Below are 71,865 nucleotides of genomic sequence, written 5' to 3'. Positions count from 1 at the left end.
ACCAGGTCAGACCCAGTCCAAGCTGACTGTGTTTGCTGGAGTCCCTGCTCTACAGCCCAGCCAGGGCTCAGAGCAGAAGACAGAGGTGCCCAGAGCAGGAGGTGGCCAGGGTAAGAGCTGCTCCAGCTGCAGCAGGCTGGCAGGGACAGCACATTCTCATGGGCTCTGCTGACTGCTCCTCCTGAGTGGTCCCTGGTGTGGTGGGATTCAAGGGAGCCCTGTGTGCTCCCCCCTCTCACGCCCTTCACACCAACCCTTCTGGCAAACCTTGCCTTTCACCCACCCTTATCAAGGGCCTGGCCCAGCGTGCCCGGATGGGAGGGGAGCACATCGTCCCTTTGAGTCCCTCCCATGTGCTCTCCCACAGGACACTCTCAAAGGAAAACCCTGGAAGGCATTGTTCTATTTTGGTCCAAGCAGGGCATCCAGCACAGCTCCTGTCAGGAGAAGCTGGGCTGGAGGAAACGGCTCCAGGAGGAGGATGTGACCAGAGGGGCCCAGGGGCCATGGGAAACAAAACTCACCAGCCCAAGTTCCTGATGTCTGTTTGCAGGAGGCACTTGGCACTGTCAAATGAGCCACAGTTGCTGGTGATGGAAGCTTGGGTCTGGGAGGCATCCTGAGACATGGGAATTTCAGCAGGCAGCCGGCCACGATGGGCCACAGGCCCCTGAACACCAGTGGTGGCCTTTACTCTAGGAAACAAAACTCACCAGCCCATGGCTTCCTCCACAGCTTCCTCCTTTGGACCAGCCTTAGCCCAAGGCTCCTTTCACTGCTCTGCCTAGTGTTAGGGTTCTGAAAACCACAAAGCCCAGTTGCTCCAGGCAACTGCAAAAAGCTGGCCAAGGGGAACACAGAACTGCCACAACATGGCTTCCTCCACGGCTTTTTCCTTGGAACCAGCTCTAAACCATGGCTGCTTTCACTGCTCTGCCTAGGGTTAGGGTTCTGAAAACCACAAAGCCCACAGCTCCAGGCACACTGCAGCTGCAAAGGGCATCCCAAGGGGAACACAAAACTGCGCCATGTGGAATTTCAGCTGGCAGCCGCCACTCAGGGCCACAGGCCCCTTGACACCAACACCGGCCCTTTTCCCTGGGAAACAAAACTCACCAGCCCAGGTTCCTGATGCCAGTTTGCAGGAGGTGTTTGGCTCTCTCAAAGCAGCCTGAGTTGGTGGTGGCACCATGGGTCTGGGAGTCATCCTGTGCCATGAGGAACCTCAGCAGGCAGTCTGCCACTCAGGGCCACAGGCCAGGGGGAACATCTAACACAAAGTCCAGACAACCACAACCACAGCATGCCCACCCTCCTGGAGTACCTGCCCAAGGTTCACTTTAAACACTTCATATCACCCCACAAAGGCTCCCTCCAGGAGCTGGGATGGAAAGAGGGATGAACAGTACCATGACTCAACTTGAGCCAGGACATCTCCTCTCTGCAGGAACATCTCCAGGACAGCTGGACACCAATGCCTGGAGGGAACAGGAGCAGAGGAACAGAGCACTGGGAAGAGCAGCAGCTGCCACCAGCAGGCTGAGAGAGAGAGGAGTGTTCACCTGGAGAAGAAAAAGTTTGGGGAGACCTTATTGCAGCCTTTTGGCTCTTACAAGGGCTTAGAAAAGAGAGAGAAAAAAAATTACGCAAGAAAATAGCAATAGGATAAGGGGAAAGGGTTTTAAACTAAAAGAGAAGAGATATAGATTGCATAGTGGGGAAAAATTGCTCCCTGTGAGGGTGGGGAGAAGGTGTGGCTGCCCCATCCCTGGAAGTGTCCAAGGCCAGCTGGACAGGTCTTGCGCAACCTGGGATAGTGGAAGGTGTCCCTGCCCCTGACAGTATGTAGAAAGAGATGGGCTTTAAGGTCCTTTTCAAGGCAAACCGTTCTGTGATTCTACAAAAAGCCCAGGGTGAGATTTCTCACAGAAAGCTGCACTGAACACCCCACGCTGCCAAGGCACCCTGCAAGTAACACCCACTGTGCCCACAGAGCCACAGTGTGACACCCAGCTCTGCCCTTCTGGCTGGGCTCTGGGTCACTGCAAGGTCCTCACAGCCCAGGAGACCCTTTTCCAGCACCTCCTCTGCTGCTGAGGACCTTTTCCTGCCCCATGGCTCCCTGGATGGAGACCCCTCACTGAAAGGACAATGGTCCAAGGCAGCACACAGTGACACAGCAGCTCAGCAAACACCTGGCTCCATCCTGGGGCGTGGTGGGGACAGGTGACAGGCAGCCATGCCACCCTGGCACTGTGTCACTCAGCTCTCCCTGCATATCCTCAGTGGTATCTGAATTTTTCCCAGGTCCAGCTCCCCGCTCACACCAGGAGGACTGGTTTGGATGACCATTCAAGGTCCCTTACAACCCAAACCACTCCATGATCCCCTTGTGCGTTCCCCACTGGGTTTGTGACCTTCAAAATATTCAAATGGTTTGGTCTCACCTAAGTTTTCCTCTGTCTTCCAGGCTGAAGTTTTCCTTCTGGCCCCAGGAGATGGCCTTGTTTCAGCCCTGGTCAGGGCATCCCACCACCACCTCCCCTGAAGCACCAGCACAGAGCCCCAGATCTGCTCTGGGCGCTCCTCTTCCACGGCAGAGCTTTCCAGGAAAAAGCTTAATCAAAAATCCCCGGCGACATGGACTTCGGCCAGAAAGAAAGCACCAAGCAAACACAAAAACACCAAGCAGGCCCATCAGCATTTCCAGTGAATGCCAGGGGTGAAGGAAAGAGGAAGGACGAGGGTTTGTTTTCGTTCTCACGGGGTTGCGCAAGAGCCGCAGCCCCGCGTGCGGCCGGGCCCACGCCGGCCTTTATCTCCCTCAGCAAACAAACCACCAGCCACTTCACGGGAGCATGTCCCACAGCCTGGCCTTATCCCCGGGCACACGGAACCACCCTGCTGAGCCACCCAGCCTGGAGCCAGGGATGCCAGCAGGCCACGGCCTCTCAAGGTGCTGCGGCACCAGCGAGGTCCCCGGGCTGTGGAGGTGACACCTGCCTGCTCTTCCCAGCCCAGGTGTGGCTGTCCTTTGTGCTGCTGGGCTGGAGGATCCCTCTGCCAGAGGCAAGCTGATGACCTCTGTGTGATGAGGGAGCATCCTCACTGCCCTGCTCCCAAGAGCCATGGAATCCTCAGGCTTGGGAAAGCCCTTTGAGATCACCAAGTCCAACCATCAACCAGCACCGGAGAGTTCACCACTAACCCATGGCCTCAAGTGCCACATCCACACGTTTTGGGAACGCTTCCAGGGATGGTGACTCCACCATTTCCCCAGGCAGGAAGAAATTTTTCATAATATCTAGTCTTCTATCTTCTTATGGAACAGTCCTGGACACAGCAGCAGGGAGGTGACCCAATGCTGTGCTGGAATCCTGGGGGGCATTCAGGAAGAAAAGCCAGCTCATTCCTGGGGATTCCACACCTTGCTGGGGTCAGGGCGTAATGCAGACGTGTTTTGCTCTGGGTTCTGACATTCCTGAGAGCTTAGAAAAGGTGCATGAGAAACCTGCCAGCCTCTTGACCCCTTGCTGCCTCCTGCCAGTGCTGGCTCAGGTGCTGCCATGCAGATGCTGCTTTGTTTGCCCAGGGCACATGGAGGAGCTGCCACAGTGGTTGGAGCTGTTCCAGGTGCTCCCACCTCTCTCTGGGCCCTGCCCAGGCCCCTGCCCTGCCCAACAACTTTGTTGTTTCTGGAGGCCTACCCACAAAGGGTACAGCTCCCTCCTGTTTGTTTCCTTCAGGCCCAGCTCAGAGCATTGCTCCTGCTTCCCTCTCCCAGCACATCAGCCACCTGCCTTTGTTTGGACAAGCCAAGGAATGAGGCTCTCAGGGCTGCAGCGTGCCAGGCTGGAACGTGCCACCCACAGGGACAGCTTGGCACAAGCACATTTTGAACACGTCAAGCAAGTTCATGAGCCTTTGGTGGCACCAAACCCTCTGCAGTGGAACCAGGATGCAGCCCAGCAGTGCAAAGCTACAGAAGGACTTGAGCATTCCCTCGCCAAAGTGCGGCCAAAGGGCTTGGGGAATTTTGGATCTCTTTGGATCAGGGGGGCACACACACACAAACTGGGTTTACAGCTCATTTGACAGCTTTGCATGACTCAGTTACAGAGGAATTTACCCTAAAGATCCCTGATAAAGGAAATCCTGGGGTGGGTGGGATGGCCACAGCCACGTTTTCAGAGGATGCACCACTTCCCACCAGGATTCACCCATGGGGGCTGCACGTTCCAGGTCCTCCTGTGCCAGGAGAAAGGAGGTCTCTCCCAGCCTTTTTACACTCATTTACCTTTAAGGACAACCTGGAGCAGCCCCTGCCAGCAGTCCCAGGGCAAGTGGGTTTTACTCTCCAAAAGCATCCCTTTTCCATGGCATGTGCTCACCTCACTGCTGGTAGAGGCAGAACAAGCCTGAAACATCCTAGGGATGGAATTCGCAAAGAAGGAACTCATAGTAGCCCCAAATATGTCCTGAGAGCAGAACTCACTGAAGGGACAGCCTCAGGACAAGCCAGCCCCTCCCAGGACAGATTCCCCTTATCCTCACAAGTACCATCTGCTCCAAGCAAACAGACTTGGGGAAGTTTTCCTGTGATTTCTGACTTGCCCTTTGCAGCTCCTGGGAAGGTTGTGGAGGCCTGCAAAGACACAGCAGCTGAGCAAAGTGAGTGATTTGACTTCATGCAGCCATGGGTGGGAAGGGATGTTAAAGGTCATCCTGTCCCACTCCTGCCACAGGCAGGGACACCTTCCACTATCCCAGGTTGCTCCAAGCTCTGTCCAACCTGGCCTTGGACATTCCAGGGATGGGGCTGCCACAGCTTCTCTGGGCACCCTGTGCCAGGGCCTCAGCACCCTCACAGGGAGGAATTGCTTTCTGACATTTAATCTAAACCCACTCTCTTTCAGTTTGAAGACATTCCCCATTGCCCTATCACTCTATCCCTTGTCTAAAGTCCTTCTCTGGCTTTCAGGTACTGAAAGACCACAATCACCTTGTCTTCTCTCCAGGTGAACAACCCCAGCTGTGCCAGCCTTCCCTCCCAGCAGAGCTGCTCCATCCCTCTGCTCACCCTGGTGCCTCCTCTGGACTCTCTCCAGCAGCTCCAGCTCCTTCCTGTGCTGGGCCCCAGGGCTGGGGCAGCTCTGCAGCTGGGCTCTCACCCGAGCAGGGCACAGGGGCACAATCCCAATCCCTTCCCTGCTGCCCATGCTGGGGATCAGCCCAGCACAGGGGCGTTCCCGGGCTGCACAGGGAAAGAATGAAAACTAGAGATTGGAAAATTAAAAACAAACCCTGAGCAATTAATCGACACTTAGAGCTGCTTCCTCTACCATAGGGCCTCCCAGATTACTGTATTTTTGCAGTCAAACACAAACAATTTCCTTCTTTCCTGTGCTGGGGGTGCCCAAGCTCCAGGCAAAGCTCAAGGATTGACGCGTTACCGGCATCTGCGCCATGCATGAAGGAAAACATTTCCCTCCAACATGGAAAAAAAACCCCAAAATAATTAAATCTTTTTTATAGAATGACATTAATGAAGATATTTTCCCTATTAGAGCCCATTTGTTTTCCAGCTTTTGGTTCTTCAGAGCTGGCAACTTGCTGCAGCACCTTGATGAGGTGTCCACATAAGGACAGGACTCCAAACCCTGACATTTTTAAGGGAGCAAGTAAAGCAATGCTAAAAAAGCCCCATTTGGCAGTTTTCTTATGTTTTCTATGGCTCTGACATCCAGCCTGTGGTGGCTGCCACAGGCAGCAACACCAGCTCACCAAACCTGGGCTCTGCAGCCACCTGGGACAGGAAAAACAGGAAACTCTCAGGTTCTGGAACACCAAGGACCTGCCCAGCACCAAAGTCAGGTGAAAGAAGCCCAAATGAACTTTGGAAGTGGTACAAGATGTTGCTTCTGGCTGAGGAATGTACATGGGGGGGACAACAAGCTCCACACAGGGGTCTGACCACCAAGGCCCTTGGAACCCAGGACTTTGCCTCCAGCAGCCAAGGGAAGGGAGAGTTTCTGCTCCAGGGAGCTGGAGGAAAACACAAACCTGTCACCAATTACTGTCAGGTGAACTCTGCCAGGACACAGGAAGGAGATAAAAAGAAGTGGCAGCACTCAAGCTTCCTGCAAATCCAGAGCATCTCATCAACAACTCCCTAGGAGGAAATATATTCGTGGGAGTGGCGGCTGCTTAATGTGCTCTCCCACCCACCTCTCCTTCCTATGGCTCCCAATTTCCCCCCTGGGATCTGCCATCTATGTTGAGAAATAGGATATTAATTCCCTAAACAGCAGAGTTTCAAACTGCTCTGGTCCAAATTAGGCAGATTTTGGGAGGGGATAATGGTAAGAGATTCCTGTGTTTCAGTGATCGTGGATCCAGGCTGTCTGGTCCCACACTCAGAAGCACCACCTGACAATACATGTAAAAACTGTTTTAATTAACTTAATTTTTTCCTTAAAGCTCATAGATTTCAAGATTAGAGACACACACCCAGCATGGCTCGGGCTACCCAAAGGAACAAAGGAGCTTTAAGAGAATTATGTGTTTCTATAGACTCGGAGACAATATCCACAAGTCCCTTCTTGCAGCAAAACCCTGTGTGTACAACTTAGGGCATTAAGCTTTTCATTATTAAAGTCTGTTTTTCCTTGTTTGGGAGTCATGCTGAAGCTTTCCAGTATGGATAATTGTCCACAGTGTGGGGCACTCCTCATTACACCAGTGTTACACAAGGGAAAAGGACAAATCTAACACCTGGGTTAGGAGCTGCATTAATTTTAATTTATCCCTAAAGACTTACTGTAATTCCAATGCTCCATGACAATGTCACTCACTCCTCAGCAAGGAACTGAATGTGAGATGCTGTGTGGAATGGATCAGAGAGGGGAAAAGAGGACAAATTTCATGGCAGTGATAGGTAAATCCAGAGTTTGCCCACACCAGGAACTGTTTGGGTGTTTATGGTCCCCTGGCCCTTTCTGTGAATAAATGTTTTCTTAATATCCGACCTAAACATCCCTCAGTGCAACCTGAGGCCAATTCCACTTGTTCTCTGGGAGCAGAGACCAAACTCCCCCAGCCCCATCTTCCAGTCAGGGGGTTGGACAGAGTGAGAAGGTCCCCCCTGAACCTTCTTCATCAGACTTTTGCTCCAAAAATTACTTGGACTGATTTTTAACATCCAGTGGAATAGGATTGTATCTGGTAAGCAAAATTAGAACAAGGAGCAGAACAACAGCATCTCCTCTGAGGTCCAGGAACCACACCGGGGCTGGGGAGGAGAAGCCACCCCAGAGGTGGCCCCAGCCTGGGTGACCAGACATCTTCAGACCAGCAGCAGCAATGCCAGGGTGCTTGGTTCTGTGCCAGGAAGTCCTCCAGCTTCTTGGAAGCAGCATTCCTGTTGCTCCCAGGTAGAGCTTTCTGGCTGAGTCTTTGGAGGATGCATTCCAAAATCCAAGACTCTGACGTTCCACAGCGCTGGCACCACGGCGGGACTGGGGAGCAGCCAACACCATCCCAGGGCAGCGGCACTGAGGATCCAGCACAGATCCCCCAGGGCACAACAACTCCCTGCAGACACCCAAACCCGACTCTGACGTGCGCTCCTGTTTTCCCAAAAGCTGAGCAGAGCTGGAACTCACAGCTCTTCCCAGAATCCACGTCCTTTGTTATATCCCAACAGTGCCAAAACAAAGCTAGGAATGGTCTCTGCAGGTAAGACCAAGATATCCTGAGGTAACATGACGCTGGAGATGGAAGGACTGACATGACATCACCTGAAGCTTCACTTGTCTTCCAAGAGCAACAACTGGGATTTCTGCTGGATGCTGGCACTGAAAACACCTTTTTTATGGAGATAGCCCTGATTCCTGCACGAGCTGCTGGCATCACCCAGGCTACAAAGGGCACTTGTAGACCAGCTGAGCCCACAACTCAGCTGGAGAAAGGCTCAGACCAGCAAACTTTTCAGTGGGTTTTCACCATCCCTTCATGGTTTTGTAAGAGCTCAAGGCCAATGGTCTCCTCAGCCCACAGTAAACCATCCTTTTGCTTCAGAAGTAAAATTTAGTAGTTAATGTACAATGGCACCCTATGGAAGTGCCCCTTGGAGATGCAGCACAGGTTTCCCACTCCCATGAATCCCAGAGAAGCTGCCAGCAATTCCCTCTTCCCACGTTTAATTTCCCCTGTGCTATTTCCAGTTAACTGACAACAAACAGGATGGAAAAGCCCTCCAGGATCATGGAATCCCATGGAATCACCCCACCCAAACACTGCCAAGCCCACCTCTAACGATGTCCCCAAGTGCCACATCCACAGAGCTTGTAAATTCCTCCAGAGACAGGAATTCCACTACTACCCTGGGTAGCCTGTTTCAATGTCTCACCAGCCTTTTGCCGAAGAAATTTCCCCTAATATCCAATCTAAACCTGCCCTGGCCTTGCTTCCCCACCATTTCCTGATGCTCCTAGAAATTCTTCAGTGAGGCAGCCTCAGCCACCATTTCCTTCAAGATTAAATACAAATTCATTTGTGGGATTTTTGGTGTGTTTTTTGTTTTTCATTGGTTTTTTCCTCCTGTTTTTCACCCCCTTTTTCTTTTCCTGCCCAGCAGGACTGCAGATCCAACCCCAGTTTGGTCACTGGTACAGAGCAGCTCTCCACTAATTCCACACCTGGTCCTGTGCATCAGCCAGAACAAAACCTGTGTTCTTCTTGAGGGGTGTCCTGCCCAGTTGCTCCATGAAACATAAAAAGAGATGCTCCAGACACAACATTTACCGACACAGAGCCTGAAGCCTCCTGTCAGGCTAACATGGCTGTTCTTCCCTGGTATTTGACCATCTCCCTGCTTGGCTCATCCTTTCATCATGCCCATGGTATCAATGTCCTTTTTCCACAACAGCTTCTTGTCTCCCTACCTCCTAAGACTTTAACATGCCTGCAAAGACAAGTTTAGTAGCTCCACTTCCCTATTCCTTCCAGCCTCTTTCGTCAAACTCTGTTTTCACTGTCCTTCAGCATTTCCTAGAGACCTGCTCCCAACCTTTGTCCTATTTGCTTCACCACAGACAATGCATTTATTTTTCCTTATAGAGCATGAATCACCCCCAGCATGGCACTTTTCTCCTGCGTGGAACCCCAGAATGTCAAGGGCTGGATGGGATTTTAAAGCTCATCCCATTCCAATTTCTGCCATGGACAGGGACACATTCCACTAGCCCCGGCTGCTCCAAGCCCTGTCCAACCTGGCACACTTCCAGGGATGGGGCAGCCACAGCTTCTGTGGACAACCTGTGCCAGGGCCTCATCTCCCTCACAGGGAGGAATTTCTTCCCAATATTCCATCCAAACCTACTCTCACCTTGAATCAATTCCCTCTTATCCTGTCACTCCAGTTCCTGACAAAGACTCCCTTTCCAGCTTCCCTGCTGGAAGTCTCCTCACATCCTGGAGGGCTGTTCTAAGATCTCCACACAACCTTCTCTTCTCCAGGCTGAAGCCCCAACCTCCTCAGCCTGACCCCAGCGGGGAGGTTTACACAGAGCTGTATCCACCCCTGGGTTTCTCCTGGCTCAGACACAAGGCTTGGAGGGCAGCTCTATTTACAAGTCCCACCAGCTCTGCTTCATTTGGAAAAGAAAGGTTGAGAACAGCTGGGTTCTCTGTGGGCAAGGGGCTTCAAGAATCAAGACGTGCTCACACAAGTGTTGATCCAAGGCTGCCTGGAATAAGTTGGGACACACAGGGCCTGGGCTGAGCAGTCTCAGGACCAGGTAAACTGGAAAACAGCTTTTATGTGCTGGCTGCAGCACTTGATTTGCATCCTGCACAGGCTATCATATCTCAGGCACATCCAGAGGAGATTCTGACTGGCTTTCATCCAAGTTTTGCAGCAGAAATGCACACAGCACTCACAGCTCCACCTTCCAGCCTTCTCCAAGTCTATTCCAGAGGCTGAAGCACCACAAATACATTGGAGCCACCTCCCCTGACTTCCACCCTCAGAACAACTGGCTTTTCCAGGGCCTGGGATCTGCACAGAACTGGGATTTCAAACCCATACCAATAGTGAAAATGCCTCGTTTGAAAGTGTTGGACAGCTCCAAGAGCAAGCCTCAAGTGCCAGTCTCTGCTCTGCATCTCTCCCACATCAGGACAGGTCCAGACATCTTGTCATCTCCAGGGTGATGTGAGCAGAACCACACAATCCTTCTCTTACCAGCTGGTTCCAGTCTGATCCCAGGAGCCAGATTCCTTGGGCTGGGGGACTCTTGCAGCCCAGCCAGTGCCAGGGTTTCAGGTTGCCTGCTCTGTGTTTTGGCTCCACAATGGATACAAGGCAAGGCAAGAGTTCTTGGATCCCAGAGGGTTTCAGGATGGGGGCAGAAAGGAGGGAGAGGAGGAGACAGGATGATGATCCAGCCTCTCCCACCCCAGGAATGCACAGAAGCTGGCATATGAATCAAAAACACACTTGGGGATGTTATTTTGTTTAACTTTGTCTAATTTTTTGATTTCATAGTGGAAGAATGTTTTCACTGGAAGCTTCTGCAAAGCCACCATGTTTGGCAGCAGGACATCAAGCTCAGCCATGTGAGAACATGCCAAACTCTGCTGAGTCCAACAGTGCCAAATCAGGCCAAAAACTGACCCAAAACACCCCCCAAATCTTCCAGCCAAACCTTGCCTCCTGCTCAGAGCTCCTGCACAGCAACAGAAACCCCTTCTCAGCAGCACTGAGATGTTGCTCCAAGCAAGACCCAGCCTGAGGTCAGGACAGGTACAGCACACTCCCTGCAGGAACGGGGTGAGCCAGCAGGAATAAAGCACATTTCCTCCACCCCAAAGCACTCCCTCTCTGCAATGCCACTTCCATCTGATATTTGCAAGGTACTCCCAGAGCAAAGGTAGTTTTCCACATCCTCAGCTGTGAGGAAGCAGCAATTACCAGGAGCATCACTGCGTGGAGCCCATGGCTGCAGGAGTGCCCTTGTCTGGCTGGAAGAACCTGGATGTGCCAGGGCATTAAGTGCCTCACCCCCCCAGCAGCAGCTCCACAGATTCCAGCTGCCAGGCTCCCTACTTATCAGGCATTCTGTGGTGCCAGTGGAGATACTTGGATCCCTCACACCAGTTTCAGAGCTCTTTTGTGTATTTTAAACACATTTCTTTAATTTCTTCCAGTGGCTCCTCACTGAAATTCCTGTGCTGAGATCAAACAGCATCCTGTGATAATGCACTGGCACCAGCAGGAATTCAACTGACAGGCATTTCTCAAGCTGAACTACCACAGCCTCAAGAACTCAAAATCCATGGGTCATTTGCACATGTGTTGTGCTGAAAAAATATCTGATGTGAGGCACAGAACACTCCAAGGGCAGTGCTTCCCAACGGGACTGCATGGACACCCTTCACGTGCCAGGTGAGAGTTTTAACACTGGCATTTGGATTGGTGACTTTTTCTCCTTGTTGTTTTAAATCTTCCTTTTCTTTGAAATTATTCCTATCCATCAGCTACCACAAAAAAATGTTTAAACTCAATGTCCTGACAGGAACTCCACCATTTTGGCAGTATTTCCACTTGCCTCTGACAAGCACCAGCTGACCTTTCAATGCTGTAGTTTAGAGCACACAACACATGAGTCTTTCCAGACAGAAGAGCTGGAAGCCTCCTCAGATCCCAGCACAAAGGCTGTTGAACACTCTGGGGTGCTGATTCCAAGTGTCAAACTCCAGGGAAGAAAATCAGTTAAATAAAACAAGGTCACCTGTTCATTCCTACCTTCTTTTGCCATGTCAGCCTCACCCTTTGCTGCCAATCTGGACACAGTTACAGTGGGAAAAAAGGGACTTAAGGCTGAACAAGGAAAGTGTTTTGATCCTCCAAGGTGTCTTGAGATACATGGAAAAACCACAGAACAGCCATTCTCAGAGTGTTGTTTTCCAGGTGTCCTTCATCTCCCTGAACACCTCCACAGCTCTCAACCCATCACTTAGGAAGCCCTGTCTGCTCTCAGCCTTCTCCTCTCCCCATGGTTTCATCCTTCCCTTCACTCCAGTGATCACTCCTCCATCTGAATCCACCCAAGAACTCTGTCCTCAAGGAGAATCCCATCCCACCCTGTCCTTCAGCTGGCTTCCCACCGAGGCCACCAACTTAATGCTCAACACCTCTTGCCTTTTACTCCTTCTTGCCTCATTTTCACTCCTGGCATTACCCTCCCAAGAAAAAAAAACAAACAAACCTGGGAGCCACAATCTTCTTCCTTCGTGTAACTACAGATTTCTGTTCTTCATCTCCTTGCCTCACCTACCAGGCACGCTCCATCCAGCTCTTTCCAGGGTCACACTGAGACTTCTCCAGGTACTTTAAGACTAGAAGTTACCGATGATGTTCTCCTTCCAGGAAGTCTGTCTTTCCAACCTTTTATCCAAGTGATCTGCTCCTCAAGAGTTTCCCCAGAAGCCCATGGAACTAAGATACAGCACATGCAGCAAAATTCCTGCTGTAAAGCTATTTGTAGTCTCAGGTACAACAAATTCCTTCAAGGAATCTACTCACGGTAGCTCTGCATCAACAGAATGCCTATCATCAAAGCATTGAATCATTAGGGTTGGACAAGACCTCCAAGATCACTGAGTCCAACCTTGGACCACAGCCCACCGTGCCCAACAAACTGTATCATCAAGTGCCACATCCACCTCCTTTCTGAACACTTCCAGGGATGGGACTCCACCACTGTCCTGGGTGGAGCAGCTGGTTCATCCCTGTAGATGAACCCTGATTAAATGAAAGCAAATTTCCCAAATGAAGAGTTGTATCTGTCCCCCAGGCTGTGCTGAACCACTTCCCAGTCTCTGTGGATGAGGGCAGGGAGAAGCAGCCCAGGGGAGGGAAAGCTGACGCATTTCCCGCTCCCACAGCTCCGAGTTGAGCAGGTTCAGGTGCAGCACATCCCTGAGCCATGTCCAGCCCAATGTGGTCAGATGTCACCTGTGACACCCCTGGGGCGTGAGCACAACTTGCACAATGCACATCCTGTGTGCACATGACTGCCCTGGGCACACAGAAGAGGTGGATCATTTTCACCCTGGGCTGTTCTCCAAGCTCACTTTTAGAGCTGTGATCCCCGCAGATCCTGCTGGAACACCGACCTGGATGTCAGGAACTGCCACTGCTGACTTCAACACCCACGTCACTGTCAAGTCCTGCCACTGGTACCAGTTCCCCAGGTCAGAATGGAGAGACCATACACCCAAGGCCCTGCTGCTGTCCCCAGACTCAGCCACTCCAAACTCAACCAAACAAAACCTGTTCCAATTCTGTCAGGCAAGCACAGCCCATCACAACATGCCCAAACTTGAGCCAGCAGGAAAATTTCCTTCCAGGATAAAGCAATACTTGGGTCACTGGCCACAGGTTAACAGACAGGAAAGCTCTGGTGTTTTGAGGGACACAGACCACACAAGGCTCTGACTCATGTGACAGTAATTAAGAGAGGATTAATTGTCTTCAGCAAGGTTCCCAACTCTGGAAAGAACAGAAGCTGCACATCTGCATGACCCAGCCGAATCCAGCTGCTTGTACTTGCACAGCAGTCTCCTAAAACACTCTGATGGCTCCAGAGCCTGTCAGGGCAATGTCCCACCCCTGCAGTTGCACTAACACCCAATGCAGCGAGTGCTCAGCTGCAGATGGTGAGAGACAAAAGGCAACTTTTCATGTCCCTGTGCTGAAGCACAACCCTCCTCGTGGTGCCACCAGGCAGAGGATGCAGCCTACAGTTCACCAGGAGAACCAGGAGATATTCTGCAAGTAACTTTGTTACATATGGAAAAAGCTTGAATCTTTCACACATTTTGCTGAAAAAACATGTTCAGTCCTCTTAAGCAATGTTCAAACCAACCTGGGGTGGACTGGATCTCTGGGTTAAGGAAGGCAGCAGGATAATACCTGAAATCTCAGGGAGCAGTTCCACTGCAGGCAATGCACCTTCTCTTCCTGCCAACTCCAACCTAACCTAACCACCACCACCCACCTGCACAATCCACACACAGGGCAAGGTGAGGGACCAAGCTTTCACGTTAGGTGTAATAGAAAAACATTCTTTACTCTGCAAGTGTCTTTACAAATATATATTTATATATTTAAGCCCATTTCAGGCCATAAAAGCCCATAAAAAAACAACCAGTACCTTTTTGAACAAGAGAAACTGCTGGGCAGAAGCCTGAGGTGACAGACTCCCACACAGGGGCTGCTCTGGCGCTTCTCTGAAGGCCTTTAGTTAGCACATAAAACCATCTCAAAAATCCTTTGATGTGAAAGGAGGGGCACCATTCCCACCCCACTTTCACCACTCTGTATGAGGTAAACTGGGATCACTTTTACATCATCGCTTTAGAAAGGAGATGTTGTATCCTGAAGACCAGCTTTTCCAAAGAACATTTGTGAATGGGTTAAAAAGGTAAGATGTGTGGATCCAACCATAATGTGCTGTTGTCTCAAAATAGAAGAAGTTGATACTAAAAAGCTATTCCAGATACATACAAGTACAAACACTAGAGCTGGTCAGAAAGATTCAGTTTCAACATTTTTTTTAAAAGCAGGGAAAATTTTCTGCAGTGTTTTTTTCATTTCCCCTCTCCTCACTTTTCTACCAGTTCCATAAACCCTTCTGAAAAAATCATGTGTCTGCTGTCAGAGTGCAAAGTCCATCCAAATCTCATGTTTCAGTTCACTATCTCTACACTTTACAAATCCTGATGGCAAACCAAAAGGTCTCAATTTAACTTAGCAAAAGTGATATCTAGAAAATATTCAACACCAAGAGGTCTTACAAAAAAACTTGAGACTACTAAGGCATTCTAAGGCACAGTGTTTTGGAAGAAGTGCTTTCTCCCTGTAGTGTTGCTTTATACACATCATGTGTGCGAGTCCAAGGGATGCATGGAGCTGCAGATGGATGCCATGGCTTCTCCCAAGCAGGGAATTCCATCTTCTGCTGCTGTTTCAGACGTAGGCTCCCAACGCTGCGTGAAATTCAGTGAGACATTGCACCAGCTGCTGAAACTTGGGTCTCTCCTCAGGATCCAGGGCCCAACAGCAGGCCATCACAGCAAACCTGCAACACAGAGGCACATGGAGCACAGGGAACTGTGTCAGCCAGGCAAACACAGCCCCAGCCTGAAAGGCAAAACAGCATCTGCCACTGGGAAACTGCTGAGCAACCAGACAGAGACAAGGAGCCCTGGATTTTACAGTTCATAATGGTGAACAGCTCCTTCCAAGGATGGACAGCTGGAATGATGAGCAGAGGGGCTGTCACCACAGGTCCTGGCTTGATTTAGGATATAACCCATGGCAATCCAGGAAGGAGCAGTACACAGTTCACTGGAAATTACTCAACTGCTATAAAAGCATGGAATGGTTTGGGTGGGAAGGGACCTTGAAGGTTACCCAGTTCCACCCCCTGCCAGGGCCAGGAACACCTTCCACTAGCTGCTCCAAGCAGCTCCAACCTGGCCTGGAACACTTCCAGGGATCCAGGGGCAGCCACAGCTTCTCTGGGCAACCCATGGCAGGCCTTGCCACCCTCACAGGGAGGAATTTCTTCCCAATATCCCATCTAACCCTGCCCTCTGGCAGGGGGAAGCCAGTCCCCCTTGTCCTGTCACTCTACCCTTTGTTCCTCTCCAGCTCTTCTGGAGCCTGTTTAGGCATTGGAAGGGGATCTAAGGGGATATTCTCTGGTCCAGACTGAACACTCCCAGACTGTCTCCAGAGCAGAGGGGGCTTCAGCCATCAGAATATCTCCACGGCCTCCTCTGGACTCACTCCATCAGCTCCAATTCCTTCTGATGCTGGGGACCCCAGAGCAGAGCTCCACGAGCAATGTTTACCCCAGGGTTTGTCTGACAGGCAGAACAAACAGGCCAGGAAAGACAACCCTTTGGGCAGCCTGCCTTAACACCCCAGCACAAAGCAGCACCTCTCCCCTCCCCCAGCAGAGGCACTCACAGCTCATCGGGGCAGTTGATGGGCTGAGCTATTCGATAGCCATCCTTTAAATAAGCTGCCATCTCGAAGGGGTCGATGTCCACGTACGGGGTCTGTCCCAGCGTCATCAGCTCCCACAGCGTCACCCCGAAGGCCCACTGCAAAGGAACAGTGCAGGCATTAACACAACATGCTGAGCCCCCAGGGCTCCTCCAGCAGGGCACAAAATCAGCTGGGAGGAGGAGGATTAAACACAGTAGGAAAGCTTTACATAAATGCTCTGCATAACCAAATTCAACATGTCTGTCGCTATAGGACACGAAATAATACAACACGGACATGCTGCTCTCTCAAGGTAAAAAAGGCACTTTAATTTCTGACTCCAACATTTATAGATTTCCAAGTGACAGTGGATTGGAGGGTGACAGTGCCACCTCTCCAATGACACTGGACAAACCAACAGTCCATCACATTTCTCCTCCTCCATAAAAGAATGCAAAACAATAAGTTATTCACATAAAGTGTGTGAGAAAGTTTGTTTCAAGAATGTAAACATCAGAAGGCTTAGAAAAACTTAAAAATCAGGGTGACATATGTCTTGAACTGGGCTAATTAAAAAGCACAGAACTGGTGTTAAATTGCCCAGAGAAGCTGTGGCTGCCCCTGGATCCCTGGAAGTGTTCCAGGCCAGGCTGGACAGGGCTTGGAGCAACCTGGGCTAGTGGAAGGTGTCCCTGCCCATGGCAGGGAGTAGATACAGATGGTCTTAGGGTTCCTCCCAACCCAAACCAACCTGTGATTCCACAAAGTCAAACTAAACTTAAAATCTTACTGCACTAAGATATCAGTGCTAAAAATCATGCCATTTTTAACATGACATTACAGAACACCTAAATCTAAACAATACTGAACATTGAATGATTGTCTAGTACAAAACTGTTGGGTTTTTTTTACATTTTACTTCTTCAAAATGCCTCAAAAAATCCTCAAAAAAATCTGCAAAATTCAAAGGATCAGAAATGAAATTATATTTTTTTTAATTCCGAATCATCTGTATATTTGGAGAGTATGTTCAGGAATAGGACTCAGGAAAAACAAAAAGAGATTTTATCTCAGTAAACCTGACAACACAATCAGCATTCAACACATTCAGCTGGCAACCCTTGCCAGAAGGACCTTAAAGTGATGAAAAATCCATCTATGAATCCACACACAAGCAGAGCACAAGGAAAATGATTTATTATCTGGCATCCAGAGACCCAGGAGACCAAACAGAGATGAGGCTGATACTGCACCCTCGTGACTCACTACACATCATCACTCATTAAAAGGGGCAGAATCATGCAAGGCTCACACGAATCTTGTTTTAATCAAGAGAAATCCCACCACTGCCTGGACCCAAGCCCTTAGGGAAGGGATATTTTCAGGTGGGAAGGGCAGGGGCACACATGTGGCCCCACTCCAAACAGCCACTGAAGGAAATAAAGCCCCTTTTTAGCTGCAGTGAAGAAGAGTGCTGAGGGACAAGGGGTGATCATGAAGCTGAGATAAGAGAGTGATTCAAGCAAAACCACTCTGGGAATACAGCTGTTCTAATTCCATAGGCAGCTGCATAAAAATGGCATGAAGAGATGCAGAGTTTCATGTGCAACAGCAGGAAAAACACGGAATTAAGATTCAGCAGGAATTGTGGTTTGTTTTCCTGCACTCTGGCTGACTGATAGAGCTGTTGGCAGGGGAGCAACACATTATTGGGAAAGTTTCAAGCCAGCAAACACATTTGAAAGAAAGTAATCCAAAAAGCGAGCCTGGAACACATCCCCTGGCATCTCTGCAGACACAGACACTGTTTGTACCAGACTTCATCACCCCTTCCCTGTTACATGCAATGGATCACTGGGTTTGTTCCTACCAAACCCACAAAAACATCTGACATCAACTTTTTGTGAAGGGAGTCCAGGTAGATGCAAAGCTGATATTTAGGGCACATGGTGTTTTCTATACACAGAAAAACTGTTCATTTTTGAACTCTACAAAACTCAGATGGCCACGTGTCTGCAGTTAGAATTGTGTGTTAAAAGGTGGGTGGCATTTATCCCTAAGCAATGAAAAAAGTACTTCTGGTTAAAATGGGCTGGAAGAAATGCTGAATTGCACTGGAGTTTTCAAAAATGGTTACAATAATCCTAAAAATTAGGATTTACTCATCCTAATAGAATTCCACATCTCACTGATGCTGTTACATAAGCTTCGATTTCCCAGTTCTCAAGAACAGTAATTGCTTTCATGTCCCAGATTTTTTTTAAAAAAGTAAAAAATAAAAAACCACCATTTGATTGAGTTCATTTAGCTCTCTAAAAACATGCTTTTACAGGCAACTTCCATTTCCTCTTCTGTCTTCAGGCTGGATCTAACACAAACCCCCACGTGCTTTCCAGTGAATACACATGTGGAGCACAACTGGCACCTTCCCTTCCTTCCTTCTTTTTCTTGTTTACATGGCTGCAGCACTAGAACAGAGACCATGGAGGGGAAAAACCAACCAGAACTTCTCTAAAATTTCCCAAACTGGCACCAGACCACTATCCTGGAAGGGAACAGGCTGAGGTCACTGCAACACTGCTTTTATCTCTGAAAGGTCACCTCAGCTGGGAGAGGCTCCTGGTCACTGGAATGAAGGCATTCTCTGGAAGAGCTGGGATTTGGGGGACTATGGGTCACACAGTCAAACATCAGCTCCTGCTAATGCTTAGGAGGTGTTATTCTGAGCTCACTCCCATGTCTGGGAACAGCCAGGGTGGATTTATCAAGGGAAGCTGTGCCTGACCAGATCTGTGCTGAGCAGACAGAGCACAGGGTGAGGAATGGATGTCCACCTTGACTTCCAGAGCGTGCTGGGGCACTGAACAGGATCCCCAGGGAATGGCTGCCAGAACTCTAGGAGCATTTGGGATTGTTGGGGTGTCCTATGCAGGGCCAGGAGCTGGACTGGATGATCCCTGTGGGTCCCTTCCAACTTGGGATACTTTATGAAAAGCAGACTAGTCCCAGTGCAGCTCTGTGTTCCCTGCCAGTGCTCCCAAGGGAACAGGGAGCAAGGGGCACTCCTGCTGTGCACAAAGGGCCTGACTGATCCCTGAACCACTGCCACAAGCAGCTGATGCAGGAGTGGGAGTAGAGACACTGCTCTGAACAAGCCACTGTTACCTATCCAGTGCCACGATCCCCTCCCTCCAGCTCTGGGATCCCCAACACCAGAAGGATGTTGGAGCTACTGGAGCAAGTCCAGAGGAGGCCACAGAAATGCTCCAAGGGCTGGAGCATGCTCTGCTCTAGGGCCAGCTGGGAGAACTGGGGGATTACCTTGAGAAGGATCCAGGGAGACATCACAGCACCTTCCAGTGCCTAAAGAGGCTCTGGGAGAGCTGGAGAGGGACTTGGGACAAGGGATGCAAGGATGGGACAAGGGGGAATGGCTGCACACTGACAGAGGGCAGCATTAGATGGGATGTTTGGAAGAAATTGTTCCCTTTGAGGGTGCTGAGGCCCTGGCACAGGGTGCCCAGAGAAGCCGTGGCTGTCCTGGGATCCCTGAAGTGTTCCAGGCCAGGCTGGACAGGTCTTGGAGCAACCTGGGACAGAGGAAGGTGAACCTGTCCATGGCAGGGGATGGAATTAAATGGGCTTTAAAGGTCCCTTTCAAACCAAACCATTCTGGGATTCTGTGATTCTCCAACAGCTGAAAAAAGAGAAAAACATCTAACAAAACACATTTCCAAAATGTAAGGGGAGGGGAAAAAAACCTCACCACATCACTAGCACTGGAGAATTCATTGTTGACCAGGCTCTCCAGGGCCATCCAGCGCACGGGCCTGTTCTCGTTGTCCCCCAGGCAGTGGTAGTCCATGGGGAACAGGTCCCGGGACAGCGCGTTGTCCGTGATCTTCACCTGCAGCCCGTCGTCGATGCTGGCACAGAGAGCAGCACGTCAGCACCCCCAGCAGCCCCACAGCAAACAGCTCTGCCCAGCCCTAGGTGCACACTCTGCATCTCTCTGGGGACTGCTAATCCACGGCTCAAAGCTCTGGCTCTCTCCTGCATCAAGACACACTTACTGTGTGATTAGCAAATATTATCACAGCACCAATTTATTCCGTGCCAACTGATAAGCGCTAGGAAAATCAGCAGGCTTGATTAAATAAAACCAAACACTTAGAAGTGAAAAAAAATACCGTTAAAGCAAACAAGTAACTGCCTCAAGTTGCTCCTGCTCTTTTGGAGATCCCCTATAGAAGCAATTAAACACTTTGTAGCTCTAGTACCTCTGTGGCAATAACGAGGCAAAGATCTCAGCAAAGAAAGAGACAGTCATATCTTTAACCAACCAGTACCCTTTGTGGTGCAAAAGCATGTCTCCAATCAAGCCATCTGCTGAAAAACTGTTTATTCCCTCCACAACAGATATTGATGCTTGTCAGAAGTAGGGTACTAATGAAAACTGACTTTAATCAAGAAAAGATGACTCAAAATAGCACAGAGAATTTGCCCCCTCTGGGGTGTGATTCAAACTCTTTGAACTTAAAACTGTGTGTAATAAAGTTCAGTGTTCTCATAAACAGCTGACTTCACAATATGGCAAAGATGTTGGCTTCAACACTGTATGACAAAAATACAGAAAGAACATTGGGGTGGGGGTATTGTAACAAACTGGTTTTCGTTGTCTTCTCATCTTGCCAATTATTTATTTTGATGAGAAAAATGAAATATAAATGCTCTGTGTGTTTCCCTCTTTACTATCCCAGATATATATTTATTTATTTTATTTCTATGCACTTTCAGGCCAGTTCATTATCCTCAAAATTTACACAAAAGGAAATTTCCTATCTAGTAATTTTTAAGAGCTCAGAGAAATTCCTAGAAGACCTGTTTGAAAACAAATGCAATGCAAAGAGCAATTCCCCAGCAATTAGTGAGCCCTGACTTGTGTAATTCTCATGTCCACTGTAATTAGACCTGGCTGTGCCATGGGCACATGAGACCACAAGCATTTCCTCCCTTAAACCTGCCAAGATCACTGGAATCTTGGCTCCCTTCCCAAAATTAGGACATGGGTCTCATGCACTTCCCAGCCTTTCACCACCCAGAGCAAACCTGGGGAACAAAGAGGGGCTGGTGGAACAAAGTCCTTCAGGGGACCTTGGCTGCTGGCACCTCTTTCTCTTCCCAAACATAAAACTCCAGCTGATGTTCCTGATGTTTGTGATCTCTATCTCCTGTGGTCCCACCTCCTCCTCAGTGTGCTCAGCAGTGAGGAAAAGCAATAGAAACTAGGAACAGGATCTGTCAGGAGCCCCATCACACTGAGCATCCTTACAGGGCACAACAGCAGATGGTGGTCACTGGGTGACTGGGTTCCAAAAGGTCACCAAACACCTCCACCTCTACATTTTGGAGTGTATTCCAGCCTGAAGATGGTCTCAAACCCCTCTCTGGCATTCCTGCCATTCCAAATCACATTTGTAGCTATCCATCATTTGGCAACTAAGAAATCTACCAATGAAGAAAGTCTTTAAGTTTTTAAGGAAAATAAATGAAGAAAACTAACTTCAAACAAAAATCTATCCACTGATAAACTGTCAAAGATATTCCATTTCATTAAAGTTGAAGGGAAGCTTTAACTCTTTTCAAGGCTTTGAAAAAGTGAAACACAAACCCAGCTGAAGCATTTACAGAGAGGATGTTCTGCATCCTTTAGAACCACAACTCCTGGTCCCCTTGCTTTGGAGGGAAACAATTTCCCTGACTCCACCAGTGCCCGTGAAAAAGTGAAACACAAACCCAGCTGAAGCATTTACAGAGAGGATGTTCTGCATCCTTTAGAACCACGACTCCTGGTTCCCCTTGCTTTGGAGGAAAACAATTTCCCTGACTCCACCAGTTCCCCCAGCCCTGCATTCTGAAGGGGAGCACAGGCTGAGTGCAGGGAGCTGCAGAGGGGACAGTACTTACACACAGTTCCTTGCAGCCAGGTCTTTGTGGATGACCTCCCTCCTGGCCAGGTAGCTCATGCCACAGGCAATCTGGATGGCCATATGCACCAGATCCTGCTGGGAAATCGCCTGCAAGAGCCAGAGCAGCAGCCATCAGCCCTTCAGCCCAGTACCTGCAGGGTTACTGGGTGTCCCAGTGTCCCTTCCCTTCCAGTCCCCACACACACAACCACCCATGGGCACTCATGATAGTGCCTTTCTAAATTTTAACTTCTTTTTTTGCCAAGGGAAAATACTTCCATCTTGCAAGAGCCTCACTCTTTGCACCTACTCTTCCTTTGACTGGAAGTGGACATAGGCAAAAATGGTTCATTTTACCTCTTCCCACACCTTTTTCACTTTGTTTCCCTGGAAATCGGCTCATTTCCAGGCAGCAGCACATTCAAAATCCTCACTGCTCTCCAAAACAAGTATCAAAGGCTGTTGCTTCAGCTCCTTTTGCAGCTTCACAGTCCCATCATAATTAACATCTTGCATGTATTTATAGCTTGGGATACCAAAAGTAGTACCAGTAAATCTGAAATTTCTCCATACACGACTTTCCTTAATTTAATCCACAATTTTCTCTATTTGTTGCTATAAATTTAGGATGCATTGATTGAACTCCTACCCTGTTATATTAGTTTTTTCTAGTTAGGTTTCATTAGTTTTTGGAGGTATATAACACACTTAAGATAGCTTAGCTACTTTTGGAGGCATAAAAATTAGCAGTATGGTTTTTGTTGTAGCGTTGGAAACAAAAAGATTTAACAAAAGGTAAAATAATAAACAGAAAAACTGATTTAGGTGTAAGAGATTTTTGTTCATGGTAAAACACTTCACAAAAGCAATTAGTTTCTTTGTTCATTTTTTTTTAGTAAATTGCTTAGGTGACTTTTTGGTCTTTGTTTAATTAGCTATCTTTAAGTCTGAGCTATCTTTAAGGTCTTATGAGGTGGCTTTTCACTTAATTGATGAAAGAAACTTCTGGGCTTCTTTCATTTATAGGGGGACAAAGGACAGTTTTGTCACTCCATCAACAGGAGGCACATTCCTACAGTGCCCTAATGAGAGGTGACAGCTTCCTGCCCTCTGAACAGCCAGGACAAACAGCCAGGAATGCTTTCCTGGTGGGAAACAAGGCAAACACCTGCTGGGAGCCACCTCTGCAGCTCTCCTGCCATCACACTGAACAGGAGAGTGCCACAAGCATTCCTCTGGTGGCCCAAACTCTGGTGCCAGAGCAAATGGAGGTCCCACATGCCCCAGGGTACCTGAGGGTTGTTGGCCTCCACCAGTTTGCACTGTCGCAGGAAGAGTTTAAGGTTCCCCCAGTTCATGTAGGGCAGCAGCACCATTGGTTTCTCTCCCTCCTCTATACAGACATGAGTGATAGGCAGCAGATTCCTGGAAGACAGAGCAATTCCTAAGGTTATGGAACTGAAATTTGGTTCAAATACTTTTGATTCCTAAACACAGCAATAAAATTAATTCAACGCGGAAGAGAAGCATTGAATCTTGTATTAGGAATTGCAGAGCACAAGGTGTCCAATTAACTGAAGCCCTAGACAGTACTTATTTTAATAAATAAAATATTTGACTACTTTCCCATTATGAAGAACCCTCCAAATGTTTTCACTTGGTCCAAGAGGGCTGACATAAATTGTTGTGAATACACAGAAGTGCTACATCCTAAACTGGGAGGTGCAGCTCAAAATCTATTACAGATATAAAATATATACTTCCACTACAGCAGTTAAACAAAAAAACAAAAAAACAAAAAAAAAAAAGTCAAAACATCATGTTTGATCTGCTGCAAAGTGACAGAACAGAAAATTTTAGTTTTGAATCAGCCACTTTAAGGGCCTTTCCAAGCCTTTTGTGGCTCAGGTAACCCCCACACTGCAGTGTCTCTGCACATCTTCCTTAGAAGAAATATAATACATAATATTATATATATCAACATGTAAATTCACAGAAACTCAGAAACTCAAACCAAACTGGACACAGTTTCAATTTCCATTAATCACTTTTTAAAATACCTGTATTTTTCATTGAAAACCATTAGCAAAAGTCATCACAATTTACCATTTTTTAAAATTTTGAATTTTCTTACTCCTTCCTGAAAATTTCTCACAGCCAGGTGTCACATCTGTGAGCTCTGGAGACCCATGAAGGCCCCAGCTTTATAGGCAGTGTAGGGAAGAAAAGCGTTTTGGACTTTTTTTTTTAAAAAGCTTGACTTACAAAAGGGAGGACAACAGCTCATTTGGAATGATGAGAGCAGGGCAAGTTAATTTTGTTTCTATTTTAGGTATGTTTCACCAAAACCATGCTACTCCTGTATTTTAGGCAAGGCCTTTATTATAAAAGGCTGGGAATGCCCAGCCTGGAGAAGCATCCAGGGAGACCTCAGAGCCCTTTTCAGTGCCTAAAGGGGCTCCAGGAGAGCTGGAGAGGGACTTGGGACAAGGGATGGAGGGACAGGACAGAGGGAATGGCTTCCCACTGCCAGATAGGGATAGATGGGATCTTGGGAAGAAATTCCTCCCTGTGAGGGTGGTGAGGCCCTGGCACAGGGTGCCCAGAGAAGCTGTGGCTGCCCCTGGATCCCTGGAAGTGCCCAAGGCCAGGCTGGACAGGGCTTGGAGTGATCTGGGACAGTGGAAGGTGTCTCTGCCCTTGGCAAAGATAAGCTTTAAGGTCCCTTCCCACCCAAACCACCCTGGCATTCCATGATTCTACAGAAGCGTTGCTGAATTCCCAACAAAGAGCTCCCTCTCCCCAGGGAGCTTTAGCCCAGGTTCTTCCACCTCACAGTGACGTGGATTTGTCACCAGGCCTGCATGCCCTACCTGTGGTGAAGCCCTCTGAGCTTACAGCTTTCCGTCAGCATCATCGTCACCTGCACCTCCGAGGCTTGATCTGAGGGGAAAAGGAACCACAGATAAACTTTGGAAACAAATCAACATATTAATTAAAATTCAGATCTGCAAGTCACTTAAGGTCACTTGAGCAAGAACGGAACTTGTTTGCCTCCTTTCTTAAAATGGCACTTAGAAAAAGCCCCGAAGTTCAAGGCCAAGTTCTGAGACTCATTTCTGCTTCAAGGAGTGGGGTCAAGCCCAGAAAGGAAATCCAGCACGTTCCAGGGGCTGACAGGCTGTGGCTCTGCACTTCCTGACAGCTTCTGGGCAGGCACAAGCCAGCTACCCTGGGCAGTGTGGTCCCAACCTGCACAGGACCAGTGCCCATGGCAGAAGTGGGATGTACCTGCACTTCCTGACAGCTTCTGGGCAGGCACAAGCCAGCTGCCCTGGGCAGTGTGGTCCCATCAGTGCCCATGGCAGAAGGGGGATGTTTCAAATGCTTCCCAAGCATGAATGTGCTCCAAGATCACTGCTTTGCTGCTGAGTTACCACTCCAGGTACAGTTGTGTTTACTGCCACATGGCTGAAGGTTGTTTATGTCTAGATTTACTTATTTCCTTGCTCTCTGCTTGACACACTTGACTCTTGGTAACCTTAAAACTGTTTGCTCTTCTCTCTCCCCCACCTTTTAAAATGAATGAATAAATAAAACCACTGCTGCCAGCTAAAATTCAGGCACTTGTGAAAACTCCAGTAACTCAAAACAATCAGAGCATCCACTGGGCAGAAGCACAGGTGGTGCCTGGAACCCCTTTCCCACTACTCTTTGTGTATTTGGAGTTTCCCCCCACCCTTGGTGGCAAGATTCTCTAGAGAAGTTTAAGGAGACATCAACAAGAGCTCTCCCAACCTCACCCCCCTCACACCTGGGAGCATTTTCTGTGTCTTCCTCGTGCTGGGACTAGTTCTGGCAGGGAGCTGGCACAGCCCAAGGAGCTCTCCTTGCTGCACTAGGGGGAATTTACATGTCGTGGATGAGTCAAGCCAAGGTTTTACTGCCCTGGGAGGAAGAATAGGCAAGAAATCCTCTGCTCTTTTCCTTCCTCCAAGGTCTGATCCTGCTCCCTGTACAGCCCTGACACCCTTTGCTAACTGAGCCTGAGCCCTGCAAAAGGAAACTGAGTGAAGAGTGATGGGAGCACTCTGGAGAAGCTCAGAGGTGCCACTAAATTAGTGACAATTGTGGTATATTATGGGATGCATCAGTCCATGCTTTTGGGCCCATCACTACAAGGACATTGAGGGGCTGGAGTGTGTCCAGGGAAGGGAAAGGAGCACCAGGAGAGCTGAGGGAGCTGGGAAGGGGCTCAGCCTGGAGAAAAGGAGGCTCAGGGGGGACCTTCTGGCTCTGCACAACTCCTGACAGGAGGGGACAGCTGGGGGGGTCGGGCTCTGCTCCCAGGGAACGGGACAGGATGAGAGGGAACAGCCTCGAGTTGCAGCAGGGGAGGTTCAAAGTGGGTATTTGGGGAATATTTATTGAAAGAAAGGATGGTCAGACATTGGAACAGGCTGCCTGGGGCACTGGTAGAAGATTTAAATCTGGAGGGATTTGAATCTGTGTGGGTGAGGCACTTGAGTGGTGGCTTCAACAGCACTGGGGGAATGGTTGGACTTGATGGTCTCGGGAGGTTTTTCCAACACAAACAAATCTATGATTCCCTTCTATTTGATAACAACTCTGTCTGTGGGGATGGTACAAACAGGTTCTTGTAGTGCAAGAGACACTGAAGCCATGGCCAGCTGAAGTCTCTGGTCTGCACTCCAACAGAAGCATGAGAAAGAGAAAGTCCTACTCCTGTGGGCTGGACACTTGATGCACTTGATTGTGTACAACACGCATGAAAAAGGCTTGGAAAGAGGAAAGAAAAATTAAGATCCTACATTAAAACAAGGTTACACAGCCCTGAATGACTGAATCAGGTAGTTCTAAAAGCCAGCATTAAAAATGCAGGTGGAAAAGCTAATTCTGAGGAGTCAGAGGAGCAGGTTACCTGTACAGAGCTTCAGGTGTAACAGCAGTAATTACAGACCTCAACCTCTTCACCCAGCACATGATGAAGGGAGGAAAGAGATTCCTGGGTGTGAATTTAAGCTGATTAACTAACTCCTCACACACTCTCTGGCCCTGTGCTTGCTGAACTGGTTTGCTTTTAATTATAAGAGCCACCAAGCAATAATTTGAAGCTTTAAATCAGAGATTGTTTAAGAGTGGATTTAAGATCCACAGAACGAGTCAGGCTGGTTTGGACAATGCACCCATTCATCTCCTCATGGTGACTCTTCTGCCAAAGCCTTTCCCTTTCCAGCACTCAGGGAAGTTTCCAGCAGGTCAGTGTGACGTTCTGTTGTTTTCTCTCCACATTATAGAGGTTGAGCACCCAAAAAGATGATTGACTCCCAGGCAAGTATATAAGGAAACTGAAATCTTATCTTGTGAAACAGTCCCACCATCCATATTGTGTTTGCTTATCAATATTATTTCCTTGTTTTCTGCTTGAAAAAAAACTTACCCTACACCAACAAATTCAACAGACTCAGAACAAACAATAGTGTTCAAGGCTAATCCTCCCCTAGCTGAGACCAGTGCCAATTTAGAACCACCACACAATTTGATTATTGTGGGTTTGTACTAGATATAATTCAAAACACAATATTAATCACCACTTCTTGGAGTGATTCTTGTCAAAAGGGGGAAAAGAACACCAAAATACTGCTACTGCAACAGTCCCCACTGCAATCAGGCTTCCTTTTAAGGCCATTTTCATCAGTTACAAAGGAAAAGGTTCAGGTAAACAAACTCTGTCACATTTAGTAGACTATAACCATTTTTGAGCAACCAACGCAAACACCTTCACAGACCAGAACAAAGGTGATTTTGGCAATATTACATTTTTTGTTGTCAGGGCCTGGTGAATCTGAGCATCATGTACTAAAAACCCTTAAAACCAATCCAGCAAACCCAGTATTTCTAGTTTTGATAAGAGAAACAGAGTCCCAGAGTCAAGCCAGTGACAGCTGTGCCACAGCAATCCCAGCTTCCTGAGACCTTTTTCCAAGGACACAGTGAGATGAATCCTACAGATTTCATCTTCCTGCCTGGGCCAATGTATAATCCCAAATTCCCCAGACTGTGTCAGTCCCTGAGTGCTACACATAAGCATACACACTTTGCTTCTTCTCAGAGCTGTTTGTGCAGCCACTCAAACAGAACAGGGGAAAGATCCTGTGAAACCCACAGGATGCCCAGGGGCTTTTGTGGCTCCTTTTGTCTGCCCCAAATCCATGAAGGTGTCGGATATGAGCACAGCCACACACACAGCTCCAGAGGGGAGAGGGGAGCAAAGCCTCCCACAGAGCCAGAAACCTGTGAAATTACAACAGCTACTTGGAGACACAACTGAGGAGGTCACAGACTCCCCTTTATTAAATCTGGGCACCAGGAACAGCCCTCAATTTAAGATGAGTGCTCCAGGGCGAGGCAAAATGGGCTCGTTGCAAAACTTCCTTAAAGCCCTGGAAAAAGCTGAACTGAGGAATTGCCATTATTTATGATTAAGAACATGTCAGTGCTCAGCCATGAATGGAGTTGCAGTTGGATACTCACGAGGAGCAGCTGGGTTTCCACAAGGTGATCATGCACCAACAGCTGGGAAACCAAAAAGCAGCAACTTCAGGGAAGTTCAGAGGAAGATTTAACACCAGAAATATTCCAGACACTCAGTTAGGACCAAAAAGGTCCAACTTTCAGAAGGTGCTTAAAACCAAGACTGAGATAGATGTGTATGCATTCCAAAGAGGAAGATGCACTCCAAGCCCTGGTTTTACCCAAAAGCCTGGCTGTGAAAGCCTGCCCTGAGGCCCAGGGCAAGAACAAGACAGGATTCCAAGCTCTGATGAAGCTGCAGGTTTATCTCCTGATATCACAGGATTTGTATGCAGGCAGGCACAATGGGGCTCTTGGCACTGCTGATTTTACAGAAGAGGATGATCCCTCAGTGCTGGGGCTCTGCCTGGTTCATGGGGAGAAAAAACACCTATTCCATTTTTACCATCTCCTTAAAATCCAGCTGCAAAAATGTATTTTAAAAATCTTTGTTCATTATCATTAATCAATCACATGAATCATCAGATAAAAAGATCTTGGGGAAGTTCTGTGATAACACTAAATGGAAGGGAATTGCCTGCTCTGAGACCAGGCACTCACCAGCTGCAGGGCACCAGGCTCTGCTTCACCAGGAAAAGTCACTCCACACCCCAAGGACGTAGCAGAGATGAAAAGCAGCAATTACCTGGATATTGCAGTTGGGAAGTGAGTAGCTGGATGCTTTCATGAGTCACTTTGTAAGTCAGACCTCCCAGAACCTCAAAACTGCAAAGCACAGCTTATGTAGGATCACAGAATCCTTTAGGCTGGAAAAGCCCCCCAAGATCATCAAGTCCAGTCATTCCTTCATCACTGCCAAAGCCACTCCTAATCCATGTCCCCAGGTGCCACATCCTTATGTCTGTTAAATCCCTTCAGGAATGGGGACTCCACCACTGCCCTGGACAGCTGTGCCAGGGCTGGACAGCCCTTTCTGGGAAGTAATTTTCCCTAACATCCAACCTAAACTTCCCCTGGGGCAACTTGAGGCAATTTCTTCTTGTGTTGTGCCCTGTTCCCTGTGAGAACAGACTGACACCCTCCTCACCACAACCCCCTCTCAGGCAGCATTACATTTACAAGACTTCTGATTGTAGAATGGTCACTGAAAGCTGTTTCTTCAGAAGACAAAAGCAGAACCTGAACCATGTAAGCAGAGGTTTCAAAATTGAACTGAGTCCCATTTGAACTCTCTCACAGCCTGCTACAGGCAGTAACAGCAGATTCTTTCAAGACTCCTGTCAGAAGCACCTCTGCAAATGCTACAGCCAGGAGCTCCAAGGCTTCTGATTAATGTTTCCAACTGCAATATTTAAGATGTTTTACCTGCAGCTTTTCTCATATTTGGACCATTTGTAATGGCTTGTTCCCCTGTTAACTTCCTCCTGTTTCATACTGCAAGGTAATACTCCCCCACCTCACAACAATTTTACAGCCAATTTTCTACACAGCTGCCTGTTTTCACAAGCTTCTATTACCCTTTTTGTTCTTCAGCCTTGTGGACTTGGCCAAATATCCCATGACAAAGGGCACACGCTCCAGTTATTGAAGGGTGACATCCACACAGGCAGGCACAGTGGTCACAGGAATTGAGAGTGCAGGACTAGAGCAGCTCCAGGTGATAAATGCTCCCAGTATCAACACATCCTTGTTAATTACTGCTGCTTCTGCATGGCAATTAATTAGGCAAACCTGCTCCCAAGGCAGAATTCCACCCCAGTTCAAAGGGAATGCATGCCTGAGTATTGCTTTAACCCCTCTACATGAGTCTCTGGAAGTAATTCAATGCCTGTGCTCACATCTGTTGCACAGGACATTTTTAATGCTCCTATCAGGTAACCTTCACAACTTTCCTTCACCAGAAAGATGCTAAAGGAATGCAAGAAGTCATGATCCAACCTGCTTTTTCACAGTAAGAAAGGAAAGTACATATAAAAATATTGCAGCTTTCAAATTTCAAGGCCCCAGGAGTTGGACAGAGCCAGGTGGAGCATCCCATGCTTCCTCCTGCCACGGACTGAGCACAGCACACCGTGCTCCTGTTTGCAGCTCAGAGCTGCAGGAGGTGGCCAGGTCACCACTTCCACAAATGAAAGCTCCCCTGCTTTCCTAGGCAGCCCTGCATCCTACAGAATTCCAGTCTCCTGTAAAGGTAAGACTGCACTCCAAACCACAGCAGGAAGAGGTTACAGCATGGGACAGCACACTCAGTCCTGATCAAATTTCCAGAGAGCAAGATTTCTCTTCCAATCCTGGTATCCAGGCATCAAGTATCAACCACATGAGTTTATTTTGCAAAGCAAAGCAGCTCACAGTGACAAATCCAAGCCTAATTTTAATAAATCTTGCGATTGAGTCAACATGACACTGCTAAAATAGGGAATGCTATTCTGGTTTTTCTACATTACAAATGCAAATGCACTTTTAAACCACAGAAAAGGGCAGAGAAAAGCAGGATTTGGGGATAGACTTAGTTCCCTGTGTAACAGTAACATCAGAATACAAAGAGAAGGAAGTAAAAGGTTCTTTGCTCGATAATCCATTTAACTCAAAGTGAACCTGAAAGTGTTAAGTAAATGCCAAGTGAAACTGGGAAAGAGAGACATGATTGATGTCCTGGTCCAAAGGGCAAGGGACAGCACATAATAAAACTGATGTACAAGTAGAGATTTTAACTGTATGTAAATTAAAGTGTCAAGCAGGTGAATACCTTTTAGCATATGGAATAATAAATCTGTAAATGATATAGTAAAATACTTTGGAAATCATCCCCTCAGTATTTTCTGAAGCATATTGTACTGCTTTAGATGCCTCAGGGTATTTTCCTAAAGAACTAGGATTAAATTAAAAATTAAGTGCATTTTTAGGCTGATAATTAAAAATTTGCTACTTACCCCAAATTTTTAAATTTAAGTATCTTCCTTTATAAAGACACTCAAGAATTTAGCTCAGATGAGCAGTAACTCTTTATTTATTTTTTTGGCATAAACTATATTCTTCAGAAACAGGATCCTGCAGTCTGATTTTGGAAGGTTAAATACTTTTGAACAATAAATTCAAATACCGTGTGTTTAAGGTACAATCTTAGAACTATTTTCACATGGCTGTGCTTTTAAGAATGAACTGCTCAGAAGAGCAAATTCCATCAATTGAAACATGACTCCTTGAGAACAACTGTGGAAGATGCTCCAAGTTCTGGTACCTGTTTAGTGTGAACAAGAAACCTTCACCTTGGTTAACACAAGGTGTTAATACTTAAATGTCCATACTTAAATCCCCTAAATGTGCCCATTGCTTTCTCCTGCTTGGCATGATGCTCCAAGTTCTGGTACCTGTTTAGTGTGAACAAGAAACCTTCACCTTGGTTAACACAGAGCAGCTTGTCCCTACTTAAATCCCCTAAATGTGCCCACTGCTTTCTCCTGCTTGGCACAGCCTGGATTCTCAGGATTTCCATTCCTACACTTTCCAACTGCATGAAGTCCTAAAGGGTCACCAATGTTGCTATCATGGAATGGTTTGGAATGGAAGGGACCTTAAAGCTCATGTCACTCCACCTCCTGCCATGGGCAGGAACACCTTCCACTAGATCACAATGCTCCAGGCCCTGTCCAACCTGGCCTGAGCACTTCCAGGAATGGGGCATCTCCTCTTAACCAGACTAGCAATAAATTTTAAAAATCTAAATAGTAAAATGTCAGAGATAGCCAATAATGCTGGAAGTCTTTTAGTGACCTAAGATGACAGAACTAAAGCATTATTAAAAGTTGCTAGAACAATAAAGTTTAAAGAGCTGACCTTTGTCAACACTGACTCTGTTTCCAGTGCTTTCCATGGATGGTTTGTTTCCAAACACTCCTTCCTTGTACATCAGAAAAATGTTAAGTGGTTAGAACACGAAATGGGAGCAGATGGGTTATCTTGAACAGCACACTGCGTTGTTTTTACCAAAAGTGTACCTTGGCCAGAACATCCTAAATGAGTCAGGGCTCTACACAGCTCACCCTCACTTCACATGTTCCCGGAATAACACAATTACATTTGTTTTGCTAAGAATTTTCTCCTTCACAGGAAAAGCACCATTAAACAATGTGTTCTTTAAATCAAAGGTGAAACCTGTGTGTTTTCTTCCTCCTCTGACATCAGATGATTTAAAAGATTCCCCAGAAAGGCTGGAGGGATCTGTTAAACCCTGGCTAGAGATGTAATGCCAGCTTGGAGAAACATGCCATCAGAGACACTTTCCAAAACTGAGAGGGATTGGAAACCTCTGATTGGAAAGTGAAGAATTCCACCCTCATAACACAATTTTTCTGTAAAACAAAAAAAACAACGAAGAAAGCAAATGCCAGCTAAGTCTCTCATCTTTCTAACAAAGAACTTGCTCAGGTTGTGTTGATCCAAAATTCCAAAATCCCAGATATTCTAGTTAACATATCCTTGTTCTTGCTGGCAATGACACACATCCTCAATCTTCATCAGTGTCTGTTTGAAGACAGAACAAAGGCAAATTTTCCTCTGAAATGTCTAAGTGTGAAAGTAACTATGACTTTGAGCTCCTTGCCTAGCAAATGAACACAGTGGAAGTGTAAAGTGCAAAGACAACACAACAACTGTATGGCCAACATGAAGCATGTAGGACAGCTGAACAAGTCACACCTTTTCCCCAGAGCTTGGGATCTTTGCAGTCTGCAGTTATTAGAGCTTCCAGGAAGGCAAGAGAGATCCATTTTCCTTTGAAGCTCTCCTTGGCACAAGGCACTGCACGTATCAGAAAGCTCAGGCACCCAGACACAGATGATATAGCATTAAAAAAACCTTATAAACTCATCTATTTCATGAACCTGCATGTAGAAACTTTGTCACTGCCACGGGCATGTTACAACTTTCTCTCTGGAGTGAACCAAAGCTCCATGAAAGAAAAAGCTCTTTCAAGGATCTGGAGTAAAACCCGGGGACGAATCCTCCTTCAGCCAGTCTTGATAAGAGATGTGGTGTTGAGACTTCAAGAGAAGCATCTCCAACTTTTACACCCCATCAATTTAAGAGCTGCATAACAAGTAATCACTGAATCACTTCAAAAGTACTTCAATAACTTCATGAAGTGTTCAAATGAAAGACCCCAAATTCTGTGGCAGATGAGGAACCAGTCAGATCATGCTGAACAAGCACACTTCCAACCCATTGTACCCCTGCACTGATATATATTGCTTCATCAGGCTCAAACTTGCTGTTTGAGAGTCTGACCTAATAGTTCTACCCCAGCTTGAGACCACAGGGAATACAGAATATTCCAGGAAACTCTCTGGACGGGCTCTTCCACCTCTCTGGCAGGTCCAGGCTCTCTCAGCCTTCTCATGTATCACTGAGTCCTTTAAGAGCAGATCACTTCAGAAGGGGAACGAACACAAAGTTCAGAGAAATCAGGGATCCTGTTTTCATTCTCCTGGTCCATACCAATGCTGTGCATCTCACTGGAGCTCTGGGAAACATCAGGGAAGGAGAGTGGGAAGGACTGCTGCAGTTACTGCAGTCAACTACCTGTGCTTTTGATCCTTTGGGGGCAACAATTAACCAAGGGGAAAGAATACAGGCAAGAGACAAACTGACAAGGCTGCAATCACTCTCCCTCTGGAGCAGGAAATACCCACAGATACAACGATTGCCTGATGAGCACAACATTCACCTTCCCCAGCACAGGAAATGGGAAAACTGAGAGCACATTCCCCCTGTCCACATTATTGGAAAGAATCCCTCTTAAAAGGGTATGGATGGATGCTGTAATACACTGACAGCTGAAGGATGACACATGAAAAGAAATCCATTGTGACAGGCACTTAGGGAACGATTTTTCTTCATGGATTTTCATTCAGAAACCACTCCTTGAACAGCACAACCTTGACACCCACCTGATGGCACACAGCTCTTCTCCTAACAGCCAACAAACCCAAACTCTTGGCTCATCTATAAGACTTGTTGGGCTAAGGAAGTGCAGTCTGGAGAAGAAAATTTTCCAAGGACACCTTTCTGTGGCCTGTGGATTGTAAGAAAGTCTGAAACAGACTTTTGATCAGGGCTTGCAGGGACAGGACAAAGGGCACCATTTTAAACAGGAAAAGGGTAGATTTGCATTTGACATAAGGAAGACAACTTTTAAAATTTTATTTATTTATACTTCCCTGTGAGGTCAGACACTGGCACAGGCTGCCTCATCCCTGGCAGTGTCCAAGGCCAGGCTGAACAAGGCTTGGAGCAACTTGTGTTATTGGAAGGTGTCCCTGCCCATGGCAGGGGTGGGAGTGGATGGGCGTTAAGGTCCCTTCCAACCCAAACCATTCTGGGATTCTAGGATTCTCTTGAAATCCCAGGTTTAAAGCCATAACAACTCCCCTAATGTCAGAACAGTGTCTTCAGTTTCTCAAGGCCTGATCCTGGTGAGGAAAAATAGGTGCTTTTTCTCTCAAGGAGGTTATTCTTCCTCATGGCACCTACTCAAAGAACCTGTGCTCACATTTTCCAAAGATCTGGCATGCTCCACCCCCACTCTCCATTGCTTCCTGACATTGGGGGCACCACTGGACTTCATTTTATCACTTTCAGAGTGCACCTCTGGGTTAAACAAGGCAGTTCTGGAGCAGCTCATACTTTTGGGAAGGGATAATTTAACTCCACAGACAAAGCCTTTATTCCTTGTCTATTTTCCATGACCCTCAGGCTTGATTGCCTTCAGCAAAGAGATACTTAAGTCAGTTTAATGGTTCTCATACCCATCAAGCTTTTATGGTCCTGCCCTGCTTCTGCTTGTGCCAGAACAGCAGTGTGTGTGTGGCCACAGAACGACTGAGATCAAGGAAAAACTCTGGTTACAGGAGAACTTTTGCAGGTTTTTTCTTCCAACCAGATCAAATTCCCAACTTATTACATATCCCAGCCGCACACAGAGCAATCACAGCCAGGCTGTGAAAATGAAGCTGTGTAATAGCAGCAGTGCAAGTGAGCTGCTGTGAGGAGAGAGGATGTTACAGATTTTATTCCTTGCAAAATTCTGCTGCCCAGGCCCAAGTACCAGCAAAACCTACTGTACTTTTTACACACAGATCCTTTTTAATGCTGGGAAATTCTCTAGAGTGATGAATGCCATCACTGCAGTGAACCCTTCCCTGCAAAGGAAAGAGCTTTTTTCCTATAGGACATGACTGTGTCACATACACAAGCCACTATAAGGGAGAATTAAGGATTTAGGAGTGCATTGGAAGTCCCATTTTGGGAAAGCAATTCAATAAGAGGTCACAGGAGGCAGCTAAATTAAGATCACTTTTGACAAATGTTATGTTGTTTAATCCAATGCTATAAAAAGTAGCTCGCATGCCAAGGGCCAAGTTTTTGAGAACTATTATTAAGTAAGAGCCAAGAAATAAAAAAGACAGAACTGTTTGGCAGTGAAAGGGAACAGAAGAAGGTAGAATTCGGAAAATGTTCCCAAAATGCTAGAAAGAAACAAGTTTTTTGGTTTTTAAATAAGAGAAGCCAGGCTGGGAGAGCTGGGGGTGCTCACCTGGAGAAGGCTCCAGGGAGAGCTCAGAGCCCCTAAAAGGGCTCCAGGAGAGCTGGAGAGGGACGTGGGACAAGGGATGGAGGGACAGGACATGCTTTAAGCTGCCAGAGGGCAGGATTAGATGAGATATTAGGAAGGAATTCTTCCCTGAGAGGGTGGTGGGGCCCTGGCACAGAGTGCCCAGAGCAGCTGTGGCTGCCCCTGGATCCCTGGCAGTGCCCAAGGCCAGGCTGGACAGGGCTTGGGGCATTGGGATAGAGGAAGGTGTCCCTGCCCATGGCTGGGGGTAGAGCTCTGAGGTCCCCTCCAACACAATCCATTCTATTATTCTATGTCATGTGAGAGAGAAGAGCACCAGAAACATCTGATTGTGTCAGAAACAGACCAAGGTGGCTGCTTCCTTAAGTAACACATTTTCCTTAAAGGTAGCAGAGAATAAATGGGTAACAGAAAGATTCAACAACAAAATTCAGCAGCTTCACCATTTCCCAATCAGTACCTTCAAAAATTAAAAGCCAGGCTAAAAAAAAAAAAGGCAGAATGAGTTGAAATTCTTATAGACGCTTTTTTTTGCAAGAAAGAGTTAAAGAAGTTGTCAAATAAAAAACCAAAGGCAGCAAGACACCCAACTGAAATGACAAAAATAAAGATGGTAAAACAACCACTGTACTGGGAATCTGCAAAAAGAGAACTTGTGATGATTGCAGAGGAAGGAATAAATGTAGGATACAGGTAACATAGGGGTCCATGTAGGATACTTGTAATATACACATGGGATACCTGTGACAGACATGGAGGACATTTGCAACATTTTCATCTACACCCACCTTGCTCATTAAGTCTACTTATCCCCATTTCAAGATATTTCCTGAACACAGGGGCTGTCTTGGGTTAAATTCAGTTCTAAATGCCAATTCTCAAGCATCAGTTGCAAAGCTTAAGGAAGGCAGAAACCATGCCCTGTCTTTTGTACAGCCATGCATTTGTAAAAGAATTTTAAGATACATTTCAGGTGCTTTTCAGCAATTTGCAGGGGACAAGGCTGTGACTGGGAAGACAAGGACATGCTGGGGAAAAAAAAAAAAACCAATATAATTTTTGACTTAGAAGAATAATAAGCAAAAGTATTCAAGGGTGATGACACTGGTGAAGGCACTGGTGGAGAACACATGCATTTTTCTTCCATATAAGATTGCTGTTCCCTGTGGCTGAAGGAAGCATCCAAACTGCTTTTGCTTTTCATCATTTGCATATTTTGGGGAGAAGGAGGTTGTTGTAAAGCCAGGTTTGGCACCCTCAGCCTGCAGCACAGCTCAAACACCTGCACACAAACCCACTCCTTCATGCAAACATACCTTTAACAGTTTTGACAAAAACTTGTTTTTCTTTACTGGGGTCTTTTTCTTCTATTAGAATTCCGTGGAAAATGCGCCCAAACGTGCCTAGGAACAGAACAAGCAATCAGTAAAGTAAAGAAACACTGATAACATTAGGAGTATCTTAAGCAAACAGTACATTTCACAGCAGAAAGTGAGGAATGCCTGCAGTTAAAGTGTTTCCAAACCCTATAAAGTCACCAAGAGAGAATCCAACTGCTCTCCAGCATGAGGGGGATTCACAACTACAGGCAGCAAAAATGGTGAAGTTTTACATAAATAAAACTTAAGGGGAAAAGCATGAGAGTGAACTAGTGATAGCAGCAGAGCCCAGAGAAATTAAATATCAGTATGATGATGGTTTAGTTGTGGCACTTCAGTCAACTCCCTGCACTAAACCCAGTCTGGAACTCTAAGCCAAGGCATTTCTCACAAGGACCAGGTTTTTTTGGAAACATTCACAAGGCAACAGCAATCCTGGCCAGCCAGCACACACGGAACACTTTGAAACAGCCAGCATCACATTATTCACAAGTTCCACCTCAGCTGGAAGGTGCTGGGTTTGTTTGGGGGTCATTCAGACTCTCCAGCATTTTTCCATTCACAAGATGTTACTGATGCTACTGCAAGAAGAGGAGCTACTCTGAGGAGCTGGGCTGAGAACAACTGGTAACACACAGAGAATTTATTTGTTTTTACTGCTCAGCTTGGCAACACTTTCCTGCACCAAGGTGTGCATCATCTCCACACAGTCTATTCCAGCATAACAGCCCCTTCCCAAGGATTCCTCCTGCCTGACTAGGTTGAAAAACCTTTGACAATATGAAATGCAGGTCTTATTTGTTTCTAAATATCTTAAAAAAGGGGCAGTGCAACATTTCTGTCACCCACCCTGGGGCTGCACGGAAACCCTGTATGACAGGGATCTTCAAACTGCAATCTCACTGAGCAGCAGCTGAACTCAGGAGACTCTCAGGCAACCACAACACTGTGAATTACTTAACAGCAACTAAAATCCTCCTGTCTTGGTTCTTGAAGACTTTGAGAAAGTGCCTAAAGATACATTTCCAAAATGTAAAAGCAGGTGAAGTTATGGAAGCTATGTGAAGTTTATAATGAATCTGTGGCCAAGATTTGTAAAAAGTTTCATGTAGGCATTTACTTTATCCCCTTCTTCCCCTCGCAAGCTCTTTTGTTCTTCAACGGCAGAGACTCAAAACCACTATGACCCTGAACTAAAAGTGGTCAGGTCTTCTCTGACACGTGGATGTGGCACTTGGGGACATGGGTGAAATCGGCATTGCTGGGGGAGTGCTTGGACTCGATGACCTCAAAGGGCTTTTCTAACCTTAATGACTGTGTGATTAACTTTTGAAGGTTCTGACTCAAAGTAACAGCTGGAGGCTAAGAAACGAGATCCCAGGATTAACTGGGTCCAAACTGCACTCAACAGCTCCTTATGCCTCATCTGGCAGAGCAGGGCAGCTCTGCCACCAAACATCTGAAGCGTTGCTGGGGCACTGAGTCACTTCGAGTCATGGGTGACTCCCAACATCCCAGCTCCAGGCAGCCAGAGGAACACAAAGCACATCCCACATGCCAAGGAAGGCTTGTGCAGAGCCCACACTGGATGTGAGTATGGAGCTGCCACCCCAGAGGTTCAGAGGCACATGCTGAACAAGAATGGGAACATCCCCCACTGCTATTCAAACTAACACAAAGCATTCTGTCTCCAAAGGATGATTATCTCCAATCTCCAGCTTCAGGAAGTTTGATTTCTCAGGGAACAGAGACTTGAAATTGCAGCAGTAGAGGTGAATGACAAAGAAAACTAAATATTTAAGCCTATTTTTCAAATTCAGTTTCAACAAAAATCAACTCATATTGTGCATGAACACTTTCAAAGTGCACAATAAACAAAGAGTGAACAAATCAGGAACTGGATGATCCTTGTGGGTCCTTCCAACTCAGGATATTCCCTGAAAACAAGCAGGTAGTCTCTGAATCTTCTATATCAGGGCTGTAAATGTTGCATCTGCCAATTAGATTTCCAAAGCAAAGTTATCAAACTGAGACACCAAATTTGGACAACTGAAGTTTTTCTGGGCTTTGGGTTGGTTTTGCTTTGATTTTTATGTTGTTAAGACAGCTCTCCTGTAGGAACTCCCAAAAGTGAGTTCTGAGAGCCCTGAGTGATTCCCCTTCCCCTCAGCCAGCCATCATTTCAGGGAGCAGGTTATTAAGACAGACAAGCTGAATGACTTACTGAGCACACATGGTAATTAACTCTGGAAGCTGCTTTCCCCACCCCCACACCCCAAATGCAAACATAACTCATCATTCCTCCCATCCACCAAAGCTACAAAGATCAGAAATGTCATTTGTGAATGATTTCAGAGAAGACTGTAAACAAATATCCATATATTTGTATTTATCCATCTACAGCATGTGGTAGGAATGAAGCACCTGAGTGCTGTAAATACCTTCCTGGAGCACGTCTTTGAGGGTGATCCTCTCCCTGGAGATGGCTATGTCCTTCACTTTAGCTTTGGCCTCCATGAGAGTGACACTTTTCAGATCATTCTTCTCTATCCTTAATGTGGGATAACCTGAGGAGCCAGCAGAGCCAAACAATCCAACATAAATACCCTTGGAATGAGAGCAGGCATAGGGCTTCACCTCCGACCACCTATGGCTCCACACACCAGGGAGCTGCACCATCTTAAATATATGATATAGGAATTTAAAAATATGATAGTATTTAGCAACAAAAAGCACGAGGATAATCATCTGCAGGGAAAGAAATTACACAGGAACTCTCTGTAGTGTCATGCAAACAACTTTGATTATTAACTCTGGGTGAAGGAAAGGCCTGTACTGCACTGCCCTCAGGAGGAGAAACAGACTGCTGGAAAGGAGCTGGGAAGATGCCTTACCCCAGCAGGATATTAACAAACCACCAGTGCCCTCTTCTGGCACTTCCAGACATCTAGACACACCAGTAGTGTCAGAAAACCTGGAATATTTTGGTACATGTGTATGAATTATTAAAGAAATCTTGAGAATTACTCTGATAATATTTTCTTCAAAATTTCAATGTTACTGAAAGCAAAATTATGCAACAGTGGAATAACCAAGAATGTCAATCATGCTTTTTTCACACATCCAACCTTTTCTCTTCTCCTAATTTTCACCATTTCCAGTGCTACTGGTGGTGTCCCAAAGCAGGTAAAAGACACTGTGAAACAAGGGCTGTCCCCAGCCAACAGGTGCCACCTGGGCACAGTGGCCACCACACAGGGCAGGGTGAGGAGGGTGGAACCATCACCCTGGGCTTGGAACCATCTCCTGCCCGTGGCCAGAGGATTCTGGGGGACAACATTCCGCAACTGGAACTCAGCCAAATTAACCTGAGTCACTTGGAAAGCCAAACAAAAAACCTGAGGTTGACAGGACATCAGCAGCTCAGCCTGAGCTGGGATAAGACATGGAGGGGCTGGAGCATGGCCAGGGAAGGGAACAGAGCTGGGGAGGGGGCTGGGGCACCAGGAGAGGCTGAGGGAGCTGGGAAGGGGCTCAGCCTGGAGAAAAGGAGGCTCAGGGGGAACCTTGTGGCTCTGCACAACTCCTGACAGGAGGGGACAGCTGGGGGTGGTTGGGCTCTGCTCCCAGGGAACAGGGGCAGGATGAGAGGGAACGGCCTCAGGCTGGGCCAGGGCAGGTTTAGATTGGGCATGAGGGAAAATTCCACTTCCCAAAGCATTGTCCAGCCCTGGCACAGCTGCCCAGAGGTGGAGACCCCACCCCTGGTGGGAGTTAAATGATGTGTGGCACTTGGGGACACGGGTGGTCTTGGCAGTGCTGGGGGAACAGTGGAACTTGATGATCTGGGAGGGCTTTTCCAACCTAAATGATCCTGTGATTCTAAGAGACAGAAAATAAAAAGGCTGGGGAGGGACTCAGGTGACAAGAGGGACAGCAGCTCTAGGACAATTTGCAGGATAAGGTCTCTTCCAAACTCTGTGAAAAGGAATTTTTTTAACATTTCGTATATTAAATTTTTACAAGCCTGTTTTTTTAAATTAATGCTTATACCAAATACATTTTAAAGGCAGCTCTTTGCAAGGGAAAGATGAGTTCAGATGACAAATAAGTTTGGTGGTTTGTTTTTTTTTAAGGAGATACAGTACAATGTAGAAGTGAGCCAAATCTCTCCCAGAGGTGCAGCTCGACCTCAGGTAAACAGCTGCTTCCACACATGGGGAGGAAAAAAGGAGAACACAGGAGGGCTGAGAGTAATGATGACCTTCCTGCTGTGCTCCCTCATGATGGGACAGTCACTGTCACCAAGTGCCATCAGAGGACAATGGGAGAGACTCTGGGGTTTTATTACTTGGTTAAAAAAAAAAAATAAACATGTGTGTCCCTATGCTGGCCACCTTCCCTCCAGCTGGACCAGTCCCTTCCCTGGAGCAGGGCTGGATGGGACAGCCCTCCACCGACAATAATCTGAGGAGTAAAAATTCCACAGGTAATAAAGACGTTCATTACCACAGAATTAACTCAGAACAAAGCTGAGAGCACTTGGTCTGTTCAGTCTGGAGGAAACAGAGACCTGATCCCAGTCTGCAGCTCCTGCTAAGGGACAGCTCTGAGCCCTCCCCTCTGTGACCAGGGACAGGAGGACCCCAGGGATCAGCTGGAGCTGTGTCAGGGGGGTTTAGGTTGGAGATCAGGGGAAGGTTTTTCCCCCAGAGGGTGCTGGGCAGTGCCCAGGCTCCCCAGGGAATGGGCACAGCCCCAAGGCTGCCAGAGCTCCAGGAGCATTTGGATAAGGCTCTCAGGGATGCCCAGGGTGGGATTGTTGGGGTGCCTGTGCAGGGCCAGGCTGGACTGGGTGATCCCTGGGGGCTCTCAGGGATGCCCAGGGTGGGATTGTTGGGGTGTCTGTGCAGGGCCAGGGTTTGGACTGGATGATCCCTGTGGGTCCATTCCAGCTGGGATATTCTGTGATTCTGTGGTATCAGTTACCAGGTCAGTATCTAAACTGCTGCCACCCTTCCTTTCCCCTCACTGCTCTCTTCAGCTATTTTGTATCGCTTCAAGGAAAGCCATAAGCAACAGGAGATGACAAGAATAACACAAGCATCAGGATTCATGCACATGGCATCACCTGCTTTAGTAACTGATCTCAGGGCTGGGTGGACACATCCTGTTCTCTCTCCTCTGATTGCACTGCATGAGACAGGCTCTTCCCAGTGTTAAAACACAGCTGCTTCACAGCTGCTGGTGAAGTGTGGCTGGCTGACTGCTCTGGGTGCAGGGGAACAACCCAAGGGACAAGCACAGCCTCATGCTCATATGGCCACTCACATCCCCCCGAACTCACCCCGACTATGGCGTGGCTGGATAAAACACACACTATGTGAATTCAAGAAGCAAAGTGACAGAGCCAGAGAATTATTCACATTCTTCTCTTGCATTTGCCACCAAAGCAGCGTGGCAGGAGGCTCTGTGCTTAGATTAACACTTACTGGTTACTGGTGTGGCATTGTTGGGTGTGTCAGCCCGCAGGTACTGCGTCGTCTGCGTGGAGGGCTGCGACAGCCCCTGCGAGCTGCTGCTGTCACTGATGCTGTGGGGAAACAACATTGCAACAACATCACTGATTGCCACTCCAACACATTCCAAATTAAGCTGTCGAGGTCAAAACCAGGAGAGTTTCCAGGCAAGACTCTAAAAGAGGAGAGTTTTTGAAGTCGCTCACACATGAGAATGTATTTCAGGTGACTCAAAAATCTTGGCACTAAGCATGAAGAGCTTCCTTCTATTTGCTTTCCAGAACTTGCTCTATCTTCTGGTACTTCTCCCCACTTTTAAATAATCAAAGCGACAAAACATTCCTTGCCAGAACCACCCTGTCATAACAAGAACACTGTTACATCCCAGGAAAGATCTGCACACTTTTCTCTCATGGCAATGATGTCCCACTCAGACAAGGGCTCTGTTTCACTACCTGTTGACCCTTCCAGCACACCTAAAATGTGCTTTTGGAGATGCTTTCTTTGGGCAGAAGTATCAGGGATCCACAGAGTATTCATGAAACACGTAAAACACAGCCTAAACCACAACTGGTTCACTTCTGCCTTATTTTCGTAGTCAAAACCCTACAAAAAGGGCTGTTGCAGCTGTAATGGACCAAAACTCCTGTAAGCAGGTCAGATGCCAGGGCCAGAAGCTTTTTTGTAGTTGTCCCTCTCCAAACACACACAGATGTCCCAACCTTTGATACAACTTGAAGTGTGTTTTCCACTGCTGACTGTATTGGGAGGACAAAGAAGGAAACTGGTTTGGGATACAACCTCTGCTCTGCCAAATAATCAACATTTAAGCATTCTTGGCTGCAGCTGAGCACTGGCCAAGCAGGGCCAGCCACCCCTGTAGGACTGTCAGACATGGCTGGTGATGCCCTCCAGGACAACTGCTACCTTTGAAGCCAGGCTTCCTTTAAAAAACAGAAATCCAAGTCCATTCTTCCCCATTACAGCACAACCATGGATGAACCCACTGAATTTTTTCTTTGGAACAGAATCTACTGAATCTCACAATACAAACTTACTCATTTATAGCTGGCCTCAATTTCCCCCTGGAACTTTTTTTTTTTTTACAATTATTCCCACTTCCAGGTGCAGGCTTCCAGCACAGAATTTAGCAGGAGCCTAAAAACCACAGATGCTGGTCTAGTTCCTCCCCTTTCACTTCCTTCAGAGTTTTTGAATTAATATTCTTTGGTGCTGGCAACTTATTACTGCTTATTTGAACTGTTCCCACTATTGCATCCACAGGCTGCCCCAGTATGATCCACTCTGCAGCGAGCTCCCCAGGAAGGAGAGTCTTGGCATGGTCACCACATCAAACACCAAGGCACAACTTGCATTTCCTTTTCTTGCTCTGGCTGGAAACTCCTTTTGTAACTTGATCACCCACTAGCCCTGTGGATTCCTTTGGCTGGAGGCAAGTGTGAGGAAGGAATTATTCCTTTAATGCCTGTTGCAAGATTGAAAAACTCTTTTGGGTTGGCTTCATTCTGGTTTTTAGGTTTAACTCACTTCCTGAGCTTCCTCACTTGCATATTCTGTCAGCTATTTGAACGATGCCTTCTTGCTTTAATGACTCCCATTATCCTGCTGTTAAACCATGCCAGCTTTCCTTGGCACTTTTCCAGTGCCTTTGCTGTGAGGTTTGAAGCATTTGCTGTGGACTTCCAATACAATGCTCCTAAATAATCCATGTGCAGCCTGTAAACTCGGCTTGAGCTTCCAGTTAACAACCCTCCTCGGTTTTATTTAGTTCTGGGGGTTGAAATTAAGAGCACCGGTGGGTTTTCCAGGCTCTGTTGCTCCTGGGAGGTCGTTAACCCTAATGACATTGTCATATTCCATTCAGGAACCTTTTACAGTTTGAGATTATTATTCACAACCAAATCAGAAATTCTTGCTTCCCTCGGTGAGTTTGTTCCAAGCAAACCCCACAGCTCCTGATTTTCAGGCACATTTTGCTCCTGCTACACCTTTGCTCTGGCACTGCATGAGCAACAGCTTTTACACAGCAGCACATCCAGGCAAGACGTCTTCAGGCTCAAAAATAAGTCATCACATGGTGCTTGAAGAGCTAAACCCCAGGAGCTGCACAAACTTCATAAAATCATACTGAAGATCATCTCATTCCAATCTACTTCCACAGACAGGGAAAGCCCCCTGGATTTATCAGTAGGATATACAGGGATTCAGAGCAAATTATTTACATCTACAAACCACAAAGGACTAACATTAGATAGATTTTTAGTTTTATCTCCACAGAAAGTCAGTTGGTTTTTTAGGTTTTTACCTTGTATCTCCACAGAAATCCAGTGCAATAAAGTACAGGGGAGGACATCTGATCCCACTGCTGGGCTGGGCACCTCAACACCTCACTATCCCACACTATGAATGGAATATTCTTCCTTTCTGAATTAAAGCAAGCTGCACATCCTTTAACACCTTCAGCTGATTAAAACCCCTCCATCAGACAAGCAGGCAAAAAGGAATTGAGAAAGGCTGACAAGTTCATTTTGTTGCAATAGAGAAACCACAACTGCTCAATGCAGTGGCACTGCCAAAGCCACATGGGCTGGGGACGCCAGGGGAGGGAAGGGCAGGAAGAAAACTGAAAGGAACAGATGAATGGATAAGGAGGAGGATGAAAAGATAAAACTACTCCATGAGGCTGCAGGCAGCACAGAAGCAGTTCAAGACATCCTTTAGTTCAAGATATCCTTTCACAGGGGTGACCACCCACAGGCTGTTTTGCAAAGGATCCAGTTTCACACTGCCTGCTCCTGAACAGTTGTATCTGATGCAGGCTGTTCACACAGCCTCAGTCCACCTGCTTTTCCAGCCTCCCTTCTCCTTGGTGTTTAATCCCCCCTCCAATGCCCTTGGACTCATGTTACAACTTCATTTTCCATGCATGTGCTATGTTTTTTTTCTGGATTGGAAATATATTTGAGAGAGTCCAACACTGCCAGTTTTATAACCATGCAGTTGTAATATTCAGACTGTACCCTAAGGCTGAACTGAATACTGGAAAATCTATCAAAGTAGGGAATATTAAAATTCAGTCTCCTGCAGGTGTCAGTAAAACCCAAATGTTTTCATTCAATCATGTAAAAGCATGGAATGGTTTGGGTGGGATGGGACCTTAAAGCCCATCCAATTCCACCCCTGCCATGAGGACACCTTCCACTAGCCCAGGTTGCTCCAAGCCTGTCCAGCCTGGCCTTGGACACTTCCAGGGATCCAGAGGCAGCCACAGCTTTTCTGGGCACCCTGTGCCACGGCCTCCCCACCCTCCCAGGGAAGAATTTCTTCCCAATATCCCACCTAAGGTAAAATAAATGTAAAAACTCTCTGGAAGTGGAACACCATTCCCCCTTCTCTTGGCACTCCAGGCCCTTATCCAGGAGAGCCTTTAGGCACTGAAAGGGGCTCTAAGGTCTCCCTGGAATCTTCTCTTCTCCAATATGAACACCCCATCTCTCCCAGCCTGCCTTTCCAGTGAGCCCAAGTCAATTTTTCCTTCAACCCTGACAATCCCTGCCGATCTGATTCTGTCTGAATCTTTCCACTCCACACAAATATTCTGGCAAAACCTGAAGAACCCTTGCACCTCATAAGCAGCAGAGCACCTGCAACTGCTGCCTTTCTGCAGCACAGCTCTCACCACAGCCCCACACAGGCAGTATCTGCTACAGCTTGCTATCCAGAGCAGAAATTGCAAACTACCACAGAGTTTTGAGACTGAGCTCCCACTAATCTGAGTAAATATGCCCCAAAACCACACTGGGAAAGCTTGAGCACATACCTGTCATCCAACTCTATCCTCTTCATGCTGTGGAGGTGCAAGACAGCCAGGATTATTGCCACCAGGAATATCACAGCACAGCACACACCCACGCTGATGTAGAACACCCGGGTTGAAGTGGTGGGAGCTGCATTTACAGGATCGACTGCAAAAGATGTGCAAAGTTACTGAACCCTTCTCAAAAAGGAGAAAAACCAACAAAAAAACCCAAAGAAACAACATTGGCAAACTGAGGGGCTGGAGGAAGGGAGAGGCAGCAGCCTCAGCCATCCCAAATGTTCTGTAAGGTATCCTGGAGAACTGCCCTGAAAGAGACAGTGGGAGGTAAAGAGAGCACTGAGCACTCATTCTCACTGCTTTCCAACAGCATTTTGGCAAAAACACTCCCATTTTGGGTATTATGGAGCCACAATCAGCCAATGATATTTCCAGCTAGAAGAGGAGGAAAGGAAACTACCTCATTCTATTCCTTCAATAGTGATAAATTGAAACAGCAAACCAGACAGGTCCTAAGGTCAAGAAAACAGATCAGTCATGTACAGAAACCAGAGCCCCTAAGATGTGATACAAAACTCGTAACAAGACTTGGAATAGGGATTTTTCTCTTCACCAGTTAAAACAATTAATTAATAAAACCTCACTGCAATACTGGGTATAGTACAGACCACCTAGGGACTGTTATCATAAGGAAAGCTGTGGAATCAAAGCACATAAGAAGTTTTTCAGTTTTTAAACCCCAATTAGTACATTCAGGATTACTTACAGATAGCCTTGCTGCTGTTTTTATCAGCTGTTGGAGATTTGATTTCTGGTTCAAGCTCTAAAGAGATGAGAGAAAGCTATGTTGGAGTACATTTATTACTGCAGCCCTTCACATTGCCTCGTGTATGGAAAAACAGATCTGCTTTTCCAAAGGGAAGAGCTGATTCAAAAACTACACTAATCCCTGTATTTCCATTTAACCTTGCACACCCCCTTCCTGCTCTCAGTTGTGTCCAACACAGCACAGCCCCTTCCTACTCCTTGTTAAGCCAGGGCAGCTTAGGAAAAAGTAATCCAAGGGAGTGAAAAATCAAAGAGTTTTTCTTCTTTTATCCCTTTTTTTGAACTTGAGGAGGAGCTATCATGAATGCCCTGAGCAAAACCACTAGCAAGTTTCTGCATATTCCTAACTTATGCATTAAATTCAATCAGAAACTTCCATATGCTCTACACCCATCAACACACACCAAACAAAGCCATTTTTTTTGTTTTTATGAACCTGCATAAATGAGACCTCTTTAAGGAGCACTTCTGATGGCTCAGGCAGTGGCTCAGTGAACTGTGGGTGCTTCTGGAAAGCTCCATCACACATCCACAGCTCAGTGAGCTGTGAATGGCTCAGCAGGGCTGACTTCCCCCACTTGGAGTATTTGAAAAAATACCAAGGAAAACATGAAATAAAGGTAAAAATATCAACATTATCAGCCCAGACCTCCATTTTACTAGAAGGAGATGTACTTTGAATTCAGAATGCTCTTCCTGAAGCCTAATGCAATGAGTATCCCAATATTATGTGCTACAAGGCATGGCTGACTCTTCCATCCACACCTTCCCCCATCTCATCCTTTGATATTTATACTCAAGAAAAGTGATCAACCCTTCTTTGGAAAGACAGATACTGTCCTCAAAGGCTCCAGGTAAGCTGAACAGAGGCAGGAGGAGCATACAAAGACAGAGGTGGCAATCCCCAAATACTGCCTAAGAGTGGGACACCACAAGCATTTTTAAGGAAGGCACAGCTCCTGGGATTGTCCAAAATAATCTTCTTCTGATGCCTATAAGAATACTAGAAAATCCTAGGAAAATTTTAGAAAGCAACAGTGGTAAGCAGGAACAATCCAAGAATAAATTATGCTTGCAGATTCCCAAGTGGTAACACAGAAGAGTCAATTAATGATTTCCAAAATCTGGATTATTTCTCAGGATCATTTTGTACTCCACATCTAACAGACTAACACCTCCTACACTCACTAAACAGCCAATTTTATCACAATTTATAAACTAAGTAGATTTTCTTGGTAATTTTTAGAACAATTTGAATTCTCAGAATGTGGCAGTTTTGAGGGAACTGTTTTCTTCTTTCCAAACAGGAAATGTTTTTTGCTACATATCTATTAAAAGGTCAATCAGTGCAGTGGAACTCTTGGGGAAAGTTGTTCATTCACCAGCTTCTGCTTTAACCAAAAGTCCTCACTCCTCTCTGAAAGGCAGGATTTTACCTGGTTTCTTCCAACCTTCCCCAAAATTCACTGTGTTACTCCTGTGCTGGATCATACACCATCCCACTCCCTTTTCCTATCATCCTTAAACAGTAAAAACTTTAAAATATCCGCAAATTAATCTCTTACTCTTGTAGCACATTTTCCTTCGTTTGAAATTTAAAACTGTGATGTTTTTTGAGGAATTTATTGTTAAGTTGAGCTGCATCAGAATAGTGACGTCGGAGTCGAGTCTGCCGGTGCAGGAGAGTTCAACACGGAACACTGTGAACACAACACAGGGGTTACAGGGGACTGGGACATGCTCAGACTCTCAGATAACAATTAAATAAGGGCCTTTTGAGATTATGTTTATGAAGCACATTACAGACATCATAAATTATTACATTATAAAGAATTTGATATTAAGAAATGTTATTTTAGTCTTCACGCCTCATCACTTCAGCTATTAGAGCAATAAGGGACATGGATTTTAAATTAATTTTTGTCAATTTTATTAAGTGTTCACAGAGCACTAAAACTGCATTTGTGGCTAAATGATCATTATTCATCCTTGAGCTGGATATGGGTGGGGAGTTTACCTGAGAGGGTGCGAGGAACTTCTCCTTGTAGAGAAATGTTGGCCTGGGGCAGAGCCATAGCCATGGGATCATGGACCTGAAATCCCAGTTTATACTCAACCTGTATCAACAGATGGGAGAGAGAGAAAACACATCAGAAATCTGTCTTGGAGTATAAAGAAATGCAACATCCCTTTTCATAATTCTTCTTGGAAATAAAAAAACATACATTATTTTCAAGGAGTGCTGGTGATTTTAGGCATCCATATTCCAAGTTTCTTATGTGACATTTTAGTATCAAGACTTTTGTGACAGTTCAAATGAAGAAAGCCAAAACAGAAGCTACTCTTGAAATCATACCTTAAAATCTGAGGCAGAATTCAGAATGCTCATATTAAAAAAAAAAAATCCCCCACAAACCAAAGTATCACTCGATGATACTTTTAAACTTACTTGTTCAAAAGTCAGTTAGTTAAAGCTACTAGAAATCAACAAATTCCCCCTCCCACAGTCAGTTTAACAAACAAAATTGCTTAGATATAGTTTATTCAACTACAGTCAAGATTTTGTTTCCACTTAAGAAGCTGACTCTGCAAACATTCATTCAAAAAAAAGTACAGGACCTACTCTAAGTCATAAGGTCCTCTTGGAAATTCATCCTACCCATGCACTCTCAGCTGAATTAATTTGTTTGACTTTGTCCCAATAGTTTTTCCCCCTTTATAAAACATAATATGGTTCATTTCTGATATCAATTCATTTTTCAGTCAAGACACCAAGGGAAGAGCCACAACTCCACTTCTGAGCTCCTCCAAGTCACACTACACCAAGTTAGAGAGGAAGATGCTGAGGGATGGAACCCAAGGAATGGGAAGCTCCAAAATTCCTCCTCAGAATTCACAGCCAGGCCCAAGGAAACACAAGGCAGGGCCAGCAATTCAGGGAGCCTCGGCTGAAGCTGTGACAAGGGAGCTCCTCTCAAATGACAAGTGACTCAACTGTCACTGTGCATGTGGAATATGGCATCAGGGCTGGCTGGCATTCAACCCAAATGTCAGGGCCAAAAGTCACTCCTCTTAACAAGTTACACCTCAAAGGGAAGAACAGGGGCAGGAGGAATCTTCAGGACCTGCACTGGTGGAGCTGTTTAATACCACTGCTCCAGCTGCAGCCTTTCCTACTTAAGGGCAGAAGAACAACCATCACTCAAGTTTAAAAGAACAGAATGAACATCTGGCAGAGACTAAACAGATCATTTCATACATGAAGATAAATTGTTAAGTAACTGGAAATGTTTCAGAATGTAAGAGCATACGCAATCTCTCTGACAGCTGCTGCTGCATGCTCCAGGCACGGTGATTAAGTGACATAAAAAGCCTTTCCATTTAATCAGGGATCAGTAATAACATACTGGATGCTGCTTTTATAGGCTCTCCTTGTCTCCAAGCATATGTTTCTAGAAATCTCTACAACAATTGCTCTGCCTATGATTTCCAGAGGTTTCAATTCATGGCTGCCCTTCGGTGTGTCCAATGCACCAAGGGAAGAGATTCCACAGCCAATGGCTTGTAAGCATACATGGACCTTGCCAGGAGCAAGAAGTATAAAATACTTTGAAATAACTCCTTCAACTTTCCAAAATAAGGAACAGCTTGGATGTATGCCATCTTAACTTATTGCCTGCAGTCACATAAGTATTTTGCACCTTGCATATGCTAATTTTTGCAAAGAAAAAAGCCATTAAATGATAGCAGTGGGTATTCACCAAGCAGAACAGCTCATGTCTCAAGTACCCAGAGCAGAAGTCATGCCTGCTCACCTTGGATTTGGCATGCCAGGTGAAGTGGAGATTGTTGGTCTCGCTGGGTATCAGGAGATTGAAGGACAAGGCATAGTGATTAACCACGTCATTCCTCACGTAAGACAACTCTGCATCCAGACCTGTAAGAAGAAAGAGAAAAGTAAGACAGGGTAGAACAGGACCAAACACATTGGAACAAGCAACTTTCAGGACCAGCAGCTCCACTTATATCTGCATGTTTAAGCAAACACTTCCTCCAGTCCATAAATTCCAAGGCAGGTTTGCAGACCAAGGCTCACAGCCTGCAGCTCTCACAGAGCACTCCCAAGGCTTGGAGAGCAATCACTTCAGAGAGGAGCCACAGCCTAAGGAACAGGTAAAAGCTGGAATGTAATGGAAGGAAACACAGCTTTTCACACAAACATCCAGGAGAGTCATTACAGGCTCTCCTGAACATGCTTCTGGGAATCAAGGCTTGTTTTATTTACAACTGTGCTCAAAGCAAACTCCTCTGGATTATCAGTCAGTTAATCATAGGTAATTCCTTCTGGAATAGCTCATTTCTTGAGCCCGAGACACCTAGGCAGTATGGAATTAGCTTCAAGGTAATTAGATCACAGAAACACAGAATGGTTTGGATTTAAAGCCTCTACCATGGCCAGGGACATCTTCCACTAGCCCAGCTTGCTGCAAGCCCCATCCAACCTGGCCTTGGACATTTCCAGGGATCCAAGGGCAGCCACAGCTTCTCTGGGCACCCTGTCCCAGGCCTAACCACCCTCACAGGGAACACTTTCTTCCTAATATCTAACCTATATCTCTGTTTTATAGCTCAAAGCCATTCCCCCTTGTCCTATCACTGTCTGCTTGTGTAAAAAGCCAGTCCTCCTCATACAGAGTGAGAGGTGACATTTGTACACCCAGCAACACCAACATTTTGTGTCAACCCTTTGCTCTTTGAGCATTTAAGTACACCTAGAGACCTGAAAGCCCCACAAAACTACTCATGTCAGGGCACTAAGGTGCATTTCCCTCCACAAGACACAGCCTGTGATATTACAAACACTGCAGCTGCTGTTACTTTTTGTGGCACACGATCCAAGGCCACGCTGAACACAGGGCAGGACCCTGCAGCTTGCCCTGGGTGTCAATAGCAATTAGTGGTAGGGTAAGCACTGCTTCCCTGCAGGGGGAAAATTAATCCCAGCTCCACATCCTCAGGACAAAACCACACTGGATTTGCAGCCAGTACCATTTGGCCTTGTCTCATACAGCTCATCCTCCAGTGCTCCCAGTTAAATGCTATCAAGGCTCTTGGACATGCCAGGAGGGCAATGGGGTAAATCAGACATTGAATATTCCACACTGAGAGAACAGAGCTCAGACAGTCACAGTACAAATGGGAATGGAGATAGCAGATTCTGGGATGCCTCCTCAAGCCAGCCTAAAGAGGGCTTTTAAAATACAGGGAGATATTTTTCAAAGTGAGACAGTGACATGACAAAGGGGAATGGTTTTAAACTAAAAGAGGAGAGATTTAGATGGGATTTAGGAAGAAACTCTTCCCAGTAAGGGTGGCAAGGCCCTGGCACAGGGTGCCCAGAGAAGCTGTGGCTGCCCCAACCCTGCAAGTGTTCCAGGCCAGGCTGGATGGGGTTTGGAGCAACCTGGGACAGTGGAAAGTGTCCTTACCCATGGCAGGGGGTGAAACTGGATGAGCTTTTCCAACCTAAACCATTCTGTGATTCCATTAATTATTATTTTTATGGCTGGAAAGTTAAAAATATTGGAGAGGCTGTGACTTCAAGATGACAGCATTTAAGGCATCCTGAAATAATTTCAAGAATCCAGGGAGAATCATGAAAGGCTGGGTTTTCTTAAGAAATTAAGGAAAAATAAATCCAAGCTAACCATTGAACTGTGTAGATAAGCTGCATTTGAGGAAAGGGAGCATCAGCTCAAGAGAAGTAATTCCTCCTGTTTAGTGCAAAAACTGGGTTCAGATCAGTACAAAGTGACATTTTCTCTTATTTCAGAACTTGATTTAGTCCACTTTGTTTCCACAAGGTACAAAAATGCAGACAAGATATTCCTCTTCATTCTAATTGCTGTTAACCACTTTCATTCCCTGCAGGCTCATCAGGGTCCCAAAACTTAACAAAAACCCCACAGTTTAATCAAAGGTACTGGGGGTGGTGAAGGAATGAACACCAAAGACTGGATGCACAAAAGGAATTAAGATAATGCAGTAATCCCAGGGAGAAATGATCTCACATGAGATGTTGAGCAGAAAAAGGTGCAGGTGCTGCTCTAAGTGTTTAATGTAAACAGCCTGAGACAGTCCTTGCACACACAGTCCCTATTTGCACTTAAAAATAAATGGGAAATGCAGAAACATATCCACCAGCAAAACAGGGAGGAGGGGGAAGCCCACTCAGCCCCAGAAACAAAACTAAATTTTGAAAACACATAAAAGCAACAGCAAACTTCAAAAATCCCTGCCTGGATAATTTTTACATGTCTACATGTTTCTACTTGAAACCCAACTCAGAGTAAGCAAACACAGGAGTGTGGAGAAGAGCTCACAACTATCAGACACTTGGCATTAGATCCAATCAAGACAGGAAGGTGTAAAGGCAGAACCTTCATTCAAATGAACACCATTAAGTACAAATAGTTTTAAAAATTAGGGAAACAATGTGAAACAATGCAATTGGAACAAGGAAGGAATAAAAAAAAGTTTCTCTTGTTGATAAATGGTCCCAGAGACCAGAGGTTCACAGAAACATTTCAGAATTTCAGGATAATCCTTGATTTAATGGAAACTTTGTAGAGAAACTGGTCATTGTAATCAAATGGGTAAACAGCAATAAAATTGCCTATTGCAAAACCCAGCTTTATAAGGAAACATAAAATGCAATCCTAAGTGAAGCTGTCAGAAGTATCTTGATGTGCAATATCATCCAAAGGTGTACAAAACCAAGATGCCCTACAGAAAAATCAAACCTCTAAGCTTTAATAGTTGTACAACACTGAGTAATTTCCTTTTATAGGACACCAGTGTTTTGTGCCTGTACTGCCACAAAAAGCTCCACACCAACAGGAGACACTAATTATATGAATTTCACAAGGGAAATGTCAGAGCTGCATGAGCATCAATGCTGTCTTGTATTCAAAATATTATGCTTCAAGACTGGCATAGAAAAATAATTCCAGAGGTTTTGTACTACAAGTCTGAATTCGTAAAAAAAGGCAGGACATTGTCTGGCTCAGAGTCCTGTTCCCATCAGAGAGCTAAAGAAACTGCCTAGCGAAGGATTCAAACCAAATGACACAGTGACACTTCAGCAGCAGATCCTCTGTGCTTCCAGTGTTCATGGGTCACAAACTTCAGGAAGCTCCTCAAAAAGGCTGGAGTGGGACCTTTTAGAAGGGGCTGGAGTGCCAGGACAAGGGGGAATGGCTTCCCACTGCCAGAGGGCAGGGTTAGATGGGATATTGGGAAGGAATTCCCTGTGAGGGTGGTGGGGCTGTGGCACAGTGTCCTAAGGCCAGGCTGGATGAGGCTTGGAGCACCCTGAGCTAGTGCAACAGCGTCTCTGCCCATGGCAAGGGATGGGACTGGATGGGCTTTAAGGTCCCTTCCAACCTCAACCTTTCCAAGATTCTGTGATTAAACTCACAGGCAGTATCTCCCAATTCCTTCTCACAAGACAGTTTTTCTCCTAGGAATCTGGGTCAATGTTTTCTCCAAGCCTGGAAACTGATGGATACACCCTGGGAAATGTCAGTGTTTCAATGCTGTACAGCAATCCCTTTTAAGCTTATCAATGATTAAAACATTTCCCCTCTAGAACATCTTTTCCCATCAGTGAACTCAGACAAAATTACAAAATTCCTTTTCCCACGCACAGCTAAGAACCAGGGTCCTCCCCAGACAAGCAAACTCCCATCTCCCCACCTCCCATCTACCACAGGACAGATCTGCTTCCAGGCCATCCTTCCATTTCTAATTTTTCATCCCCTCACTACCTCCCCAACTCAATCCTGAATTCCCCAAGCACTATCTTTATAATTTATCTCAATCAGGCCAGCAAAACACACAGAACTTTGCAGCTGAACCTGCCAGTGAGAAAAAGCCCCAGCCTGTGCTGCAGGCAGGCAGCCAGGCAGGCAAGTGTGTTCTGCAGCCACAGGGGAGCCCAGGGCCCATCCCGGGAGCTGCACCACATTCCAGCCCTAGGGGAAGGCACTGGGAAGGTACAGCCAGGTCAGGAATCCCACAGGGCACTGCAGAGAACAGCAGGGAGAGCCACAGCCGTGGTTCAGTGATGGGGTGTGGGATCCGAGTCCCACCATGACAGCTGAACTCACAACTGCTCTGATTCTGCATTTCCCCCTTTTCCTTCAACTTGCAAACATACACATGCCTGAAAACATTCCTTATTTAAGCCTTCAGCAAGCCAAGTGCAAGGAGTCAAGCTGGTACTATGCAGGGAGAGAAAACAAGCAGGAACACTCCTCAGTGAGTTTAACTGCCCTGGATTAGTGAGGATGCCCAGGAGCATCCCACGTGGAGGGTGAGACTGCAGCAGCACTAAGATGGAGCTTACACAAAAACAGTCCTGTCACTTCATCAGATACTGTAAGGTTTTTCCAAAGCATGCTTTGGACATAGGCAGCTTAGAAAAATGGCATCAAATGAAGCAGGTCACTGCCAATATACAGCCTAAAGTAGAGATCTCAATGTCTCACTTTTTTAGTGAAAAGCTCTTCCAAACTCAGCAGCAGCATAAGATGCACCAGCTGAGGTAGCGGGCTGAAGAGGAAAAGAATTCCAGTTTCTCAGTTATTTCAAATTTCAGGAATGCTCAGTAAACTACTAAACCTAAAACCTCGTTACTGGTGCACAAGGGGAAGGAAATGAGAAGTGAGAAAAATGTCATTCGGCAAGATGCTGGGTTCCTCTCAAGGTGCTCAATTCTTCCTTTGCACTACGTAGGGCAAATCCAAGATGGATTTAATGTTTTGAGTTCTAAATGGAATAATAAAAGGAGAAAACAGGTGGCTCTAGGAGGAAAACACAGATGCAATACAAACAGCTACAGGAAATGGGCAGCTCCTCAATAATTTTCTAGGCAAAGTGGCGAAACATAAAGGGGTGGAGAGCCTTACAAAGAAATATCACAAAATGCAGAGGAGGAAAAGCAGCTTCTGTTGGTTTTAGCAGAATATTGGTGATCAATGCTGACCAGTTTGAAAAGCTGGGCTGCAGCTTTGCTTTGGCAAAGCTCCCTAAACAAGTCCATATGCAGGCAAGGCACAGCACTGAAGGATCTGGTTTCTCCTTACTTGGACTTGACTAACCTACACTAACACACATGAAATCAGTTCAGAGCAATGCTCTGCTGGATTTGAGGCAAAACCACCAACCTTTTACCCAGGCAACCTCTAAATCTTGTTATTAACTTTCCCATCTTTGGACTTTGAGCACAGACTTGAAAGAATGAATTAAAGTTAAGGCAAACAAAAAAGGTAAATTTAAGCAGCAGCACAGAGAAAGTCTGTCATTCTTTGCACTGTTTAACATAACAAAGCATCTGAAGAAGCTCAGAAAGGAAGGGAAGAGGCCAACTTTCATTCTTAGGTGCCAAGGATGCTGGGCAGCCCTTGTGTTCATGACAAAATTGAATCGTGTCAGTCTAGCAGCATAACAAAACACTTATATTTAAAAAATGTCATTGTGCAAATCCAGTCTAGTTTCAACTCTTTTTTTTTTTATTTTTAGCACAATATTCAAAAGAAACTTGCCTCTGCCACCATGGGAAAATTGGTTTTTATTTTTATGAAGCAAATCTCTCCTGCAACAGGCACCAGTACTAACACATTCTTCTTAAAGATGACAGCAGTGCTTAGGAGTCTCTTAACTGGGGTTACACTTCATTACTAAATCACTTCATACCTCCATAACACAATTCTGGTAGATTTTGTCTTAAATGGGGAGATATAAAATGAGTGCGCAATGCAAGAGTTTCCTATTGTTTTTGCTGCTTTGCAAAAAGCAGCATTTCATTAAAAGCAGTCTGGTAACAATAGCTGACAATTATCTGTCCAGTGCCTCCCCAGCAGAGAAATGAGTGAAATTAGGGGTTGTTTTCTTAATGCTCTAGTCTGTAATTTAAAAGTGTTTCTTCATCAGCAGCTGAGAAATCTTTGCAATGTGACATCAAACCACCACAGCCCACCCAGAGCAGAGCCACTCCAGATCCTGACTCACAGCCACTGAAACCAATTAAAGGCAAGATTTACCCAGTTCAGTGAGTTATGATCTTTGTATAAATATTTTATTGGTTCTATTATGTACTCCAGAGAATGAGGCCTCTGCTCCTGAGCTGCTCATCTGGGTCAGTGCTCTGGCCACAGCAGAAGTTTCCATGCCAGGATGAACACTCATGTGAGACAGTACAAACCCCAAGTTCAACACCACCCCCTCCCAAGGCTGCTCATCCCACTCCATAAACACACTGCACAACTCACCTTCCTGAAAAAGACAGCTTCTCTTTACTTCAATTTTCCTTTCATTTAAAATGCACCCTAAGTCTGAAACACTGACTTTAAATGCTAAACTTTGCTGGTTTTGCAGCAGATTTTATAAATGTCCACTGGAAAATACAGCCCAAACACAAGGAAATGTGACTGCAGAATTAAAAATCAGCTCTTGACTACTGAAACTTGGTTTTTCTTTTTATTTCTTTTTTTACAGGGTAGAAAGAACACGTTCCCAGAGCAAGTCTTATTAGTTTGAATGTACTTAATTAATTCAACAATCAGCTTGCCCAGGGCTGAAACTACAGCTGGGAGCTCAAAGACACAAGGAAAAAAATGCAAACTGATCCACATGGATCGATTTAGTTTAGAAAATAGCAAACTCCTGGGAATGCAATACTAAGACTCTGAAAATATTGACACACAAAACTACTTCCATCATATTTGTGCATATCCAGTGTATACAACAACAAAGTGAACTTTGCTTTAATAAAACAAGTAACTGACCACAGCCTTCCACCTGCATTTTTACTTAAGCTTTCCACAAAGCTACAGTCTGTCACTTAGAGCTGTTGGTCAGGATTTTGGGCTGAAATACTTGTTTTTAAACACCTTACACACTGGGAGTCTGGGGAAAAAATGACTGATGAAAAACAAAACAGGGCAAAACCAAGTTAAACCTTCAGCAACATGGGGATGATGAAGCAGCAGCATTTCAGTCTCCTAACACAGGCACCACGGACTGTCAAAGGGTGGTGATCAGTGTCAACCAAAAGACAAAGCAGCAGCACAAACCCAGCAATACTCACACCTCTGCAAGCTCACCCAACTCCCAGGAGCAGCAGAGGGAACATGGGCTGTGGTTATTTGTTGCCTGGGCAGAGTTAACTTCTCATGAGCTGGAAGGGGAATACAACGTGCAAGGCATTCAATTTGAGGAAATACCCAACATAACTTCAAGGCAATTAATGCACCCTTGAAAAGCAACCAAGACTCCCCGGCAGGAAATCTTAGCAGGAAGCTTCCCAACATGCAGCAAATGGGAGAAAAACTCTCAGCTGAGAGCTCTCATTAAGTCCTTGTGAATCTTCACAGGCAGTTCACCCCCAATTCACCTCACTGATACTGTTAAATACAATTTGCAAATTCAACACCCCAGGCAAATGGGATTTTTTTCCACTGAAAGGCCTTTTGGAAAGGCAGAGGGAGGACTTCTTCACTTCCACAGGAAGAAGCTCCCCTAGGAGATGCCACCTGCTGAAGTACAATCAATATTTAACTCCATTCATACTAAATAGAAGATATTTATTGCTCCTAGAAGCCACCTGCTTACCCTTTATTTGTCTCTGAACAGCAACAACTACATTTCAACCACCTGCTTGGTCTTCTCTCCTTCATTTACAGAAAAAAAATCTCCACTTTTCTGCTAGGTAGGATATAAAGATCCCTGTAGAAATAGTTAAATAACCCTTCCTAACTGGGGAGGGAGGAAAAACCCAAACCAAAACCCTGCATCTCACCTCAGAGCAAAATGCAAGTGGACTCACCTGAGAACACCTTTGTAAATGAAATTCTGCCAATGCAGGAAAAAAAAAAGAAAACCTAGAAAACTCACCAAAACATCAGCCACGTTGCTGTTAACAGGCAGGATGGTGCACAAGTTACCTGAAGCACGGATTCCAAAGGAAAAATGCAGCAGAGATGCACAAAATGGATACTTGAAGGCACAGGAAAATTAGTGGCAAGGACCTCCACAGAGGGTAAGGGGAAATGGGACAAGTAGGAATAGGAATGGCACAGATACAGGGCTGGAAGTAACTGAAAGGAAATTCAGTAATACAAAAAATAAATCTAACTATGGGACAACATAAAAGAACTTTATTCTTCTGTGTACTTTTGAAATAAAAATTTAACAGAGCATGGCTATTCCAGTAATGAGTACCTGACAGAGTACAAATAAATTTAACATTAATTAGGAAGAACAGACACAGACACACCTCCTCCTTCAGTGCATCATGTGGGAAATGGATTTATAGAAAATTTTTTAAAGTTTGATAGAAGGTTCATAGAGCTTGTATTTGTATGTACATTTTGAGATAAGAAATGTTGATTTAGAGATGTTATGGAACAAGATAGACATTGTTGAGAGGGAAACAGAATTAGAAGGAAGTTTGAAAAGGTGGTTTTGTAAAAAAGATTAGATATTTTAGAGAAATAGAACTATGAAAGATATTGTAGTAGGATTTATGAGAGATAATTTTAGATGATTGATTTTAAGGTATTTATAGTATAGTGTGATAAAAGTTGATAGGTTAAGAAATGTTTATAGTGTATTGTAATTAAGAAATAGTTGGTTTTTTATTGTAATGGTGTGAATTGTAATATTTGTATTGTTTAAATTTGTATACGAGACTGAAAATAGAACAAAAGTTTTTAAAACACAAAAAAAACCACTTCAGATTCCTTGAAGTCTGTACTCCTGGTTCTGTTCCTGACAGGATTGCTGAAGGGATAATGGACTGTCCAATCTTTTGAGATGCTTTGAACACTTTCATCAGAGTGACACTGATTGTTTAACACAAAACCAAGCTCTAAACAAACTAAGCCAGGTCTGTTTACTCCTGTGGCCATCTCTAAACTTACAGAGCCTAGTATTTTTTTCTTTTATTAGGAATTACTCTGCAAAGCCATCAACTTATTTCATGAAGGCCCAAACAGATTGGAGGGGATAACCATCATTAGTTTATCAGCCTGCTCTAGCTTTCCAAGCCTCCCAAGCAGCAACTCCCATGCCTGTGCTCCCACTCTGCTCTTTCCCAAGCAGCGTGCTGAAATCAATATAGTGGTTAATTTAATTACAGCTATTCAACACCCAGTAAGTGGCAGGGAAATTCTAAAGCATCACATTAGCTTCATGCTGCTGCTTCTGCTCCCAGCTCTCCGGAGCAGTCAGTGCAAATATGTGAGTTATCCGCTTGAAAGAAGGACAAAGGCAGCGATGGAAGAGGAATAATGCCTTTGAAGCCTCTGCCATCGCGCCCTTTGTGCCACCACAAGGCATTTGCAGAGAGTGTTAGCATTCATCCCGACATGGGAGCTGCTGGTGCTGCTGCCATTCCGGGGGAAAAAGGGAAAAGAACTCAATTCACCCGGCACAACTCGTTAAATGCACTTCAGCCTGTACTCCCTGCTCTCATGGCTGAGAGCTTGAGTACGATTCAATCCTGCACATTAAAGTACAGAGGAGTAACTCTGACTTAACACCCATCACTGCAAGGGAAGTAGGAGCCTCTGTGATATTCCAGTCTGGATAGTTTCAGGTAGGAATTAGTCATCAAGTCATTTCACTACAGCTCAGCACAACTATGAATCAACACATTTGGAATTTGTCTCATTAATTCAGCTTTTCCAGTATTCAAACACAACTCTGAATAGCAGAAGGAGAGGAGAAAAACACAAGACTTGATCCTTTAAAATACCCAGAGTGTACAGTACAGCTCCCACTCTCAGGAAAACACCACCCTGGGATTTTTCGTGCCTGTGAACATGATCCCTATCTCCTGTATTTCCCTCTGTGCAGGTGGTGTTTAGCAGCAGTTTCAGTCCCTGCCTTCCTCTCAGTATCCTGAGCCTTTCTTGCTGGCTTTTCTCATGCATGCAGGGAGCTGTGCCTCCATTTCCTCTCTTTCGTTTCCATTCTGTCTGTGCACTGGAGGGAGAAAGAGACCAAACAATCAGCAGTGATAAATAGGATGCTGCCAAACAGAATGCAGGTGTAAAGTCACAGGAGTGAGGAACGCAGCTTCGGGAATTTTCCCCCTCACCACCACCAGGACAGCCTTCAGAGGTCAGGTTTCTTCCAAGTCCCTGACACACAAATGTTACAAGAGCCACAAACATTTATCACTAGACAGACCTTGGCCTCTGGGGAGCTGAAATGGCTGTTTCCTCCCAGGCCTGAGCACAGACAGAGCTGCACAAGGCTCTGGCGTGCCCTGCCCTTGCAGTCCCGCCTGAACACAAGTTTCCAGAAGGAAAGAGCCTTCTCCAGGCAGGATTCAGAGAGAGCCCCCAGCACTGTAAATCCCAACACATCAGCTGATGTGGTAAAGCAGGATTCAGAAATCAACCACCCACCCCAGCAATGCTGAGCAGATCACACACACAAGGACTGAAGTATATTTCAGACTTCAGCCCTCGTGGCACCACAAAATATGGTTTCAAAGCCATTCTAATCCAGACCAGAGGCTGCCTTGTCTAGGAGGAAGGCCTTCCAGTGGCTATTTCAAGCTTCTAGAAGTTTATTCTTCTGCAGGTTTGCAAGCATTACCAATATTGCAGTGGATTATACAATTTCACACATCCCCAAAGAAATGGCAGGGCACTGTTATTAGAAGTGTGCAAGCTAAAGGGGAGGCAACAGAATGGAAAGGGACAGAAGAGCCACAACTGCAGCTCGTTCTCAGAAGCCTCAATACGGATCTGAACCATGGCACTGGGTCAGTCAGACACACAGACACCCAGGCACAATGGGAGGCTCCAGAAGGAACACAGGTCAATCAGACACCCAGGCACAATGGGAGGCTCCAGAAGGAACACAGGTAAATCAGACAGACAGACAGACACCCAGGCACAATGGGAGGCTCCAGAAGGAACACAGGCTGCTGCAGGGAACTTGTCACGACCTGCTGCTGCACAGCCCTGAACATGGGCCTTCCCCAGCCCCACAGGTCCAGAGCAGGCTGGGTACAACCCACCCACAATCCCAAACCCACTGGTTACTGCAGACCCATCACAGACTGTCAGAGGGCTAAAGGGTTTTACAGAGCAAGGTAACAGAATTGTTACCCTACTAACAGCACTTGCCCTTCACTGGATATATCAGGATATTTTCAGCAGTTCAGTTTTGTTTCAGTGTGTGGTGTCTGCTGGGATTACAAGTACACTTTCCATCCAGGTGTGCACCTACGTAAATCTTCCCTTTCTATCGGTGCCACAAAGTGGGATTTTGTACTCCTGCAAGACAGGCATGTGGAACACTGAAAAACTACAGCCTGCAAAAAGCTTCTGTTGTTCAAAGCCAAGCACTTAAAAAGTTATGAAATGAAGATTTCAGAACACATATACAAGAGAACCTGACCTTGAACTGTAACTCTTGTACCACACACATCAGCTTCTACACCCTGGGGTACTCAAACATCTGCTCCTTGGGGGGCATCTCCTTCACCCTCCTGTAGCCTTACAGGCTCTTTGCTGCATTTTTTCCAGTACCTGTGAGTTCCCCAACTCCCATGGGAAATGATCTTGGGTGCTGAGAGCACAGCACTGACTGGCTGGTGGTGCTCCAGGCTGTGATTCTGTCCAAGGCAGGCTGAATGGGATTTTTACAAGGCCCTGAAGCTTTTCAAGAACCACAAAGAACACACACTTTCAGCTCCATTTCATAACAATCAGGCAACAAAGGAACAAGAGGATTTCCAGCCACTATAGACGCTGTGCAAGTACCATAAAGCACTTTTGATGGGAACTCCTGTCTGCGGCCAACTCCCAAAACAATGACATCAACAGAGATGTTTCACAGTGTAAAATGAAGACAATTAACATCATCTGCTGCAATAAGATGATGCTTAGACTCCATTTCAAACATACCAAATTGCATTTGGCCTGTAATTTCCCAGGACTCTGCTCAGCCCTGGTGAAGGCACGCCTGGAGCACTGGGCTTCCCAGGAGAAGAGCCACAGAGCTGCAAGAGAGGGTTCAGTGAAGGACCACAAAGAGAATTAAAGGAGCTGCAACACCTCTGCCATGAGAAGACTGAGAAAGCTGGAGCTGTTCAGCCTGCAGGAGAGCTGGCTCAGGGGGATCTCATCAATGTATATAAATATTCAAAGATGTGTGCAGAGAGGATGGAAGCAGGTTCTTCCCACCAGTGCCCAGTGAGAAGAGCAAAAATCAGACACAAACTGAAACAAAGGAGGGTCTGCCTGAAGAGCAAGAAAAACTCATACAGTGAGGGTGACTGAGCACTGGCACAGGCTGCCCACAGAGGTGGTGAAGTCTCTGAGATATTCAAAAGCTCCTGGATGTGGCACTGGACAAGCAGCTCTGGGTGGCCCAGCTTGAGCAAGGGGTGGGACCAGATGACCTCCAGAGGTCCCTGCCAACCTCAACCACCCTGTGAGTCACCACCTCAATTTACAAACCAAACAAACAAGCCTCTGCTGTAATAGATTTTGCATCAATGTTGCATCTTGCAGCCAGACAGCTCATTTTAGTAAACAGCACAATGGCTTTTAATGAAATTCTAGAACACATAAGTACAAGTCACATAAGTGAAATTAATTCAACTTTGTAATTGAGCGAGTGCAAATATAAAACTAACAACAGACAGCATTCAGTGATTGCTCAGAAGAAACTAGGCCAGAGAACACTAAATTTGGAAACTCAATGTAAACATTGTAGGACTTCTGACTTTAAAATTCCCCTGCAATTCTAATTCAGCGCCCCCCCCCGTACACATGCATGATGATAGCCCCTAGTTACACAATAATGTGGTGGTATTTTCCTCCCATGGGACTAAAGTCTCAGTTAACATCCAGACCAGACTCCTAAAAAGATCCAGAGCCATGTGACAGGAGGGCTATCCACAAGACCAATTTCACAGCTGAAAGGCACGTACTCTCCAAAAAAATCCCTGCAGGGACAGAAAGGGCTGTCCTCACTGCTTAAGCACCTTATTGCTGCCATGAATGCTGCAAAGGAACAGCGTGCAATGCCAGGAGAGCTGCTTAAGCCAAGTTTTCACAGGCAGCTATTGATTCTGAATCAGAGGGCAGAACCTGTGAGGCTGAGCTCAGAACTGCTGGGAACTCACAATCAAGGTCTAAGAGATACACCAGGAATGTACAAAAGTGCCAAAAAACACCGTGTTCTGAAACAGACTAGATCCAATCCTTAATTATTAAAGTGAGCTATCTAATAATGAGTATTTTCCACCTTATTCTCTAAACCTTAGATTGGTACCAGCAAAACAGGGATACACCAGCCTTCACATCCCAGAATCCTGTGAAAAGCAGAACAATGGAGCATTTCAACAAGAGGCAAACACCACATTCTGACTTCATGGGAAAACTGGAATGAAAGCCACTAAATCAAGTAGAGATCTCCGGCTCAGTAACTCATCACTAACTTCACACCACCTGCATGTTCAGCACCACAGGGCAGCCACTGGAAGAGGGGACAGGATCAGGTGGTGCTCTCACACCTGTTCAGTCACTAAGTAGGACTAACAAAACTTTCTTCAGGTCTAAGCACAGGCCAGAAAAGGTTCTCCAGATGAACCAGCTCTAAAAAGCTACAGATGATGGAGCCAAGAGAGTTCACAGACATCCATCCATAAAATGGTTGTGGTGCTGTGGATGTCTCTCCCCAAAAAGCAGCACTTCCCTTGCTCCTGCCCAACTCCCCCTCACCCTGTACCTCATCACCATTGTCACCCTGACACCTCTGCCTCCTGCTGCCATCGCTGGAATTACCTCAGCCAAGCTCCCTCAGCTTACTCCTTCCTGCTCCATCCCCTCTAGTGCGGAATCCTGTCTGGTGTGAGTGGAATCTGACACATTCAACTATGTGAAAACCACAGATTATTTTTCCCAAAGGCTTGCAGTCTGGATGGCTGGGAATATTTTCCATGGGAATGGCAAGAGACATTTCTGACAGAGACACCATATGCCTGCCATATAGCAAGCCCTGCTTTCAGACCCTGAGAATTCCACAGTTTTTCGAAATAAAAATCTACCTCACACAACAAGACAAGCCAGTTTCCTCTAGTTTTCTTCTACATAAAGTCCTGAAGACTACAAAACAATTCCTCCTAAGGCAGACACATGGTCAGAATTCCACAGCCCGCCGGTGGAAATCTGGCGTGAGCACACAGGAAAGGAGCAGGCAGTTTTCACTGTAAATCACTGGATCTGTCCTTCCTCCGTGCCACAAAGAGCAGCAGCCACAAATAATCTGCAGCAAGTTCCTATTTCACTTACAAGAGCCACAACATGATTAAAACACAAGCCATGGTTCTGCAAGACACCCGACCCTGGGTTTGGGGAAAGCAGCAGCACCAGACACTCCAGTGAACCGTGTCAGCCTGGCTGATGGAGAGACCACATGGGGATATGGCCCCACAGTTTCCACCAGACCCGGGGATGCTCCAGCTCTGCATCACTGTCTGTGGCTGATTCAGCAGCCACATGTGGGCTTACATTTATTCCTAATCAAATTTGTCACCTAAAGATGAATAGAGGTGATATTTAGAAGCATGAAAACAGCATGGGCTGCAGTAACTGTAGTAATTCCATGTAACATTTGGCTTTATGAGCAGAAAATCTGAGTTTCTGTTCAGCCACAGCAAGACAGTAGCAGAGACGAGATTGTTTAGAGACAAAAGGTGAAAGAATCCAGTTTCTATTAGCAGCTTCACTGAACTTAACACTTCACTTCACAAGCAACCTCATTTTCCTCTCCCCCGTGACTGACTATCCCAGCATCTGCTAACCCACAGCTTTTCTCAGGGAAGCTCCAGAAGCTGAACCCCCTCACTGCTCTTTGCAAGTTCACACATCAGTATGAGACCTTAAACCATGAACTTGATTGTATGTAAATCCCAAGCAGGTACTACAAAATGGAACATATGAAAAGCTGGGTTTGTTTTCAGCATCATGAACGCCTGGAATAAAACTGTCTGTCCCTCTGGATTTTGTTCTGCCAAAAGAATACCTGAAGTTATTGATAAACTGGCCTGTGTCTAAATGCCTCCTTAAACTACACCTCACCTACAGCCAAGAGCACACCCCTAAAATTAAATCTGCTTATGCCAACAACAGTTTAGATCATGGAAGTTTAGTTTGCAACAGATTTCCAGTGATATGAACCCCACTAACTGAAGGAAGTCCCAGTTTACCTCCACATTAGATTCCAATTTATCCAGGTCTCTGGGGTCACAGAGGCAGAACAGATCATTCATGTCAGATACTAAAAGTGATATAAAGCAGCTACAGACAGCTGAGCAGTAAGTGCCTTCAGCTAGGTAGTAACAGACACCCAGAAGCGAGGCTAGAGGAAGAAATTGAGCTTAAAAAATAGTAACAGCACATCTTGCCTGCTACATCAGTAGCAACTGATTGCTACTCATGATGAATAATTATGCCAGTGGGCCACAGAACCCTGAACAAACCCAACTAACAGAGATTCCAGGCACTAGACAGGGGAGAGCTCAAACTTTACCATTCAGTACTCCTAATAATAACTACTTCTTTAGAATCCCAGCTCAGCAGCAAGCCAGACTTTTTCACCCTCTATCTGTACAGGAGCATCTGGCAGCAAGCACGTGCCACACACAAATGACAACAGCAGGATGCTGATCACCAGGGCAAACCATGAGGCAAAAATGTTTACAGTGTTCTTCAGTGCCCAGATCCCCTGACCTGGGTCAGCTGTGCGCTCACAGAGTGCAAATTAACTGGAGATATTTTTATTTTGTCCATTTGACGCAAATAAAGTCTTGCACTGCCAGTTTTCCAGCTTGCAGAGATACAGGGCACTTGGGAAAAACAAATCACCGGGGACACCAACAGATTTGTTTTGAGACTCCAGCCACCAACTCTAAACAAGAGCCTATGGAAGCCAAAGCCTACAGAAAACAAATCTTTGTTTAAGTCAGCCTCTCCAAGCACAGAACTCCTGTGAAAGCCTTCCACAGCGGGCCAGATGGGGGACTTCAGGAACTGCCTCCAAGTCCTTGCGCAGCAATTGTCAGCCTGCCTAGAAATTAAGATTCCTTTCACACACACACCCAATTATTGCCAGGTCTCCTCTCTGCCCCCTGCATGTCGCTTGCCTGGCTAATTAAATCATGGGCCTGAGCTCACCTCTTCCAGGGCTTATCCTGCTCCCACAGGACACCATGCCTGGTTGCTCCAATCTGGGGAGCCCCTCACCATAAGGGTGAAGCCTTTTCTTCCCCTAACCACACACACACAAAGCAGCACAGAGACCCCTTTGACTCGTTCATTCTCACCATGACCCCAGTCCTACAAAACCCACAGATCCCTGAGATCACCCATCCCCACCCTAGTGCCATAGTTTTCCATCCTCTCCTGAGCTCCATCCTCCTCTGCACCCCCAAATCAGCATCCCACAGACATCCCCCATCTCCTGGACCCCCCAGCAAGCCCCTGGTCCTGCTGACACGCACCATCCCCACCCCAGTGCCTCAGCCCCCCATCCCTCCGAGCCCCAGCTCCTTCATCCCCACCCACAGAACCCACACAAACCTCTGGATTCACCCACTCCCATCCCAGACCCACAGACCCCCATCCTCTCATGGGCTGGAGGTCCTTCATCCGCACTCACAGCCTCTCCACCCTCCCCAGCATCCGAGATCTGTTTCCCTCCTAACACTCCCACAGACACCCCAATTCCCTCCTGGACCCTACAGCCACCTCCGGACCACCTCCATCATTCCCAGCCCAGCCCCCTATCCTTTTCCAGCCCCCCAAACTTCCACCCGGGCCCGCAGAACTCCCCTCAGCCGCTCCTCCGCGGCCGGACTCGCCCCACCTCAGCCCCGCACGGCCCCCGGGCCCCGGGCCGCACTCACCGATCAGCTGCCGCACCTCCTCCTCGCTCAGGTAGATGCTGAGGCTGGGCCCGGGGCCGCTGGGGGGCCAGTCCGGGGCATGCGGGCCGGGCTGGCCCTGGACGCCGGCGGGCAGCAGCACCAGCAGCAGCAGCGGCGGCAGCAGCAGCAGGCGGAGGAGATGGCGGCGCGGGCCCCGCACCCGCCGGCCCCGCCGCGAACAAGAGGATTNCCCGCCCCGCGCACGCGCCGCTCCCGCCGCCGCGGGCGGCCCCTCGGCGCGGGCGGGAGGGGCGGGATCCCCCTCACGGCTCTTCCCGCCTCTTCCCGCATCCCGCCCGGCGCCGGGAGGAAGAGGAGGAGGGAGAGCATCCCCGCTTTCTGCCTAGCGCCGCTCACAGAACGGCAAAATCGCTGAAGTCGGAGACGACTTCGGAGACCATCAGGGCCAAGCTGTGACCGATCCCGACCTTGTCACCCAGCCCAGAGCACTGAGCGCCACGTCCAGGCCTTCCCTGGACACCTCCAGGGATGGGAACTCCAAACCTCCCTGGGCAGCCGCTGCCAATGCCTGTGATGCCCAGTATGAACCTGCCCTGGCACAGCTTGAGGCCGTTCCCTCTCATCCTGTCCCGTTCCCTGGGAGCACAGCCCGACCCCCCCGGCTGTTCCCTCCTGTCAGGGAGTTATGCAGGTTCCCCCCGAGCCTCCTTTTCTCCAGGCTGAGCCCCTTCCCCAGCTCCCTCAGCTGCTCCTGGTGCTCCAGCCCCTTCCCCAGCTCCGTTCCCTTCCCTGTACATGCTCCAGCCCCTCGGTGTCCTTGTCATTAGGGCCAGAACTGGACACAGCACTTGAGGAGCCTCACAGTGCCCAGCCACTGCCCTGGTCCTGCTGGACACATTGGCCTCTTGCCCACATGGGCACCCCTGGGCTCATGTCCAGCCACTGTTGACCAGCATCTCCAAAACCTTGTCTGGGTCCTTTACTCCATCTGATCCCAATCCTCCACCAGTGGGATCCACCCACTGAATAACCCCATGCTCGCCCTGAGACCCTACACATCCCCACGCTCCTCCTTAGCTGTGGTTGCCTCCATCCCCAAACCCTTCCAGCCTGCCCCAGCCATCCATCCAGGATGGGCCAGGAGGTCACAGCCATGACTGGAAATGCTCTGCCAAAACATCCCCAAAAATTTGATAATCCCAGAGTGACAGACTGTGTGACACCTGGTGCCCACCAAAGCTGCTCCATCAGCTGGACAGGGGAGAGAAAATACAATGCTCCTAAGTTGAGATAAAAACAGGAAGAGACCACTCAGCAATTGCTGTCATGGGTAAAACAGGAGGGAAATTTGAGGAAATTTATGGAATTTATTACCAGATTTGTAGGATAATGAGAAGTCTGTTTTGGAGCCAGGCAGCATCAGCTCCATCAGACACAGGGGAAGCTTCTGGCAGCTTCTCAAAGGAGCCACTCCTATAGCTCCCCCACTACCCAAAACCCAACACATTGCTCAGAAGCTTTCCCAATTGGAAATATTGCTGGAATACCAGTGTTTTAGTTTAAGAGAATTTCCTTTTTTGGTAATTTTTTAAACAAAAAATTAAGTTTTTTTTTAAATGCACTGTTTATAAGTATATAAAACATACATGATGTTGCATTTAATGTTTTAATCCGTTTTTTAATCTTACGGTCCTTTCAGAGCTAAGCAGCAGCAGCATTTCATTTCACTGTAACGAAGGGCGTTTGGCCCACAGAGGATGGGGATTTCAGCTCCAGCCAAGCCATTGCTGCCTGTAACGATCCTGAAGTAAAATCCAAACTGTAAACACATCTCCTGTTCTGTTACAGTGTGGAATGCCAGCAGCAGGGCTGCTTGACAGCTGATATATTTTAAAAGAATGCAATAATAATCAAGTCCAACATTGCAAACATTAAATTCCAGTGTGAGGCTTTGAATCTCCTATACAAACATTCCCGACCTTTTCCCAAAATCCTCTGCTGTGCAGTATTTCAAAAATAAGGACTTCTGTGGCAGTTTGGTGCAAAACCCTTTTTCAAGGTGTCCACCTTTCCCCTGAAACACAAAACCTCTGTTCCAACTGGCTTAGGAAGGGGATTTTGTTTTTCTGAGCTGGCTGCTGACCCAAACACACCTCGTTCCTCATTTGTCCGGGCTGAAGAGCCACCTGCATTGTCACCTTCCTACCTGCTGTCACACCTCCTGCTGTCACACCTGGCTGCTCTCCAGCTCCTCTGGAATCCCCAGAGCAGTGACAGCTTCACATTAGCAAGTCCATCACTGGGAGCTGCCTGCTTGGTTGAGATTTTCAGCAGAAGCATCACAATATTCACTTACAACCATTAGATCCCTTGATGTCTTTAAATTCTGCACTCCCTCCTGACCTGCAGGGAGGAATTTTTTCCTGTGGGACACCTTGACAAGAGGACACTGCAGGCTAATTTGCCACAGTGGGGTTTAATCACTGAGTCTTTCAGCTCATGATCATGAGTGAAAAGTGTTTGGAAAGTTCTGTTCTTCTAATCACTGAGGTGAAAAAGGAGAAATTGCTCGGACTCCTCCCCACAATATCCATCACTTACTTAAACAGTGTGAGGTGTAAAAAAAAACAAAATACCAAACTGGGATGGAGCTGGAAATGACATGCAGGCCTGTAGTTGGGGGATGTGGCCCAGGCTGCAGAGCCCTCCACACCACAGCTTCTCCACAGGCCATTTCCTCAGCCTGGAAGCACGGCGCCTGGGCATCTGTGTTTATTTGCCCTGCAGATGTAGCCTAAATCCCAGACTTGGCGTGGTTTCTGGTGCTCCTCACTTAGGGACTCGCAGACAGACAGACAACGTGTGGTATCTGATGTGATCAAAACCAAGAGTGAGGCTCACCAGCCGGAGACCAAGCAAAATTTTGATGCCTTTTTCTGGTGGCATTAGCAGGCAGCTTATGTGGGAAGGCGCTGACAAAGCCACCCGAGCGTTGGCATGGATTTATCACTTGGAGGGATCCCTGCTTCACTCACAATGAGCTTGAAGGAACAGCAGAAATTGCTGCTGCTCTCTGGAGGTTGGATGAGCCCAGT

At 46.5% G+C, this 71,865-nt stretch overlaps 1 protein-coding gene across 2 annotated transcripts; it reads right to left on the bottom strand.

Annotated features, from left to right (window-relative positions):
* Positions 1 to 14,148: 14,148 nt before the first annotated feature.
* Positions 14,149 to 68,980, bottom strand: RYK (receptor like tyrosine kinase). 2 transcript variants are annotated; one of them, XM_039696934.1, is made up of 15 exons: positions 68,789 to 68,980; positions 51,603 to 51,724; positions 49,805 to 49,904; positions 49,353 to 49,487; positions 47,726 to 47,782; positions 46,963 to 47,107; positions 43,095 to 43,195; positions 40,044 to 40,178; positions 37,540 to 37,626; positions 24,909 to 24,978; positions 23,328 to 23,460; positions 22,034 to 22,143; positions 19,833 to 19,992; positions 16,046 to 16,182; positions 14,149 to 15,149 (listed from the first exon to the last, which is right to left on the bottom strand). In XM_039696934.1, exons 3-15 carry the CDS (start codon positions 49,866 to 49,868, stop codon positions 15,038 to 15,040), a joined length of 1,446 nt encoding a protein of 481 aa, XP_039552868.1. In that variant the 5' UTR covers positions 49,869 to 49,904; positions 51,603 to 51,724; positions 68,789 to 68,980; the 3' UTR covers positions 14,149 to 15,037. The 2 variants fall into 2 exon arrangements, with proteins under 2 accessions (XP_039552868.1, XP_039552869.1); XM_039696935.1 differs by having other exon boundaries at positions 40,044 to 40,169.
* Positions 68,981 to 71,865: the final 2,885 nt, after the last annotated feature.

Source organism: Passer montanus, unplaced genomic scaffold (assembly GCF_014805655.1).
Source record: "Passer montanus isolate IOZ18808 unplaced genomic scaffold, ASM1480565v1 scaffold115, whole genome shotgun sequence".
NCBI lineage: Eukaryota > Metazoa > Chordata > Aves > Passeriformes > Passeridae > Passer > Passer montanus.
The sequence above is the reverse complement of the archived record's forward strand: the minus strand, read 5'-3'. Positions and strand labels throughout refer to the sequence as shown.

Excerpts from the sequence above, each read along its gene's own strand:
- RYK (XM_039696934.1), bottom strand. The coding sequence starts at position 49,868 with ATGGCTATGGCTCTGCCCCAGGCCAACATTTCTCTACAAGGAGAAGTT. Across the intron at positions 19,993-22,033 it reads CTGGCTGCAAGGAACTGTGT|CATCGACGACGGGCTGCAGG; the intron begins GTAAGTACTGTC and ends TCTCTGTGCCAG. Across the intron at positions 15,150-16,045 it reads ATCAACTGCCCCGATGAGCT|GTTTGCTGTGATGGCCTGCT; the intron begins GTGAGTGCCTCT and ends TCTGTGTTGCAG.